The sequence below is a fragment of the Amborella trichopoda genome, chromosome 2 (genome assembly GCF_054954075.1).
Source record: "Amborella trichopoda isolate Santa Cruz 75 chromosome 2, AtrichopodaSantaCruz75HAP2 v2.0, whole genome shotgun sequence".
In the NCBI taxonomy this organism is placed as follows: Eukaryota; Viridiplantae; Streptophyta; class Magnoliopsida; order Amborellales; family Amborellaceae; genus Amborella; species Amborella trichopoda.
This window is the reverse complement of record NC_142337.1, coordinates 58,234,107-58,306,195: the sequence shown is the minus strand read 5'-3', so window position 1 is coordinate 58,306,195 and position 72,089 is coordinate 58,234,107. Positions and strand designations below refer to the sequence as shown.

At 35.0% G+C, this 72,089-nt stretch overlaps 2 protein-coding genes and 1 long non-coding RNA gene across 3 annotated transcripts in view; 2 read left to right on the top strand and 1 right to left on the bottom strand.

Moving 5' to 3' along the window:
* The window catches only part of LOC148783383 (uncharacterized), a 2,036-nt gene extending 287 nt beyond the window's left edge, over nt 1-1,749 (top strand). The window contains exons 1-2 of the long non-coding RNA XR_016050400.1: nt 1-137; nt 1,169-1,749. The exon at nt 1-137 is cut by the window's left edge and continues 287 nt beyond it. This is a non-coding gene — a long non-coding RNA (uncharacterized LOC148783383). The remainder of the gene's footprint in view (nt 138-1,168) is intronic.
* Nucleotides 1,750-13,839: 12,090 nt separating this feature from the next.
* Nucleotides 13,840-19,355, top strand: LOC18431265 (putative pectinesterase 10). The gene is made up of 5 exons (XM_088858888.1): nt 13,840-15,298; nt 15,474-15,666; nt 16,118-16,315; nt 16,611-16,852; nt 19,059-19,355. Exons 1-5 carry the CDS (start codon nt 15,063-15,065, stop codon nt 19,213-19,215), a joined length of 1,026 nt encoding a protein of 341 aa, XP_088715014.1. The 5' UTR covers nt 13,840-15,062; the 3' UTR covers nt 19,216-19,355.
* Nucleotides 19,356-37,353: 17,998 nt separating this feature from the next.
* Nucleotides 37,354-69,942, bottom strand: LOC18431266 (eukaryotic translation initiation factor 6-2). The gene is made up of 8 exons (XM_011623914.3): nt 69,745-69,942; nt 64,869-64,928; nt 61,645-61,741; nt 61,393-61,478; nt 61,258-61,302; nt 55,938-56,068; nt 39,046-39,156; nt 37,354-37,803 (listed from the first exon to the last, which is right to left on the bottom strand). The coding sequence occupies exons 2-8, from the start codon at nt 64,876-64,878 to the stop codon at nt 37,546-37,548; spliced, it is 738 nt and encodes a 245-aa protein (XP_011622216.1). The 5' UTR covers nt 64,879-64,928; nt 69,745-69,942; the 3' UTR covers nt 37,354-37,545.
* Nucleotides 69,943-72,089: the final 2,147 nt, after the last annotated feature.

Here is a 72,089-nt window from a genome sequence, read left to right as displayed (position 1 = left end):
CGGTCTTATGATTTCTACAATACTTCATGTCCTTGTGTGGAAGATGTAGTGAGAGAAACATTGGCACCCATCTTTCTCACTCATCCTACTGCTCCTGCAGCTCTACTCATGCTCATGTTCATGATTGCCAAGTTCAGGTAGACCCCTCTCTCTCTCTCTCTCTCTCTCTCTCTATATATATATATATATATATATATATGCCTGTGTTGCATGTCTGTGTTAATGGCTAAGGGAAATTTGCATAGTATCACCAGAGTTCAAATCTCATTCATCGAGTTTGGAGAAAGAAATTTTCATGAAGTATAAAACAGTTATGCCTACCATATTTAAATGGGTTGTTTACTCTGTTAAGTTTTTGAATCTTTTTTGTTATGTTTTCTCTATATAAAGGAAGAAATTCCATTTGCGAAGGCAGATGCATCAAGCTACATAAATGCATAGTTTTGGAAAATGTTAGTTGAATCTAGGTCTAAGGAAATATTTGAGCCATTTTATGTTTACCCAACTATAATGCCATGCCCTTCACTTTTTGTTTCATAACTATGGTTTTTGGCCGAAATATATCTGTTAGATCACTATGGGTGAAATGGGGCAAAATATTGACAAAAACCTTGCTGATTTGTTCCAATCTTATAAAATCATAAAATTCATCATTTTCAAAAAATTAATGGCAGTCTTCTCTTAGTTTTCATACACGAATGTTGTCTTGAATCTTGATTATGTGCATTTTCTAAGTTCTATGCACATGAACTGTATGTGCACCACAGTTTAGTATTACAAGTGTCATTGCTCATGCTTGCGTATCGCACACTTTGCATACTCCACACATTCACTCACACTCACGCCTTTGTTCTATGAACATAAGGTATAAAAATGCCCACATACATATACCACTCAACCCCCACGTTTTTTTCAATGTAAGACTAAAATCCACCCTCATAACTACAATAAAAGCTTATAGTATTTTGAAATACTTAGAAGTATTTTCCAAAATAAAAATACTAACATTATTTACACCATTAATTATGCATATTAGCTTTAAAACATCGAAATTAGCCACAAAAATAGTATTATTACAAGCAAGTAGTAATAGTATTGTTGTTCTTTCTCTGTCAGTTGAAATGGATTCATATCCTTATAACTTTAGAATTACTCTAAATCTCCCCAGGACTGTGATGCATCAATCCTGTTAGACACTGATCGCCCTAGCATACGCTCAGAGATCATCTCTAGCAAGAACTTCGGAATCAAGCATCGCGAATCGATCGGGATCGTTAAAGAGGCGGTTAAGAGTGTCTGCCCTAACCAAGTGTCATGTGCCGACATTATTGTGCTAGCAGCAAGGGAGTGAAGAATTAAGTGAGGAAATGAATATTAATTTTTACTTGTAGTTTAGTTGGTATTCAGGCCAAGAGCCAGCCAATGACTCTACTAGTCCAAGAAGTAAAGAGAGAAATGGAGAGATAAAGAAAGGCATCATATTTTTGCCCCCCATATTAGAGAGGGATAGAGGAAATTGAAATAAATAGTACTTGATCGAATATGGTGCTTACTTGTCTCCGTACTATAGAACCATGCGGCCAAGGGGGTAGATGAAACCTATGTTATATAGACACGGGCATGTGCGTATAATTGTGACACGGATGAGTATTCGACTCATGAACCCAAAAAGTGAATTCTAGACTAGAAGCGCCCATATAATGTACAATTATTTACATAAATACATGCGTCAATATGTACATATCATCATTATCGGAGCATTTTTTCAACTTATTTGAGGTTGACTGCATGAAATCATAGCATGCCATTTTACTCTATCAAAGGCTACACCGTCAGTGAAGTCATAAATCCCAATATCTTTTAACCATGTCTTTTTGGGCTTATCCATTGTCTTTTTTTAGCCTTCCAGTTGTACTAGTTTGCACATCCTAACATGTATTGTACTAAGTCTGTGCTGCATATGGCCAGCCCACCTAAATCTACTTTCTCTCATCTTATTGTCTATTTGAGTTAGAATGTATTCAGTAAGGATTATTTCCCTTCTTATCTCGCAACTTGTCCATCTCAACATCCTTATTTCAAGTATACTCATCCTATGGGTATGTAGTTTCTTGACCGCCCAACATTCTGTCCCATAAATAAAAGTTGGTCTCACAACTGTCCTATAGAACTTCCTTTTCAGCTTTATTGGTATGTGACGATTGCATAAAACTATGGTTACACATCTCCATTTCACCCATCCAGCTCTCATTCTATGTGCAACATCTTTTTCAATATCTTAATTTTCCCAGATTATCAACCCAAGATATTGTACGTCTACACATACATATATTGACATATATGTAGTTCACATATGCATTTAATACATACAACAAGTCATGCCATACAACAATATCAAAGCATTCAAAAAATAAATATAATTGATTAATGGTCCAAGTTGAGACAAGAACAAGTTCTACACTTTATATAACAAAAGTACTACAAGCTTTAAATTTGATAAAATGCTAGCACAATACTTTCTACGACAAGAGTACTACAAAATTTTAAAAATATCAAATATTAATACAAACTTTCAAAATTAAGAAAAAATTGTTAAGGCAAGACAATGTACAATAAAATTTATGTTATTAGTGAAAAAAATGATAGAAAATAAAGATCTTGACACAAGGTACAACGAGAATGAAAGAGAAAAAAATTGAAGAAGAGAAATGAATATCTAGTGGTCAACAACTTGAAGAGGAAAAAATTGGTGGTCCATAGCTTGCAAAGGGAGAAATTAATTGGGGATGGAGAAACTATAAAAAGTTTCATGGTAGTCGAAATATAGCATATTTTTATTTATAGTAACAGTAACTTATGGAAGCCCTAATTTAACAAATAAAAATACTTCTTATTTTTTATTTTAAACTACATATTTTATTCTAAATTATTTTTTAAGAGAACATACTCTTTAAGGAAAATTGAAGTTTCTAAAAAAAATAAATGTCACTTTTAAAAAAAAAAACATGTCTAAAAAATGGATACGGTAGTGGACATTTAATAGAAGTGTCATATGCGTGCCCAAGAATGTCGACACGTGTGTCGTGCCCATCAAGGGTTTACACATGATCATACCCCTGGACATGAATGTCTATGTTTCATAGATGGAAACTTGCCTTGATCAAGTCCAAGTCAAATCAGACAATTCCCTTATTATTGATCCATATATTTTTTTGAGTGGGTTTTGGTCATTTTGTAGGTTGTTCTTAAATTTCATAGGCTCTAATCTTGTTCGGCCCTTTAATTCCAAAATCCAAATTCCATGCTTGTATTTGTCAAAAATTGCTCATCTTTTGTCTAAAAGGACACAAGTTTATTATCTATTATGGCCAAGGACTCGGGTCTCTTCATTGTTTATCTGATCTAAAATAGTAGAGCCAAAAATTAAATTTGGTTCTTCTCAATATATCTTCAAAAAATCCTATTCTTAGAGCTAAAAAGATCTTAAATTGTGGAAATATAGAAATCCGCACTAATATTTGGGAACAATATTTTCTTTCATTTTATGTGTACCCACATTAGGAAGGTAGTTCATTACATGTGTTAGTTTTTTTAATAGTATACAACTTTGCAGCCTTATAAATTGCGGCGCTTGTTCGTATCTTTAATAAGCTGAGTAATACATCTTCCATGGGAGCTTAAGGCCCAAAAATAATCACCTCTCAAGCCTCAAATCTATGTTTCTAGCTTCTCTGATAAGTGACATCCTCAATATGATTGAGTCGCTCTGTTCATGAGGCACCAAAACCCTAGGTTTGCCCTTCATTATCTCTCTTGTTTACCCCACCAAGTTTCTCCCTCATCCTTATTTTTCGAAGTCTATGCCACCAATCTTTTTGGTTCTTTCAGCTGTCGCAGACTTATCAATTGCTCCATTACCACTTATCTTTTGGCATTTATCATCTTCAAAATCGGAGTATGAGGAATCGTCAGATGATATCGTTTCCACTTGACCAAATGGTTCAACTCTCTTCATCATGAACTCAACCTACAATAGCTAGCACAAAGCTAGGGTTTCTTGTACTACCTGGTTAAAATCCCGCCATTTGAAAAAAGTCCCCCTTGGACTCTCCGTTATGTTTTCTATGGTTCTTGTCAAACCAGCCTTCATCTATGAATTGCACCTTCGAATGTCGATGGTTTAGATTGGGTCCCTTGTTAAGTGGGAAGAGAATTGGCCTCTTTTGTTCCGTTTTCCTCTATCAATCTTACATGCCCTTGGGTTTGAGCGCGACTTAAAATTGAGAAATTTCCTTTTTCTCTCTCTAACTTCTATTTTGCTCGCTCCCCAACTTTGGCAACTGCCTGAATGCCTGAATAGGCATTGCCGGCTGCTAGAAATAAATCACATTATCTACCTTTGGAAAGTTTGGAAGACCTTTCCCAAAAAGTTGCATCTCATCAAAGTAGGTAGGGTTAGTGGTCTACTGTATTACTTTGGTCTTGCACTATGACATGTTTTTTTCTCTTTTCTCGTTTTATGTTCTTTTTTTTCCTGGTTATGCTCTACTCTAATATGGGTTGTCTTCTGTTAAGCCTTCTTTTCATGGATGTTAAACACTCGGAATCTAAAGTCCAACTTTGCTTGTTGATCTGCTGCTAATTTTTGTTGGTTCTTCCAAGTGCCTTGATTTTCTCGATCCTGGTTGATTATCATGTTTTCCATTACTTGATCATATTTCATGATTGAGTTTTTTGTTACTCAATCATATTGGATGATGGAGTTTTTCGTTACTTTATCTTATGATGAACGAGTTTACTCATTCTTGTCTGTTCCGGATGTCTATGTTTAATGATTGAGTTTTCGTTACTCAATCCTATTGGATCATAGAATTTTCCTTTACTCCATCTTGTATGATGATCAAGTTTACTCGATCATGTCTGTTCTCAATACTTGTTGATTTGCTGTTATACGAGACTGCTCCGTTCAATATGTTAGTTTCTATGGATCGCTAAATTGCAGCTGCTCAAGCTTCTTCTGTTCATACTTTGTTACTAAGGTGTGCCTTCAGATGTCCAAACTCAAGTTGCTCTCTCTTAAAATCATCTTGAGTTTGAGGAGCAGTGTGAAAATATTGAAACCTGCACTAATTTTTTAGAACACTATTTTCCTCCCTTTTATGTGTACTGGAAGGTGGTGCATTACATATGTTAGTTTATTTAGTAGTACAACACTTTGTAACCCTGTAAATTGAGAATCTTGTTCACATCTTCAATAAGCTAAATAATACATCTTCCATGGAGGTTTAAGGCCTAAAGATTCAAAAATACAGTTTCTAACATAAATCAAGGATTACCATTTGCGTAACATAGGGAGAGAAAATAATCCTATTCAAGATTTCCTCTGTCTCATTTATTCAATCTCATAGAAACCCTCTTTTGAAGCTAAAACAATGAACTCCCATAGATGATAAACATGTGATAAATATCATTGGATTTCATGATAAACATGTGATAAATATCATTGGATTGGTAAAGATAATCTAGGGGATTAGAGACAATTTTGAGACCATAATTATCCCTTATCTTTCTAATAAAACTAATAAAACATATAGGGAAATTTATCGAAGTAAATATAAAAGATTAACACTTTATAAATTTACCTTTATATTTTGATTTAATTTCAAAAATACCCATAAATAAATGACCTTGAGTATAAATGGTTCCAAAAGTGTAAATTGTTAAATAGTTAATCTAGTATGGATATTTTGATAAATTTCACAAAAATAAATGAGAAAGCTGACATATTTTTAGTTTTAAAAAATAATTACATGCAAAACATTAAAGATTAGCTTATTACTTATTTGTACATAAACCTTATTCATTAGCTTCTATAAGCAGGCTTTCCATGTATCTATCTATATCTATATTTATAATTATGATTTTTATTTGTTCCTTCATCGTAGATTTTTCTAATGTTGTCAAATTTTTTTTGCTTCTACCGAAGATACAGAAGCTTTTGATTTTAGGCCTAAGCCAAAGTGAAGTGAAGTCTGGTGCTGCCACTTCGGTCAGAGTCGGGTCTGCTTTAGGCCGGCCAAATCTTTAGCCTCTGTAGCCTAAACCAAGAAATATATATAAAAAGTCAACAAGTGTAAGCTCAAAAGCAAGAAGCAAGGGCTAGCCTATATAAGCCTTTTTTTTAAAAAAAAAAAAAAAATTTTATTTTTAATTTTTTATAATTTTTAATTATTTTTATATAATATTTAATTAATTTATTTAAATATAAAAATACGAAGTCTTTCCTGAGTTGGTTGAAGCACCGAATTGCTTTATTTTTCTTATCAAACTGAAGAAGACTCTAACATGAATATGGCAACATTGGTTTTTTTCATCATTTGGAAGTTTAGAAAAAGAAATTTGATGAATCTACTTAAGTGATGTTTAAATTTTAAATTTTATTTCTAAATACATTCTTGGACTAAATTTCTAATATCTATTTACCTTAATATATATAAATTTAAAATGTTTTTCATATAAACTTTGAGTATAGTAATCAAAGATTAGTGAGTGGTTGATCTCTCTCTCTACCCTCCAAGTTCTGTCCTTAAATATCTCTCTCTTAGGGAAACAATTGTCTGTGCCTGGGCCAGGCCAGCCCTGGCTCTAGCTTGGCCCCTGAGGGATAGCCCAGCCCTGACCTTATTAGGGGTGGATGCTAGGCTCAGCTAGGTAACAAAAAAAAAAGTAAACAAGGTCAATAAATAAGGTTCGGGACAAACCTATCTTGGCCTAGCTCTCAGGCCACCCAAGGCCTAATTTTTTAGGACTGGGCTGACAAGGCAACCATTGCGACCCTTATTCTCTCTTATTTGCTCTCCATGGAAATGAAACGCCCCCATTGCTTATGTCTCTTCATCCTAAACAACCCATTGGAAAACTAACTATTTAATAACACTAAATTGTAAAAAGTTTTTATTGAATACTAAATTATTAGAATAGTCATTTATTGTTTTACAAATAAAATAATAAAAATATTTTAAAGTAAAAACTCATTTAAATTCTTTATAAGTATAAAAATCATGAAATATCATCGTACCCCCTAATTTTAGTTTTCAAATTTCAATAGACCTAAAATTCAAAATATATTTCCTAACCTGACTACCCACTTTTAACTATTTTTTTAGCCCTAAAATATATAAAAAATCCATGTTTATTCTAAGCGCTTCCCCCAACTTTCTCTCTCTAAACATTCACCATCTTTGTTTCTCTAACGAGGGAGAGAGAGAGAGTGAGAGACACGCGGGGAGCGTGGGAAAATAGATAGAGAGATATTTAGGGAAAAATCACGTAAAGAGAGAAAAGATGATATTTAGAAAGGATATGTCTTTTTTATATTTGTTTGGAGGAAAACATAGGTTTAAAGGGGGGTAAAGTTAGCTTAAGGGGGTTAAAAGATATTAAGCTTAGAATTTTTATTACCCAAGATATATTTTAAAATATTGGGTCTATTGAGATATAAAACTTAAAAATGGGGGTTATGGAGATATTTTCCCTGTAAAAATCTTAACTACTAAGAGTCCGAAAGGAGGTATTTCTAACCTAAATCACCATTTTGTATATGTACAGAAGTTCATTTATTAGGCCCACTGAGCTAAATGTTTTTCATATTTCTTATTTTAAATTAAAAAAAAAATAAATATTAAAAACTTGTGATTCATCATCATCAGAGTCTTTTTTCAACCATTTAGAATTGGTTACATAAATTTTGGTTCGTCATTCTACTCTATAAAAAATCATATTCTCAATGAGGCAATAAGTTGCCATATCTTTCTCACTACATTCAAGTATATCCTTTTGAGCATAACTTTTATCCTTTTTGAGCCTTCCACTTGAACCAACTCGCATCTCCTAACAGGTATCATACTGGATATACGCCGCACATCGTCAGCCTCCATAAATCTACTTTATCTCATGTTATTACCTGTTGCAGCCACACCTCTAGTGAATATATTCATTTGAAATTTTATCCCTTCTTGTCTTGTCACTCATCCATCTCAACATCATCATCTCAACTACACTCATCCTAAGGATAGGTTTTTTCTTGATCGTCAATATTCCGGCCTATAAAGTATAGCTGGTTTCACAACTACCCTATAGACCATTCCGCATCAGCTTCATTGGTATGTGGTGATCATATAAAACTCCGGTTGCACATCTCCATTTTACCCACCAAGCTCTAATTTTATACACAATATCTTCCTCAATCTCTCAATTTTCATTGATTATTGACCTAAGATATCAAAAGTGTGATCTATTAAGTATCCATTAGTGTTGGGTTCATGTGGCCTTTAAAGGCCTTATGAGTTCTTGTAAAATGAAATGATAGAGTGGAACATGAATTCAGTGAGAGAGTGGTCCCTCGTGGGCCATACTAAGCAAACGATATTTGTAGATACCGGACTGTGCTCGACGATCTAAGCCAGTCTATTGGGAAAAACCCATGTCACCTGGGTATAAAGAAAAAATTGAGAATGGTTCTAATGGGTTAGCCCTTGATAAGGTCGGAGAATATGCCCAGATGAGTGAGCTGAGGGACTGTGTGACCCTTGTGTGTGATGGTGGGATACAGAGACGGGGGCCCAAACCTCATCCATGTGTCATCACACGGCATGCATATCGATAGATCATTTGGGAAAGCCAGAGATCCACCTTTTAGGGTGAAGCGTATGCATGTACGAGAGATACCTCTATGCATCATAGGAGCTATGGTCGCATCAGGTCTAGGTGACCTTGACTCGTCTCTAGGGGAGGACCTGAAATCCACAAACTGCGATTGCGATCCCTTGAATAATCGTCCAGACTTTGGTGACCCGCTAAAGAGCCCCTGCTTAGACTGTGGGTCATGAGAAACACTGGGTAGATTTGATAAAACAAGTGTGGTCTGTAGTCCACAGTTGAAGGTGGAGTGCCCTATGATTGTTGATTCCTAAACCATATGGATCATTTTCCTATCAAATTAATTTAATTTTCTTTGTTTTATGATGAAAATTATTTTAAGATTATTATTTGAATTTTTATGAACCCCTGGATATTTTATTTATAATTTTTGGATTTATAAAATTAAATATATTGATTTTACAATTGTTTAAATATTCAAATAATATTCTAAAATCCTTTTATTAATTTTAAATATATAAAAATATCGTGAGGGTACATTGTGCACATGGGCCTGCCATATTTTTAGAAGGTGGGGCCCATGAGTGCCTCCCTTGGGTGGCACGCCCCACCCTTATTCTCTTTCCTATTTTTTAGTGATATGGCATGTGGCCATATGGTTGGAAGATATTGACTAAATATTGACTTGATATATCTTTGAAAGATTTTGTGGAAAAATTGAGTAGACTTGTGCTATTTTATGGTATGCACAATATTTTGATTAGATTTAATTTATTTAATTTCTATTGATGAGAAAATAGTTTAGGAAAAGGGGACAATGGTTCATGCACCTTCCGTAATGTTGATGGCCCATCTATGGAATGGATGGCTCAGATCTCTTACCCCACAAGTCACTTTTGATCAACGGTCTATATTCAATCTCACAAGAAGAGGTAAGCCAAAAAAAACCCGAAGAAACCCTAATCTTCTTCAAAGCCTATAAAAAGGGATTTTCTCTACCAAAAACTCTCTACACCTTATCTTTCTATCTCTTTCTCTTAAGAAAATTTATCTCTCTCATGTTTGATCTCGCTCTCCCACATTGTGAAAGAACCTAAAGGTTTAGGTTATAGAGTTCTTCTCTCCTATCTCTTAAATTTGGATTTACGGCTAAGGGTTTTAGGGTTTAGCAAAAACAGAATCTATCTCTCTCAAACTAAGTTGCTAAAAGAATTCACCTAGGGTTTGAATTTGTGATCAAAGGGGTTAATGTTCCATTTGTGTAGCTTGGCCGAGATTTGTTTTTTCGATTCAAGATTGAAGCTAGACCGTTGATCCCGTGCCATCGGATGGTGATAACTCGGTGTGGGGTGTTATAAGCCCGGTTGAGGTAATCTTTGGCACTCTTCCTTTTGTTTCTTGCAATCTTATCTTTTATTCTCAAGCATAGTGCATAGCTGTTTCAATGGCATCAAGGTGTTAAAATTTTGGTTTTATTGTTATGTTGATTTTATTTTGAATTTTTTTTTATTATAATAAAGACCACCTGTAAGTGATCTTTTGCCAAAAGAAAGGGGTGGAAAAAAAAAAAATGTATTCCCCGGTAAAAGATCACAAAGGTCTTTCTTTTAATTAGTTGTTAACTTAACTATCTATCGGCTTGACTCCTATTACTAAACTTATATTCCATATACTCTATCTAGGTTCAGCTAATTTTAAAATTTTTAGATTCTAGAACATCCCTCTAAAGTTTTAACTTTGTGTTGACACTGCTTCGGGTCTCATGAATGAAAACTATGTTGACACCGCTTCAGGTCTCATAAATCAAAACTATGTTATTTACAAACAACATATACCTCATTCTTGTTGGTGCTTAGTTAGGTCATCCATAACTAAGACAAAGAGATATGGGCAAACTAAACTTGTGATTAAAAACCATAAACAAAAAGGTACCTTTTTACTATTTAACATGAAAATAAAAACTAAAACAATTAAGATATTATATTTAAAATTCTATGTATGTATTAGAGCCTTATTTATTAGGACTCGACAAGGAGAAATTAATAGCATGAATTTCCATGGTTGGTTTGCAAATATCTGTAAATCTATTTGTATGATAGTTTTATTTCCTACTATTATGATCAAATCAAATAAAAGCCAATGATTCGCACCACGATGATGGACAACTAAACATCCCAAAAAAATTTAATACATAATATGGATTTATTTGCAGGAAAAATATCTCCATAGACCATATTTTTAAGTTTTATTACACCGTAAACCTGAAGTTAGGGTTTCTCTCTCCCTAATCTCCTAAACTGCAGCTCTGTGTTTTGGAGGTGTGGAGTTTTGAAAAGAAACCAGTGGCCCTGAAGCTTATGGGGCTAAAAGAACTAGTTTCAGGAAAAAATGCTAGAGGCTTAGGCATGTCGTTGGGGCCTTCAACGGTGATAAAAGATTCATCGACGAGAAGAGAGAGAACTTTTGCAGAGTCCTTCTCTATGTAACCCACCTGTTGTCCTCTCATGTTGAGGACTTTAATGGCATTTTGATCATATGGGTTGAGGGGTTCTCTCACTGAACCCACCATTTCTCTGCCTTGCCCATGTAGTCTTCCAGGCTCACTATGTCAACTATGATAAAAACCACCATGAAAGTTTCAGAGGTGGAGGCCATGCTTTCTAAGTCGTTCTCTTTGTCACAGTCCCCATTAACAGAGAACGTTTTAACTAGAAAACTAGAGAGAGAGAGGGAAAAGGAGGGAGGGGTTCAAAACCTAGAGAGAGGAAGGAAATATAACCCAAAAAAATAAAGGGAAAATGGTTGGGCTAAACCCTGAGGGGAGACTGTAAAAGGCAGAGAGAGAGAAGAAAAATGTAAAAAGGTACTAAAATCTAAAATTTCTCAATCCTTTTAAGCAAAAAACATAAAATTTTTCACTTCTTAGTTGTTTTTATTGTATGAGCAGCTGATAGTTCTTCCATTGATGATGCACTCATGGGAGAGAGAGAGAATGAAGGAAAATTCGTAGAGAGAGAGAGAGCAGGGGTTCGGACAAAGTGGCGAGAGATAAAGAGAGTAGTTTGGAGAATATGGAGAGAAAGAGCATAGGGTTTAAAGAACACGTCTTTTTCATATTCATTTGGGTTAAAAAAATATTTAAAGTGGATAAAGTCAGTTAGGGGGTTGGAAGATAAGTTTTAAAATCTTGGGTTTATGGAGAAATGAAATTTAAAAATAAAAGATATGGAGATATTTTCTCTTATTTGAAATATATGTCAAACATTCTATTATTAACAATCGGGCAAATAAATAGGAAATGATTCTATATTTCTCCTATAACAAAGAAGATCTGTGCTTTCCCTACCATCCAGCCATTTAATTTTGATCAAGAGAGCCACTCATCATTTGATCCTAAATCCAACATCTCAAAGTATTTTATTTTTAATTTTTTTAATGCAAATTTTATGAATATGAAATTTGGTACATGCCATCTTCTCATTGGGGCGTACCTATAAAAAATATTAACATAAAATATAATTACTAAAATACCTCTCAAAAATTTCAAATGTATTTTGATCATTTTATTTTATTGAAAGTATTTTTTTTTATATTTTTTACTAGTGCAAAGAGTTTAATAGAGGATTAGATGTACACAATTTAGTGTCAAAATAATATGTATAAAAAACATTAAAAATCAAACAATCGTAGCCCACTATCGTAATGGATGGTTGGATAAGGGGAATTATAAAAGTTCTATGTTGTAAAGGAAGTGTAAAAAGTTTGCATCGAATAAATTAGAAAAGACAATCCATTTCTCTTCTCAACTAATAGGTGATTGTTCTAGGAATCTTTTTATATTCCATTGTTGGGTCCGTTCATGATAGTGTTAAGACATTTTGATACATTTCAACATGTCACATGAAACGTAGATATATTGCTAACTTGAATAAACAAATTAGTCAAAAAATCAATAAATTTCTATGAACTATAGAACATTGAATTAGTAAAGGCTGTGATTTGCATATGATTGCAACTTTACTTAATCCAATTAAGGCACACCTCTAAATTTTATTATAAATGTAATTTTGCTAGAACAAATTCTTAGAATGGCTTGACGATATATTTTTATCTCTAATTATAAAATTTTAAATTCTAAAAATTGTCGATACCAAGTATATTTATAAACACATAGAAATCTTGAAAATAGACAGTTTGGATAATGGGTTGCAAGATATACTATTTTGCATACTCGAAATCTTTTTTTCTTTTTCATGTTCATACATCTCGATGTCGAGACGAACAATTAAATTTTTTCCAACATCCAAACTACCTATTATGATGGAATTTTTAGGTGCACCTTTAATTCTACATTTTAAGGTTGCAAACTTATATAAACTAATAAATGGCAGGTCATAATTACTCCCATTCATCAAATTTCAAATCAATTGTCAGTATGTCATTGACTAGACAAACTTCAAAAAAAAATTCGTAAACTTTGTGACACACCCAAGCCATCCAATTTGACATTTAATCAATTGTAAACTCCTTGAACAAAGATAATTAAAAATTTTATTTGTCATTAAATTTCTATTTAATTGAATTTCTATTTAATTTTTATGTATATTTATATTTTTAATTATTTATTTTCTATTAGAATGCAATTAACTATTTCATTATGATGAAATTATAGTTAGATTCAACTAGAATTTGATTAATTATTTCATTATAATTAGGGTAAAGACGAAAAACCAATTTCTTTTTTCTTTTTCTTTTGCCAAAGCGAAATTTTTGAAAAAAAAAATATTTTTTTATTTTACATTTAGCTAAGAATATCATTTCGATCAAACTCCACTTTATCTCCCGAAAGGAGCTACTTTCAACTGCAAGGTACAACAACTCTTTTCTATTGAGCTTGGAGGGTAAGCTTGTCAATATAACATCAGAACCGTCCATTTTGATTTGTATCAGATGGCGGGAGTTAAATGGACGGTCCATGGAACGCAACCGTTATGCAGGACACCATACGGTGAACCTTGCTGACTGTTAATTACGGTCTAGTTCTTTTATTGAGAAAGTGCAGTGCCTTCTTTCTATGCAAAAAAATTAGGGTTTTAAAGCAAGAGCATAGTTCTTCTATTTTTTCGGATGGGCAAGCACGCATAGTACTATTTTTAGCCCCAAAATTAGCAGAGACTTATTTCTAGGGTCAAAGTTAGGATTTCTCAGCCATGTCTATATCATGTTCTTCAATTGACCTCCATTGGAAAGCACGCCAATTCTTATTTTTAGGCCCAAAATAAGATTTTTTGCCATGGAAGGATCACATTTTTACTAGTTCTTCCATGAAATGCAGACGTTGACTTCCATGAAATGCCAGACAAGATTACGAAATATATGAACCTTATCTATAGGTTCAAAATTAGGGTTTCTAAGTCATGGCTGTATCATCTTCTTCAATGACCTCCATTGCAGAAGACGCCAATTCTTATTTTTAGGTCCAAAATACGATTTTTGGCCATGGAAGGATCACATTTTTACTATTTCTTCTATGAAATGCAGACGGTTAACTTCATGGATTAAAGCTCCCAGCTCACCAAACAAGGAAATTATGAAATCTATGAACCAGGGACTTTTTTGCTATATTATACATGGAGCAATTAATGTTTAGGTATTTATTTTTCCCTTCTCTGGTTCTCTCGGTAATTATCTCTTTTTTGAGATAAATATGGTTCTTGTTTTTATTATCATCACCATCATCATAATCATCTAACCTTCCATTATTGCCCTTCCATTGAACCTGTATTTAAGCTTGCCTTATTTGCTCGCTGGTTCAACGTTGTGCCATTATCGTCTTCATCATCTAACCTTCCATTATTGGCCATCCATTGAACCTGTGTGTAACCTTGCCTTATTAGCTCGCTGGTTCGACGTAAACTGTGACATCATCGTCATCATCATCTAACCTTCCATTATTGGCCTTCCATTGAACCTGTATAGAAGCTTGCCTTATTTGCTCGCTGGTGCAAGGTAAATTGTGCTTTCGATCACCTTTCAAGTAATTGAAAAACTCATGGGGAAATCAATTATTTATCAGAATTTTCTGTTGTCTGAATTGAATTTTGTAGGAAAACTGGTGTTTTTTGGGTGAATTGCTCATCCTTGAATTTCTTTTATTTCAATATCTAGCTTGTTTTTAGCATTCATGCAAGACCGGGTAGAATTTTCTCTTTTTTTTCTTGGGGTTTTTCTTTTCTAGCCTTCTGTTGAAGATTTTGGAATTTATTCATGAAACCGAGTTTTTTTCTTTAGCTACTTCTGCATTTTAAAGTGGTAAATATAGGACAAATTATACTTGTAGTCTACTGATTTTCAAAAGAAGATGAGCACCTTACACCAGGCCTTTGGATTGAATATTCATTGAGATGAAGATTTTCTTTCAGTTTTTTTGCTTCTTTGCTGCCTTTTCCCTTCTTTCTTGTTTAGGAACTTATAGTATAGGTGATGGATCATGTCAACTGGTTAATAATAATGTTGCAAAGACCGTTTATGTTGATTGGAGAGGGGGTGGAGACTTCAAATCCATTCAAGCCGCTATCAATACTGTTCCTGCTGGTAACACACAATGGATTCGTATTCATGTGACGTCTGGGACGTACTAGTAATGAACCATCCCAAACCCAAGTGAACTGAGCCAGGACATCTTGTGGCTATTTTGTGTTTTGCAAAGTTGCGAATGTTCTGATTGCAATATTATCATTTGTAGTATTGTCATCAAAATTGAATAAATTTTTCATAGTTTGATGCATTTGACTTGTCTTATTGTATTGTTGCAGTGAAAAGGTGAATATCAATTATACCCAAAATTGCATTGTTTTGGAAGGAAAAGGAAGGACCCGAACGATAATTTCTTGGAAGGATAGTCTTGATACTCTAAGTGATGATTTCAGTAATGACGGAGGCACGGCAGGAACTGCTACTTTCACTTCTGGAGCCGATGACTTTGTAGCGAGAAAAATAGCCTTTGTGGTAGTGCCAATTCCATGCTACATTTTATTGAAATCAGCAAGCTTTAATCGATCTCCTACAGTGCATTTTGGAGATTATATGGTCCAATTCTTGGCTACTCCTACCCAATGCAGTGTCAAACACCATCGTCGATTGGGATCATCACCATCGAATGAGATATGATGGATCGCGATAGAGATTGGGGCCCTTGTCCTGTTCTACTGGGTCCCACTCCACTCTTTCTCAATTCTGGTCCATCATTCAATGGATGAAGATTACCCCAAAGGATTATTGATTTACAGAGTCAATGAATCAGTTTGTATTTACAGAACAACACAGAGTGCAAATAAGTAAAAAGAAGGCGGATATTTTTTAAATCCTTTTTTAAATTTGAAAGCTTATCTTTACTCTCTTACACATTTTATTTCAGAGCACGTATAGCAGCTACTAATTTCTCTTTTTTATTTTGTAGAATGCTTATGATATAAAGAAAGGGATGAAGCGTGCAGTTGCAGCACTATTGTACGGTGATAGATATGCATTTTATGAATGCGGGTTTTCAAGCGGGCAAGACACATTGGCCGACTTTCGAGGGAGGCATTACTTCAGTCAGTGTTACATTGAAGGTGCAATAGATTTCATCTTTGGAGGTGCTCAGTCCCTGTATGAGGTATGGCATACACTGCTGCTATCATTGAATTTTTTTCACTCCTTTTGGTATGTAAGATGAGATGCAAAATTGCAATTTGAGATAATTTATCCAAAAGAACCGATATTGTTGCATTTTCAGTTGCTAAATATACGAGGGACTGACAGATAGCTATTTGTTTGAGAAACAATATTTCGGCTCAATGATTTTGGTTACATCATTTTTAGTTAAATTTTCCCTTTCAAAATAATTGGAACCAAAACCAAAATGGTTCATTGCTTGACTTGTTACCAACTTAATCGTTCTCGCAATGCAGAATTGTATACTGCAAGTAAATGCGAGACCAAATCAAGTAATTAATGGTGCAATAACTGCTAATGGAAGAGAATCAGATGGAGACCCTAGCGGTTACGTCTTCAAATACTGTGAAGTGTTTGGCACTGGTCGAGTTTATTTAGGCAGAGCTTGGCGTGCATTTTCCAGGGTCATATATTCCCATTGCAATATGACAGATGTTGTTGCCGATGTAGGATGGAATTCTTGGAAAAACAGTGAAAGGTGAGATCTTTTCCTTTTTCTAGCCTGAACATTATTCAAGCAGATCATAATTTGGATGTTGGGATGGGTATCACTTGATTTGACCTATTTGAAGCACAAAAATAGTTCCACTTCTCTAAAATCGTGCAGCTTTTTCAGTGAATAGTCTTTGTTAAAGATTTGTAAATCATTAAAATGACCAATTATCTTTAAGATCACGAATCACTATTACTTCCAGAGAAGTTCTCTTAAGCTTGTATGCACCCTTTAACACCAAGCAATGCTCGCAAAATCGAACCGGAAATGTTAACCGGTTTTGGTGCCGGGAGCGGTTTGAACCGGAACCGGACTAACTGGGGCGGTTAACCGTTTTAACCAGTCAAGTAGTTTTTTTATTTTAAAAAAAAGTAAAATAAATCAAAAAAAATTAAAAAAAAATAGAAAAACATAGATTAAGTTTATATTATTATGTTGCATACATTTATCTTACAAAAAAAATTTAAACAAATTTTTATATAAATTAATATTTGAATACTATGAATATATGCAAGACAATTTAGAATTTGCCATTAACTCAAAGAATATTTATAATAAATTTAAAGAATACTTGGAATACAAATTTTTTTTTATTGAATATATATATATATATATATATATATATATATATATATATATATATATATATATATTCTCATATTCATCACAAAAAACATATTTTTATAAATATATATATTATATAACATTAAAAACAAAAAAACCTAAATTCCTAAAATCGAGCTCCAAAAACCCTAAATTCCTAAAATCTAGCTCCAAATTTTTTTTTTGTTGTTCAAAATTCGTTCTTTTATTTATTGCAATAAATAATACTAGTCAAATATTATCTAAAAAATCCTAAAAAAGCAGCAAAATTAAGAAAAAAATTAAAAAAAATTGGGTTCGGGCTTACCTTGTCTGCTTCAATCTCAAAATCGAGCCTCAAATCTCTCCATTTCAATGAAATCAGGAGTTTTGAAATATATGTATCTTTTTTATCATTAAAATCCCCAACTTTTTATCGAAAAAAACTGAAAAACCAGCCCAAAATCAAATGAATGGCGGATTTTACATAAAAAACTGAAGAACACCAAAAATTCGCCTAAATTGATCTATTCTTGGAGTTTTTTATTCAATATTGATGGATTTATAGAAGATTTGAAGGTATATTACAATAATTGAGCCAAAAAAAATGGCAGAAAAAAATATCAAAAAGCTGCAAAAAATGGCGAATCACGGGTTCCGCCCAAATAACGGGCACTGTTACAAATAACAACCGTTATTTTCTGTGCGCTGTTATTTTGTTATATCGCCCGATATAACGCCAAACCGGACCGGTTTTTACAAAACCAGCCGGTTTTGTCAAAAAATCGCCTGTTCGAGGCCAAACAGGCCGGTTTTTTAGGCGATTTTTTTCAAGACGATGTGTTTTTTTACTAGTACACTAAAACCGGACCTAACCGAAATCGTCACCCCACCAGTAGCAAGCTAACAGGCCAGTTCCGGTTCCGACGAGCCGGTTTTTCAAACACTAACACCAAGGCAAATGCAGTTGCATTTATAGTCCCTTTCTGATGGACAAATTGCAATATTCCTTCCATGCATGTTTCACATGTGCATGCAAAATTTGTGCACAGCATATACAATTTCCTTCATATAGCCGACCCCAAATACTCGGTATAAGGCTTGATCGACGATGATGATATAAAGTTTCCTTCCACACATCCATCAACTCATGCATGCATAATTTCATTTATTTCTAATACTATCACAAAACAACATGTTTGTCCATCATAACCACATTTATATGATTGCTTCCCCATCCAAGACAATGATAGGCTATTTTATCTGCTGGCATTCATGTATAGCGTTTTCTACTCTGGATGCGCCTTCCAATTCCAACTACTTGCTCATGCATTTGGCCAAGTCTTATATGGCCACACACTTGAATATATTACATAAATATTAATACGTATTTATTTATACATGATATATGTAATTTATTGATCCATAAGCTGGATTTTTCTTCTCTTTCTGATAGTTAAGAGGCCGCTTCTGTGTAGAACAAATATTGAAACTTCTGAAATGCCTTGTGTGGAGAGAATTAGCTTTGATTAATTCATGTTTTAGTCTGTCTACAATGCTTTTGTATCCCTCCTTAACATTATTGTTTTTCTTCAAATTGAAAATTCAGGAATATTTTCTATGGAGAGTATAACAACGTTGGAGCAGGTGCTGACATGTCAAAGCGAGTGCCTTGGGTGGTTCATCTCAGCGGAGTACAGGATGCTCAGTTTACAGGCATAAAATTCATCGATACGGATGGATGGATAGGTAGACAACCCTACTGATGTCTTGCTTTGTTGTTTGATTTGCAATTGTATCTTTTACCAGTTGAGCCATAATTTGTAACTCCAAGAAACAACAAAAATAAAGAAGTGATATTTATTTGGATTACCAATTCTTCGATCTGATTACCAATTTTTCAATCGGTTCACTGCCTCTGATTCTGATTATGCTGTAGTTTGTAGAATCAAAGCTCTCTCTCTCTCTCAGTTGTTGTGGATTGGATGGTTCCTTGTTTGATTTTCCACTATTTTATCTCACTAAATTTGCAAAGTACTAAGACCCTGTTATTTAGCTTAATTTGGTGGCACAATGGAAAGCCATGTCACCATCTTTTGATATTTTTTAAGTATATATGTTCTATATTACCCTAAAAATGCATGACCAAAAGTGTTTTCTCAGACCACATCTCTTGGGTTATTCTTCTTCCCATTGTTATAGAAGAGGGGAAAAATAAGTTTTTTTTTGTAATTTGCTTTATACTTTTACTTGGCATTTCTTAAGGTCATATCTGATGGGCCCAAAAAGGAAGGAAGGCACATGGTTAAATTCGACCATTGTAAGAGAATAAATTGAGCGTTGAATTCCTTTTTTCTCGTTTCTTTTTACAGATATGGTCCAGCAGAAATGATCAAAAGTTCCGAACATGAAGTGACCTGCACATAATGAAAGGACTTCTTTTCTATAAAATGATCAACTTCAGCAAATAAGATAATTTCTAAAATTCTCTCAGTATGGATTAGTGAGCATGTGCTAATAAAATTCTCTAGTGCGTGTACTACTCATCAAGGTTCACAAACTGGGTTTGGATCCGGACTTGGGCCCTACCTGAGCCGAGTAACTTAGGCGAATCCGGTTGGACTCGTCCCCCAGTACTGTAGACTTAAAAGGCCCTGAAACATATTTCATAAAATTGGTTAAAAATACAGTAACAATAGAAAAAGTCAAACTAAACTAGAAAACGACAACAAAAAGTCCAACTAACGTGTAGTAGCAATAATAATAATAATAATAATAATGATAATGATAATGCATGAATTTAAAAAAATTTGGTTTTCAGCTGGATAGATTTTATAAAAATACAAAAAAAGCGATAGATATCAAAACAATAGGTATGGCAAGAAAACCAAATATTCATCAAGAACATCCAAAAATATTTACACATTGATTTCAGAATTAATATTAAATGTATCTCTTTTATCTTTGCCCTGAAATTTTCCAAAGTACTTGGCTTGGCAAGTGGCCAAGGCCAAGTAGGTTCCACCATGGTTTCGAGATTAATGGTCCATTTGTAGTTCAAATATTCAAATCGGCCCCATGACTAGAGACATACAACTCACTGATTGGAAGTGTGAAATAGTAGAAAATCTGCACATCTTTCAAACTTATTTTTGTTTGTAATTAAGTGGGGAAGACAAACCCCTACTTGCTCTTTCAAATTGTCTAGAAGTTAGTTTTTTAAAGGTATTAATGGGGTGGTGTCCGTAAGAATGAAAACCACACTTATTGTTTTTTCAAATAGTCTAGAAATTAGTTTTTTAAAGTATTAATGGGGTGATGTCCGTCAGAATGAAAACCACAACGTCGTGAATGAGTGTGGGGCTGCTACTGCCAACCCTAGCCCCATGCCTATGTCTCTCGAACTTTCTCAAACTTTCATGTGAAGAGTCCTTGTACTTATAATAAACCATTTGTAACAAGAACGCAATACAACTCGTTTATACTGCTGCACCACCATATTGGAAACACAATGCATTTGTCAAATATAACAAAGGAAATTTTTATATGACAAATTCTTTGAGACATCCTGAGGCATTCATTACAGAACGGGCCACATGGTAAATTTGGTTTACAGGTGGATTTTTCGAACTCGAAATAGGATATTTATCACTTTATGGAAGATACCCTGAGTATACGAAAGGTTTTTGGCTACCATCCAAACGACTGCTGAACGAATTCAATGCATCACATATAGGGCCAGGAGTGGATTGGGTCAGGTCCGAGTCGACTTAGACCTAGACCTAATCTGACTAGGTTTAAGTTCGACTTGGACAGGGGTCGGTTCCAAGTCAATTGGAGCCAGACACGACTGAGTGGGTCAACTTGGGTCCGGGTTTAGAAATTTTTAAAAATAAAAAATGGTGTTGTATATTCTGTAAAATATATTTATTATAAAATATGTATGTATTATAAAAAAAAAATATGGTCGACTTGGGTCCGGGTTGAATGAGAATATATATATATATATATAACATGGCTTAGATCTAATAGAATCATCTGGTTCACTATTAAGAGCATGGCGATTCTTGAATAAAAGTCAATCAGTTATAGAAATTATCGCAAATATACCTATATTTTCACAAAATTAGAAAAAAAAAAAAACTCAAACTTTCAAAAACCTCATTCCTTTCTAACTATTTTTGGGTTTTTTTTTAAAGAAAATGCCCTTCATGATAGTCATTTTATCGTAAAGAATATTATGGTAATTTAAATCTCGGAATGACTAGCAATTCTTATACAGTAATTTATTTACCGTAATTATTGGAACGTTTTATACGGTAGTTTAATTACCGTAATGTAATAACATTCAATTGCGGTAATCGATTGATCGATCTATCGTAATACTTTAGATATATTATACGGTAATTAAATAACCGTCATGTTCTCTTGCCTTTTTTTACCTTTTTCTTTGCATAAAACCCTACTTTCATGATTCGATTTAGGTTTTGGGGCTTTTGGTTTAGGGTTTATAAGGTGCGAAACAATTACGGCATTTCGATTGCCGTAATAAGTCTTGAAGTCATTATGATATTAAGAATACTGTAAATAAAAGATTAGCTATTATGGTACTCGAAGCACCGTAATGCAACTTCATATTATTATGGTATTTTAAATACCATAATATTATCTCAAATTATAACGGTATTTAAATTACCGTAAAGGTTAACATGCATACAGTAGAAAGACTACCGTGAAGGTTATTTACATCCAATAAAAGCTAAAATTTGTGAAAAAAAGTATATGTATATTAATGATAATTTCCCTTTAAAAAAATTGAGCAATTCCTGAAAATTTCACTTTCTTGATATCGTTCTAGGACAATGAAATTCTGGAAATTAAAATTTGGCTCCTTTTGAAAAATCTGCTCACGTATGTGGTTTTTAAGTTTTCTTCTATAATATGTTGGGTTTTCTCTTCACATAGTGTTAGAAGACAACTTTTAGAAAACGAAAAAGTTTAACTACAAATGCACCTAAAAAATTTATTGAAAAAGGTTATTTTGATGGTGAATAACTCCTAATTGATCATATTGACATCGATATGTATGAATATGAAAATAAAAATAAAATAAATTTTGAGTCCTAAAAATAATGCATCTTACAACACATTATCTAGACCATCCATTTTCAAGATTTCATATGTTTATAGATCTATTTGATTTTAATCATATTTGAAGTTCAAAATTTTATAATTAGAAATGAAAATAGATTTTGAGAAAATCCTAAGAATTTTTTATACCAAAATTACATGTTATGTTAAAATTTGGAGGTGCACCTTAATTGGATTGTTTAAGGTTGCAACCTTATAAAAACCACAGCTTTGAGACAATATTTGACCATTTCAGATGGGATTTATCTATATTCCTTATTTATTTATTTGGTAAAAAAAAGCCTCATAGAAATAATGTATTTTTGTTGTTTTAATGCAAAACTTCGTTAGAGTTTCAGGAGTCTCAAATTGTTTAGAAAAAAACAATATCTTGAGGGCATTTTAATGCTAGATTTAGTTGTTAACTGCTGATCAATAGGTAGATTATGCACCTTCTCATCGATTTATTATTTATTTAGGAGAAATATGCATTTTCACTCTTAAAATTCGAGAAAATGTCAAACTTTTCATTTGAGCATTTTCTCTTTCTTTTTTTTTGTAAATTTTATGTCTTCTTGAACCATTCTTAGTGTCTTCAAGATTTTTTTTTTATTTTCAAAAAAAAATTGTGATTTGTCCGGAAAAATTTGACTCCTTTTGTTTGTGATTCTGCTGTATATTCAGTATTTTTGAATTCCTTCTTCATGTAATTATTGTTTTGGTTGTTTATTAGTCTTCATTATGACGTTCCTTATTTTCATAATTTTTAAGGAATTATTTCATGAATTTTTATATTAATAAATAGAAAAAATATTATATATATTATATTTGATGTTATTAAAAAAATATCTAATGGTTTCCGGAATTATAAATATATCCCTTTTTTTAGCTTCGTAACACTCTTTTTTAAAAAAAAAAGACAAAGGACCATTGAAAAACCGAAAATTAGAGAACTTCGATTTTTTAGATTTCTCCTTTAAAATGACTTCTTTGACCTCAGCTCTCTTTTTCATCTCGTAGAGTTGCCTCTCTATGCAACGCCTTCAAGAGTTGTTTTACGTTATGCCATGCTCTCCCCAAATAAAACAGACCAGACCAGACCAGACCAGAACCAAACACTTGATAAGATTTAAAGATGAAACCCCTACCATCTGTTGTTGATTCTCGTCCATTAGCAGTAATCGCCGGATAACCATTAAAATTTGCAGTGGGAATGGGAACTACAGACACCGTGCAATTCTGCAATGTGTTATTGGTATCAAAACCACATCTAGTGATTTTCTGTGGTCCGCCTTAACTTGATTGTTTAGAGACTCATCACTTTATAAACTTTTTTTAACTATATCCAATTATAAAAGGGCCAATGCACAATGTCTAATTGCAAAAATAAAATAAAATGATGTTTAGACGTCATACCTCATAAATGGAGTGCCCTTCGCCATAAATAAAATCACTTGCTCCTTGAAGTAATGCCTCTCTTTGTAGTCGGCCAATGTATCTTGATAGCCGTAAAAGCCCGCATTCATAAATGCAGCTGCAACTCCCTGTGCAGGGACGTTACGGGGAAAAGTATTCTGCTATGGATTTCACATCTTAGTCACTGTTAAATGAGTTTTGCAAAAAATATGTGAGAAAAACCAGAGCTAAACATATAAATTGAAAAGCATTTTCCCATGTATTTTTGCATGAGAAATTTGTTACAAAACAACTACAAAGATGGATAGAACAGATAATGAAATCCCATTTAAAGACACAGTAAGATGCAAATAATTTGCTCATTTATTGATGAATAGAGAGAGAATTTCTAAATCCTCTAATTCATGTCAACTTTTTACTATATAACATTTTATCGGAAAACTCCTCTTTTGATTATTTGTGCAGACTGCCAACCCCTCTGTGCTGAAGCAATAGAAATGTGAACTCGAAATACATACAAAAATTCATAGGACTACAGAATATGCGCGAAATATATAAGGATAGCATGCTGTTGCTTGTCCATCCCTTCAGTTTATGAATTGGAGAGGGTTGAAATTGCATTACCCCTTAATTTATCACGACGGGGATTCTTTTCTTTTTTCTCTTTCAGTAGGCTGCAGAGATGAGTGTCGTTAGCTATTTTAAGAGTTTACATTATCATGATTTGTCAAGGTTTTCATGAGTTTGCAATACAAGATATGTTAACATGGTATTACTGTGGTTGATGCCATGGTCATTTGAAATTTTCACAAGAAATTGTTCCATAGGAAGAAGGTTCACAAAAGCCGGTAATACCTAGAAGCTTATCTTTCTGGCACAAAATCTGTGACCTTTACAGTGAAAGTGGCACTTGTTACAGTGGAAACATTCTCATGTGCATAATCATCCCAAAGAATGAAGGTCTTGTCCATTCCTTCTCCTTCAAGAGCAATGCAGCTCTGGCTTTCATTAATCTTGATCTTTCACTGCCACGAAGCAATAAGTCTCCACATGAATGCAGCAAATGGAGAAATATACTTAGGACTGTTGCAAAAACTCACTCATGTGTCATGCTTCCTATTGAAAATTGAGGAAATAAAGAATGACTATTTTTCAATTAACATAAATTAAAAATGATAATATTACTATCAAACAATTTTCAAATTCATAAAAGATGAATAGAAAAAATTTTCAATTTTCAAAGTTTAGGCTTCATTCTTTCATATGAAGATGCTCGTTTTTTAGATGATTAATTACCTGTGGTTCCCGGCTTTGACAAGGATATGAATCCACTGAGAGTTTGGGGCAGGAACAGTATCGATAGCAGATTGAATGGTTTTGAAATCTCCATTGCCGGCCCAATCTACATTAATGGTCTTTGCAACTGTATTATTAGTTGGCTGACATGATCCCCCAATCTGACCATCAATTTCGAAACCAGAACATATGAAACATGCAACAGAGAAGCACAGAAACTGAAATGAAATATTCATATTGACAAAAATAACGACCAGAAAATGGTCAAGAGACGAGACAATTGCAAAATAAGTTGGATTACGATCAACCTTTTATTTAGGTAAGTTGTTGGACTGATAAATTTTTGCAGTAATTAGGATTATGAGTAATTATCAGATAATACATGTCCAAAAATATTAGGGAATGATCAGAGCTGCAATATTAGCTGCTCAAAGTTTAAAGATGTATCCTAGAAATGCAATTGAGCTTAGCAAAGAGAGGCTAAAAACTACATTAAAGGTAAAATAACATAGAAAATCACACTAGACGAATAATATAAAAAAAAATTTGCATGAAAAAAACCCAAAATCTTTTGCCAATGTAGTTAATAAATCCTGCGTATTAAACAAATAAGACAATAAAACCTGAATCTTGGAGAAAACCTTAAAACTCGATCTTTTATGAGAAAGTAGCCTCCAACAGCAAGAGCAACAATTTTTTACTTTGAAGGGCCTCTTTAGTGACATATAAGCAACTCAAACGAATAACAAAATCATAATTTTTCCCATAACATCAGATAAACTTTCAAGGAAGGAAACAAAAAAAAAATTTAAAATACACTGAAAACACTGTTCACCTTGAAGTTATGAGTTGAAAAGGCAGGCTTATATAGAATAAGAAAAGCCATTAAAGGAAAATGAGAGAAAGAAAGGGCCAGAGTATCAAATTTCTTCATACACAGATCATAGAATACTAAAATTATGGATGAAATTAAATTTCTGGAAATTAATACCTTAGGGTCAAATTGTCAATTGAAGAGGAAGAGTCTCCATTCGTAGAACTCTATTTGCTACGATCCTTTGCTTAGATGGCACGTTCAGAGTTTTAATCCAAGATATCTTAACCTACTCCTTAATGGAAGAAAATAGTAGAAAACCATGGCCCAAAACCATAGATTTTCTGCTTAAAAAGAGGTTACCGAGCTTCAAAAATGGACGAAACCCTAATCATGGGCTCTGTATAAAAAAGCAGATGAATGAACCAGCAAGACAGAAGGGGGTCGTAGCAGGGGTGTGGGGAGAATCCGGACCACCCAAATGTTTCCCGCCATCTGATTTGAATAATTGGACGGCTCCTATGTCATACTGTGAAGCAACGGGTTTGTTTTCGGGTTTATGCTCCGACTCGGACGTTCCTGATACCCATATGTCGTGCCGATTAACAGTTTGGTGACTTTTTATCTTAATTAATTGCACTTAAGGGAATTAAAAAGGAATTACACTTGAATCTCAATTCATATAGATCATAAATGTGAGAGTTACAAAATAAATATGTTCTCTGTAAAAATATGTTAACCTTTTAAAAAAATAAAAAAAATGATAGAAAAATAGATATGGAATGATAAAGGAACTTCACTAATAGGTCTCTCAAGATAGCCTGTCACCAACTAGCTTGGTCTATATATTTTGGTATGGATCTTTAAATCCCTCGTATGTTTTAAAGACAGATCCAAATAAGTTATTTATCGATTTATTTATTTATTATTTTTATTATTATTGAGACTAACAATCATATAGATTCCAATTGGAGCCATTGAAATCTTAAAAACCTTAAGAATCACTTGATTAGAAGTTACTAATCTTCCATCTTCATCCACCCAGCTCTCATTGCCAATCTATTGAATTTTAGAATAGCAACTTCTAATGAGATACCTTCAAAGACTCTTTTATTCCTCTCCTTCGAAACACTCCAAACAATGGTAGGCCATAAAGATTTCCAAAGTAGATTACCAGGGAGAGCCGGCGACCTCCATTGGAGCGAAAGAACACCCAAGCTTGAGTGGAGGTAAATAGATAGACTTAGCAGCTGCCTACTTCAATCCGAAAACCTCAAAATAAAATGGCAATGAAGAAATAAGTGACAAGTAGATTCTTTGACACTTTTACAAAGAATGCAACCATTCACAATAACAAAGAATCTCTTAGGAATTCGTAAGGTCCCATGTAAGAGTATCATCCTTAGAAGGACACCAATGAGTAGATTGAGGCAAGTCCATTCCATTAATTGATGAAATTTATTAATAAAAGAGTTTGAAATTCTCCTAAACATGCAACACAGGGAGTGTTGAGGCTAAGTATCCTCCTCCATAATCTCTAAGACATAGGTGAGAGGATTTGAGACCTGAGAAAAGACCTCTGGGAACACATATTTAAGGGCTACTTCTCCGAGCAATCTATCACACCAAAAGGAGATGTATTTCCCCTTTACCCACAAGCTTACAGACTATGTTTTAGTGATAAGGGCATGCAATAAACAATGACCTTCCACATAAACAGCAAGTTAGCTTTAGATTGAGGGCTTTTAATTAATCCAATAATAGAATCTTCCTCATACTTTTCTTAGAGCACATCATAACGCAATACGTCATGCTGAGACTTATATCTCCATCACTACTTCATAAGAAGATTAATATTCATCATTTTCAACTTTTTCATCCCCAAACCAACCTTATTCACCATAGCACATATACTAATCCCATTTGACAATATCTAACTTTTTGTTATTCCCAAAAGTATTGAAAATGTGGCTTATCAAGCCGTTTTCTCCTGGGAATATATTTTTCAATAATGATAAAAAACCATATTGTAGTATATGCAAAATCTCGTGTGGTTAACATGAGGCAATGTCGTATATTTGGATCCTACTTTTAAGCTTTAATAGGATGTTGCATTGGAGGGAAAACCTAGTGTCACTAGAAGGAAAACCCAATGGTGTGTTTGTTTTCCTTGTAAGAATTGTTTTTCCCAGTGGTTTAAAAAACGGATCGGTGTCCTAGATCAGGCACCTCAAAAACCCATCCGGATCGGTGAATCAGTATTTACGATGGGGAATTAGCCAAATTAGCCGGATTCGGCCATAAAAAAAATTCAAAAAATTATTAAATATTATTATAAATATTGTTTTTGAGGAATCCAATAGGAAATGAGGGTACTACATTAATAACTTTTCTTTTTTTACATCAATATGTGAATATTGAGATGTTCTTTCCCTGTATGAAGATTCTCATCAAACATTTATTAAAATCTAACTAAATACAATATTATACAATAAAATTTAGAATTATTGGTTTGTATTTTATTATTTTATCATCATTTTACCATACAAATAAGAATAAATTTGAAATTTGTCTTATAATATCATCTAGTTTAAAAGTCTAATTTACAACTACGACAAAAATAATAATACAACGTATAATTTATAATGTAAATAGATTCATATATAAAATATGAGATTTTATTATCATTGTAATTAGTATAATTATTAATATAATATTTTAATAAACGTAATTAAAAAACAAGGGTATGACCCTCACAAATAAATAAATCTAATGTATAATAATTATTATTGATAGAAATATAAAATTTAGTAACATAAATTTACAATCATATTTTAATAAAATTAGAAACATAAATAAAAAAAATTTGTATTTGCAATGTGTGACAATTGATAAAGCAACTTGAAATAAATTCTAAGGTGGTATGAGCTACTGTTATTTTTCTCTTTTAAAATATCACATATATTAGTATTTTTTAATGTTCAATAAACCAGTATTAGTATTACTTCTTTAATATCCCATGAGCTAGTACAATAATTTTATATAATTACATTAATTTTTGTAAATTATCCTATGGAATTTTATTTTTGTAATTATATGTAATTAAAGATTAATTATATGTACTTTATGTTGGTATATTATAAAAAATAATAAATATGATTAATCTTAAAAATGATTAAATACTAAAAATAAATAAGTATAATTAATCTTAAAAAGAATTAGAGACCATTTCATTTTATATATGTCCTTGTATAAAAGAGAAATATCTATATATAGATCATTTATTTTATAATGCACGATGATCATGTGGCTCACCCCTCTTATTGATGGCACACCCATCCCTACCTAATAGTATTAATCTATATGCTCATTCAATGCAACAACACCATCATTTTTTGAATTGAGCTATAAGAATTGTCCCACATCGAAAAAACAAAAGACAAAAAAAGCATATAAAATGAGTTGCGACAACGGCAATACCAATTTGATTGGTTGGGAGAAGGGGTACATGCCAGGTCCACCGTGTGACAGTTTCTCTCACGCAAGCAAATGAGAGGCGAGAATTTTTAGGAAAATTTTAATAAAAAACGGCGTGCCAAACCCAATGATCTGTGACACCATCTTAGTGATTTAAAGGTTTTTTTATAACAAAATGGTGCAGATGTGCCAAACCCAACGATCTATAATGTCATGTGATGTTAGCGTGGCGATTTAAAGGTTTAGAAATAGTCGCATCCCGTTTTTTCCTTAGACCCAGGACGGCCTAGGCAATACCCTGTATCGCCAATTTTTCAAACACTGATTTTTCATTTACTATAAATATATAAAGTTTATTTAATTTTTAAATATCTTTTATCAAATTGTAAGAATGCTAAAAAGACATCTTAATATGTAAATCATAGCTCATCACAAAGGAATAACAGTTTAGATATTACTTATTAATCATAATCGCAACATTCAATTAAGTCATGAGTTACACTTGGATCTCTAGTCCTACAAACACATGCATTGGTTTATGCTACGAAGTATGCTTGGAAGATATTCTATTATGTGAGTAATTAGCCGACTAATGACAAGTTTAGCTCATCTTATTACAAATGATTATTAGTTTGTTGATAACTTGTTAATCCTAATAAGTACAATTAATTAAATAAGGAGTTACACTTGGATCTCAATTCCTATGAATATTCATTTTTAAATGTCTTTTATCAAATTATAGGAATGCTAGGAAGATATGCTATTATGAAAGTTATTAGTGAACTAATGACAAGTTTAGCTCAATTGATTACAATGGATTAATAGTTTGGTGATAACCTATTATTTTTAATTGTTATCCTTAATTAAGCCAAGAGTTACACTTGGATCTCAACTCCTATAGGCCATGAACATGAGAGTTACAAAACAAATGTGTTCTCTATAAAAAGAGGTTAACTCAATAAGAAAGGGAATAGAAAAAGATATGCAAGGTGAATAAGATTAACTAAGAAGGGAACTCTCAATATTACATGTCACCTGATGGCTCGATCTATAGAATTTGATACGAAACCTTAAGTCCTTTGTGTCATTTAATGAAAGGTCCGAATATGTTGCTCATTGATTTATTTGTTTATTTATTTATTTTTGGATATTATCTCTAGTGTTGTAATTTGTACTGGGCCTAAGTTAAAGTTCCCCCAAATGTTGAAAGTATCGTTAGCTAAACATTAAGCATGCTAGTACAAACTAGCATTCAAATATTTTTCTATAATATTTCATTTACATTCATTGTTTCAAAACAGGGATCAGTGAGATGGATTGTACATCCCATAAATGTGTGCTATATCGCCAATTTTGACTCGGTGAATTCGGGATACTAGATAAGCTTAACAAGAACAAAGAAAACTATGATTCTTTTTTTTCTTTCTTTTTTTGAACTACTGTCACAACATATTGCCGATCTGAATATGCAATTCTTATACGAATTGTTGGGTTTTAAGGCATTGCTAGCATGGAAATATTCTCACATGCGTAAACACCCATCCATACCAAAAGAAAATACATAAGGCCAATTTGGATGTCCTACTAAATGCAATGGGATTTTATTCATTGAGATTGTTTACTTTTGATACAAGTAGATCATAGTTACTTACAACTATATGATGTGAAATCCGATAGCTTCGGTGTGTCCCAAAATTCAAAAAAAATTCATTTGAAGTTTGAGGTTAGTCAACAGAATAAATACAAATGTCTAATTTATGATCCAATGATCGAGATTAATTGTGACCACCTTGTACCAAAAATAAATAATCTCATTATGTATTTTTTCAAACCGAGTTAATACTTGAGAAATTATCACAAATATACCTATATTTTAGCTTAATTACAAAAAAAACCCCAACTTTCAACGACCTCGTCAACACTCTTTTTCTTAATTTTCGGGTTTCTTTTGGACCAAAATGGCCTTCACGGTAGTCGTTTACCGTAATTCATATTAAGTTTTACGGCAAAACACCATAATAACTTGAAGTAGTATTACGGTAATTAAAATACCGTAATAACTTCATGTAGTATTACGGTAATTAAAATACCATAATAACTTCAAGTAATACTACCGTTAGCGTAATGAGGCACCATGTATGGCTTCCTTCTTGACCTATGAGGGATAGGAGAGAGAGATGAGACTTGGGAGAGAGAGGGGTTTTATGTGTGAGAGAGAGTGTGTGTGTGATTGAGATTTGAGAGAGAAAGAAGGAAAGAAAAGTGGCGTGGAGAGAAAATGAGAAAGTTTACAAGCAGATGGAGATGAAATAGATATAAAGATAGGTGGGAGAGTTGAAAGGGATAGAGATAGTTTGTTGGGGATTGAAAGAGATAGAGAGGGAAAGTTGAGAAAAAGAGAGGTACGTGGGATCAAAAGTACTGTATAAAATCAATCAATTAAACATTACGGTAGTTAAAGTACCGTATGAAATGGAAACATTTACGGTAGAAAAATGTCGTAAAGAAAATGTTATGTATTCCGGTATTTAAAGTACGTTAATATTACTTGAAGTTAATACGGTATTTTAATTACCATAATACTACTTGAAGTTATTACTGTATTTTAATTACCGTAATATTATTTCTAGTTATTACGGTATTTTAATTACCGTAAAACTTAATATGAATTACGATAAAACTATTACCGTGAAAGTCATTTTGGTCAAGAAAAAACAACCCAAAAATGAAAAAAAGGTGTGTAGACAAGGTTTTTGAAAGTTGGATTTTTTTTTTCGAATCTGGATATCCTATGGATCGGGCATTATACTATAACGCTTTTGTTGGAAGAGAAATGATTCTATAGGACCCTCTCCCACCCATGTGTGTAGGATCATAGGGAATCCAGTTCTTTGGCAGAAAAGGGTGCTTCACTCTCTTCTTTGGTGCTGTCTTGCAATGTAATTTCTTTGTTGTTATTATGTAATTTTTTTAGAGCAAGCTTTCTATGTTTCCCCTATGACATAAACCTTATATGTTTCCCCTTATTCAACCGTTCATTCTAAATGGAAGGTTAAGATTGCCTCAATCACAATATCGTGTTTCTACACTATTTTATTTTTAATTTTTTTATACAAAATATTTTGATACCAAATGTCTGGCGTCCAATCTTCTATTAAACTCGTACTTATAAAAAAAATATTCCCAATAAAATTTTAAGGGTACTTTGATCATTATAATCTATCGAAAAATTAATTCTAATATTTTTTTTATAGATATAATCTAATGAGAAGATGACACGTGCCAATTTTCATATTCATATAATTTGTATTAAAAAACTAAATAAAATACTCTGAAACATCGGATCTAATATCAAATGATAAGTGACTCACTTGATCAAAATTGAATGGCCGGATGGTAGGGGAAGTATAGAAACTTTTCTTCTTTTTCTTCTTCTTTTCTGATACTGCAATAAAAATTTTAAATATTCTCGAGAGCAGTTTGAATTTTGGCCAAATAGGGGAATAAATATGTGGGGCTCCAAAGAGAGGGGAAGAGTGCAATGAGTAGTGCTTTAAGACGACATACATTCAAGACATCAAATAAAACAAAGATGACTACAGCAAATAAGGCAAAGTAGAGAGCATAAGGAGACTTCAAGAGCACGTTGGTTTTTTTCCTTTAAATATTAACATGTTCCCAAATATTACGCCCAAGTGGCCCTTTAGATCTTGTGCAAATGCTAATTTTGTATTGTACATAATTATTAGAAGATTCATTGTATTGGAAGATTCTGATCCAAACACACTGTTTGAGTAAACCATGTATAGTAGTTTGTCTCGTAACTTCTTATATCCACAGGCCTCGCAAATAATGGGATCCCACAATCTTGGGATGTTGGGCTTGTAGCTTGGGCAATGTTTCTATATGACCCAACAAAATATAAGCCTATATGTAGCTCTACTTTTTAGGAGTTTGATGTGAATCGAATAGTTATGATAGTTCATACCATAATGTCACGCCAAATACTGTTTTATTTTTTATTTTTTTCGCCAAAATATTTTTGGATGAAATTTTAGCGTCCCATCATAAAATTATGGCAAACCAGCAAATAAATAAATAAATATATATATATATATATATATGACCAAAATGCCTTTGAAATTTTTAGAGGTATTTTGGTGATCTTTTATCACCAGAAATATTTTTTGTTATTTGTATCATGTGTGCCCTTATCAGATCTATGCACGCCCCACATTTTGCTTCAAAATTATTTGTCGAATAAAAAATAAATATAAAAAATGATGAGCTATCTGATGAATATCTGCGAGTCAAAAGCTAGCTCGTGACTCAAGCCATTGCAGCTATGCACTCAGATCTGATAGCTGAGACTAGAGGTCACATATATTATATGTTGGTGGGGTTACATATACTATATATTTTGGGGAAGTGTAATTGGATTGGAAAGATGAAATTTTGAAAGAGAGGAGTTGGAAAAAAAAGATTAGATAAGTAGATATGCTGCTTGAAGATATGAAAAAGGAGAAAGAGAGAGACACCTGATCTGGAGTGGCTCTTGGTTTTCGGCGAGCAATGTCGATGATGGAGAGAGTCTTGTAATATTAGTATTTTGGTTGTGAAAAGTACTTGTGTGTATTTTAGAATAACAACTTGGTTTTTATGTTTTTTTCTTACATTATTTTTGTACAAAGAAAATTGTGAGTTGTATTAATCTCACATTGAAGAGAAGATAGTTAATTGAGCAGTATTTAAGAGTATATATTCCCATACCTTATACTCTCAAAACAAAGTGAGAGAATAATAGTATATGTGTGGAGCACGTAAAGAGTGCAATGCACATATGCACTTGCGCGTGTGTGTACAACGGCAAGGGCGTTTGATGATGCACTGAATACATTGATGCGAAAGGTGCTGAAGCATGACATATTTTAGTAAACATGGCTCCTGTGGGATATCCAACGGCCATTTAAATGTTGATGAAAATGGAGGCTTGTAACATGACATCTGACAATCATCTAGCCGTTAATGAATAAAGGCTTGTAACAACCCCCTTAAAGGGGTGCATGTAACTTGTAGTTGTTGGTGATTCACGTAACCACCACTATAGTGACTGCGCAGCCTCCCCCTTAAGGGGGTGCATGTAACTTGTAGTTATTGGTGGTTCACGTAGCTACCATTATAGTATATGCGCAACCTCCTTGTCGCTTTATAATAATCGATATTTTTTTTATCATGACTCATGTGGGATATCCAACAATCATCTAGCCATTGATGAAATGGAGGCTTGTAACAGCACATCCAATGGTCCTAAAGTCGTTGATGAATGCAAGCTTGTAATGTGCAGCCTCCTTGTAGCTTGACAATAAAGGCCATCCTTCTCATACGAGATACGCTGGAACAAGCGATTTTGCAACTTTGTCTCAACATACCCTTCTCTGTGAAAATCTAGAGACCATAACAGTCGACTCATCTCTTTCTTTACTCATTTTTCTTTCTTACATCACAAGACTCTGGTGTCTATTTATGGGTTCCAAGTTCGGGTGAATAGAGCTTTAGAACATCAAGAGTTGTTTTCCTGTATCTCGAGGACGAGTTATCCTTGTTATTCACATCTATTATAGTATCGAATGAAAGCAAATATCATCTTGAGATAGCGCTTTTGAGTGCTAAAAAACAAGAAAGAATCAAGCCTTTGATTTCTCGAAATTGTACTGCCTTTTGCCCCTATTTCACCCAACTACTTTCAAACAATTCAAGATGATATTTCATGGGCAAAAACAAAGAGACTACCGTGACTTCCTTGAAAATCATTTACCACGATTTTACTAGACTCAAGCGCTTCAACGGGTTGAATTTCAAGAGATGGCAATAAAATACCATCATCTTATTTACTACTCTCAAAGTGGCTTACATAGTCACTAAGCATACACTGCCACCATCATGTAATGATCCGATTGAGGATAAAACCCAAGCAAACAAAAGATAGATGAAAGATGATTACATTTGCAAAGGTCACATTCTCCATGCTTTGACGAATCCAATAAATGACACATGTCAATCAATTGCACAGCAAGAGAGCTATGGAAGCTTCTTGAGATCAAATACATCACTAAAGAATCTGGTAGCATAAAGTTTCTTATTTCCAACTTTCAAATATATGACTTCCAGCTTGTAGTCAATGGACCTAAAGATTGTGGAATTTCATTAGAAGAATTTTTTTAGTAGGCTCTATTACTCACAAGCTACCCTATCTTAGAAAGAGTATCACAAGAAAATAAAACATAAAAAGTGTACCTTGATTTGGTTCAACTTCAAAGACCTCTTCGAATTAAAGAAGAGAATAGACTTTGAGAAAAGAAAGATGAAACTATGAATTTTCATATTAAGGCAAACCGTGTTGAGCAAAAATCAAGTGTTCCAACAAAACTAAAAGAAAAACTTCTTATTATGCATGTGGAAAGCCGGGACACTATTCAAGAGAATGTCGACACCAAAAAGGGCCTAAAAAGCCTAGAGGCTAGTGAGCATACCCATTGACAAACAATTTGTAGCAATAGTCACTAAAGTAAACATGATCGATAAAGACAATGAATCGTGAGTCTATACTGGCGCTATCATTCATGTGACAAACAATAAATACATTTTTAAGACCTTTGAATCAATGGGTTTGTATAAGTCTACGGTCCTAAACAATCAAAGTAAGACACATCTTCAAATAGTGCTCAAAGATGTTTCAAAATTACAAATCGTTGTAATAGCCTGAAAATTTATTTTAATATCTAAATATAAAATTTGAAGATCAACTTGAGGGTTTCTCGGCATCAAAACATCTTCTAGTGAATTTATGAGGTGCACCTTAATTTGATTGTTTAAGACCTCAACCTTATTTTAAACTTTTTCCATTAAGAAATATAAAGAACTCCATAATGAAAAACACACATATACATTTAAACTGCATACAATCTACTAAAACGGCTGCAACATTACGGATGTAAAGTGCAGTTTACATAAGATGTCACCCTAAACAATCAAAGTGAGGCGCCCCTCTTAGGTCTCCTAGAAGATGTAGTTTGGGTGCCAGGATGCTATAATCTAAATACGGCATTCTCATCCACGGTTCTCCAAATCAAGGTAAAATAGAAACTGGAGAAACATATAAATGGAAGTTTAGGTTTTCGGAAACAAACGTATTTGCTCAGGTTTTAATACAAATGCTAATCTGCTGGCTCACAGGGCCACGTCGTGATTGACGGTGGCTCTATTCTTTCCTCTTTTGTTTCGCTTCTTTCTTCCCATGTTCTTTCTTTGGTTGTGCTTTTTGCTTTTGCTTTCTTGTATTGTATTTTCACCATCTCTATGAATCTCGCACTTCTCAAAAAAACAAACGTATTTGATGAACATGGCTTTTCACAAAAAGCTGTTTTAAGTATATTTGATGAACATGCCTTTTCACTAAAAACTATTTTAAGTAGGTGCAACGATCATAGCCGTAAATCCCCTTCCAAATCATTAACATTGATGTTGGTTGTTGTGCGCAATGGTTTTTTTCTCCCTTTTCAACCATGACACAAAACACATAAATAACAAAGTAAAAATATAAATAAATAAATATAATAAACCAAAAAATACGGTAAAATGCAAAATCATTCTTAAATACTAAGGTTCAATCCAACTGGCCAGTGTGATAAGACAGGTAATATAATCAAACGACTCACCTTGTCAAGACCATTATGAATCAAATCCACAGAATCAAAGAAATAGCACCTCATCATGTGTACAGTTTTTTCTGCATTACTATAAATACAAGTCCACTACATTATAAAGTGCGAAACTAAACATCGATTTAAAAAAAAAGCCCACCTGAAAATATAGAAACAGGGGCTAATCTAAGTCTGAATTTCTTAGGCTGTTAGCATTACCGCATTGAGTAGCACAAGAAGAATCAAATGGTATCTCGAATAACTTAGACAAACGTGTCAATAAGAGACCTCCTCATCTCATCAACTATGGCAGTCGGTTGGGCTTCTCTGAGCTTGAACACGCTCTCAATAACAGAAAGCTCAGTTGCAGTGGTATCTGCCCCACAAAAGGCAGTCCAATCGTTCACACAAAGGCCAGCTCCCACCACCTCACTTCCCCTGTTAACAGTGCCAGCAACAAGAGGCACCTGTAGAAGAGTCGAAAGCTCATCCAAATCTTCAATGGAGGTGTGGGGATGGACCTATTTTTTCCAAGAGAACAGGAAGAAGAGGGTGACATCAGCTTATAAAAGAACTCCGGAGAAATAATTTCATAAAAGTAAAGCTTCATCGTTTCGTTTTGTTTCCATCTACAATTTGCAAAACGAATGTGGATTGTTTTAAAATTTACAGAAGCATAGGAGTGCGTGTGCGTGCGTGTACGTGTGCGTGTGCGTGTGCGTGTGAAACAAAGCAAGGCAGGCAGCAGCAAGAAAATTCCTGCTGCCCATTACTCTTAGGAGAAGATTTTCCTGTAACAAGTTCCAATCAAAAGTATGCGTGACCTGTTTCTGACTCAAAAGACAGTAATCAAATATGAAAATGACATTCTAGTCCTTACTAAAAGTCCACAACTACATGATTAAGTGCATAAAAGAAACTGTCAGATAATGACAAAGGGAAAGAGAACCCAAGTTGAGTCAGCTGTATACTTGCAGCCTTGAATTTCACATTTCCCTCAAAGAACATATGTAACGTGCTAAAAGGCCAATCAAGCTTTGTTCCAGGTGGTTTGAATTAAATACCAATTCTTGGCAGGTTCTTACCAAATCTAATCAAACCACCATTGAACTTTTGAGTGAGGCACTTGGACCAGATGATGGGCTCTTTTTTTCTTGTTCTTTTTGTTTCTCTCTTCTTCTTCTTCTTCTTCTTCTTTTTTTCCTTTTTTTTTTTTTTTCTTTTCTTTTTTTTTTTTTCTTTTTTTTTTTTTTTTTTTGTGTGTTTTTGCGAAAACCATGGACCAGATGATGGTTCAGATCATGAATATGATAGTTCAGGAACTTTTTCTTATACGAGAAAGAAACTGGAATAAACCAAACAATCCATAAGGAACTGGCAATTCATGGTTTCAACCCAAATCGTCCTACTGACTGATTCATTAGTGGACTGGAACATGAAATCATGCAGTTCGGGTTGAAACCAGTCCAAAGGTCAGTTTCAGCTAAGTTACCAATTACCTAGCTTACACTATCACACATATTCCAGCGCTAACGAAGAACAACTACCAATTTCTATAGATATAATAGCGCAGCATATGTTTCCAACAATACAATGGTGCCATTTCCTCTTTCGATACAATCATATCGAAACACACAAAAGGGGAAAATTGGTGAACAAAAAAAACGGAAACATACTTTTTCGGTGTTTGCTTTTTAGATCCACATATATTGGAAGGGAAGATGAAAAACAGAGGAGAATTTATTCATTCATTTCAAACTTACCAGGCCACCCATGTTGGAGAATGCACAATAACTACCCACTAGGATATTACCCGCAATGGTCTGCCTGAAAACTTCAACACCAAGGACATCCGCAATCAACTCCTCTGTTAACTGGAATTCATTTGGCATTGTAAGTCCATTTGTAAATGGAAAACAAAAACAAAAATAAGTGCAGACAAAAAAAAGAGCACCTAGAAACGGGTGCATAATCAAAACACAAAAAAAGAAAAGGAAATGGGAAAAAAAAAATATGAAACATCCAATGGATAATATATAAAGGCTCATTTCATTTCCCACACAATTGCAATTGGATTTTGAACAAGTATAATCTGGCAAATTACACAAGGAAAAAGTTTATATAAGGGTGAGACCCAAACAATCAAATTAACACAACTCAAAAATGCACAAGAGGTTGTTTCAACGCCCAAAAATCCTCAAATCACTTATCTCAACCTCAAGATATATGGACACGAGGAAAAAAAAAAAAAAGATGACTTTAAGTCTTGAAAATAGTGCATCTTGTAATGCATTTTCTAAACCGTCAATTTTCTAGACTTTCAAGTGTCCATAGTCTGCTAGATCTACACCATTTTTGAAGCTTTATATTTTGTAATTAGAAATAAAAATAAATTTTCAGCCCATTATAAAGATTTTCAGTACTGAAACAACATCTTTCAATATTCAAGACATGCAAGTGTCCATATTCTGCTCGATCTATACCATTTTTGAAGCTTTATATTTTGTAATTAGAGATAAAAATAATTATCAGGCCGTCACAAAGATTTTCAGCACTGAAACATCTTTCAACACTATTTGAAGGTGTGCCTTCTTATGATTGTTTAAGGCCTCAGCCTTAAATAAACCACACCCATAACTTTATAAAGGTATTTGCTTTCAAGTTACCAAGCAAAATAAAGAAAAATTAGAGGACACCTATTATAATTGCTTCGGAAACCATTTAGAATGGTTTCCTCAAGAAAGTCCAATGCACCTTTCTCTCTCTTTCCACCATTGCCGTAACACAATATTCACAAAATCGACAACCACAACCACTGAAACCTCCCACTACCACCACCACAATTGCTACTAATACCACCACTACATGCCGCCAACACCACCACTATCATTGCACCGTAGCCACCACCATTGCCACCACGACCACAACTAACATCATACCACAACCACGATCTTACCACCGCAATCACCATTAGGGCCATCATCAGGCCATGCCAACCCTGGCCCAGGCTCAGGTCCGGCCTGAGTCACTAAAGGTCCACATGGCCCTAGCCTACAACAACAAGGCCCATTGGACGGAAGAGACTCGGCGTGGGGTGTACTAAGTCTGGTTGAAGTAATATCTGGCAATTTTACTTCTTTAAATTTATTTTTGTGATGTTCTTTTATTCCTATAAGCTAAAAAAAGTCTTTAATTTATATACACCGCGCTTGATCACATAGTCCTACTTTCATTGGTATCAGAACTCGATCTACTTGCTGCCCTATTTTTTTTATTTCATTATTTTTTGGTGAGTTGGGAATGAGAAATAAGAAAGCCAAGGACTTTTGTCGTTAAGTGATACACCTTCGGAAGAATTATTGGCAAAATCAAAACACCGAAAATGCACCATGCAGAATGGGGTATTCTGTGTTGTTTTGAAGCAATGATATGAAGAAGATAATGATGTATTTCATTGATGCATACTTCAGTGATATTATGTGTTTTTAAAAGTAGGATCCACCTGCAAAATTTCAGTGGGAGATCTTAGGGGAATGAGAGTTTTGGACTCATCAATGAAGTGTGCCAATTCTGACCCAACAAAATCCAAGAACTGTCCATTGAGTTGCATGAATTTTTCCACCAATCATATGACTTTATTTTTAGCTGAAATTTGATTGTAACTCATCAAATTGAGTTTATTTTCAAACAAAAATAGTTTCATGAAAAAAAACCCTTGTGGTTTGGGAGATATAGTCACTTTGTTGAAAAGTGCGCAAGGGTTGTTTTTTGCAATGAAAATTGTTTCAACGACTTGGAAGTCATGATTTTATTTGTATTCTTAACAAAATGTTTTAAGGCCCACACTAAGTTTCTAGATTGTCATTTTGAGTCTAGGTTCTAATAAAAATTATTTGAGAGATATCTATGGGAAATAAGAAATAAAAACTTTGGATTGAAGAGAGGTCATCCTAAATTTTCTGCAGTTTGGTGTGTTCTCATTGAAATATGAATATTTATATTTATCAAGCCTACTTAACAGAGTGATATAAAGCCTGTATAGATATATTTGTTGTCATTTTGGGTCTACTTTCAAACAAAATAGGTTTGAAAGGGAAACTCCATAAGAGTGGAGAGGAAAAGCAATTTTATTAGATAGTATTCATCTTGGAATTCTGCAGTATGATATATTTTGTAACGTAAATCTCACTTATTTATTTTTCTAAAGAAAAATATTATTTGGGATTCATACCATAAAGTTATGTTTTAGTTTTGAGTCTAGTTTTCAATAGAAAAAGTTTTAGGATGAAATCCTTTATGAAGTGAGAAACAATTATTTTTATTGAGAGGAACTAAGCATTATTTAGGGACGCAACCTGATTTTCTATTGTGAAAACTGCATAGTGACATGAATGTCATTAAATCGAAGACCCACTAAATGATGTGATTTAGGGATGGAACTGAGCATTATTTTGTATTTTTTAGTCTATTTCAATGCTCAAAAAGTTTCAGAGATAAACTCCTTATGCGTTGAGAGATATTGTATTTGTATCATGGGATACTCATCTTCTATTCTGCAGTAATTAAAAGATGTGGCATGTTAAGGCACATCTTTGTACTCCTCATAATGGAAGCTCTATTTTAGGACTTATTCAAAAATTTTATAATGTGCCATGAGTATGATTTATAATAGTAAAACTTCAGAGAAAGGTAATACAAGGTTGGCAAGATGTGACACTCCATGTGAAGAGTGTTCAATCTAGGAATTACAGAAAGAAGAAGAAACACAATACCTATAAAAATGTCTTGGTTTCTTCACAATGCAGGGATATGTAGAGAGACTTGATGACAACATAGAAACTCTAAAGAAGTAGAAATAAATTTGAAATCTTTGGAATAATGGAATGAAGAAAAGTATTCTTTAATATATGTATAGTAGAATCCAAAGATCGAAGAGGTGGATGCTTCATCGACGCGTAAAAGATGATGACCGAGTGTTTCTTCATCAGTTGTGTGATCTTCCAAGTTCACAAAAGTTCATCAGCAAGTAAAAGCAAAGAATTAAAAAGCCTAGGTACCACACTATACGGTTTTGAGGTATGAAACCTGTCCCACATTACATGGTAAGGTCATATAGGGAAAGAGGATTCATTAAATTTTTTTATGTTTTACATCTTTGATTATATTTTAGATGTTTGTTTATGAATATGAATGGAGTGTATGGACATTAGGAAATAAGCGCAAACGAGTTTGAAAGAGCCAATTTTTTTTAATACCCTGTGTTTTAACACCTCTTTGTGCTTGTAAGAACAAGGAGATGAAACACGAGAGATGGGTGTGGCTCATTCAAATATATAACCACGAAGAGAGTGTTCCGATGGAACCTGGTCTTAGAGATCATCCTCTGAATAATATTCAATAATATGATGCGTTGCACGTGATGACGATCTCATGAAGAAGTCCTCCATAAAAGTCCTCCATATTTGCCAAAAAGAAGTACTTTTGTCAGGTTTTAATAACCGTTCTTTAGTCACGCTTTATTTTTTATAAAATTATAAGATGCACTTTATAATTTGTTTTGTGGCTATAAACATGACTTGGTAAGTAATTAAAGGTGAATGCGGTAAAAATGATTTATGACGACTAGGCATGTATTTAAATTTAAATTTGATCATTTGTGAAAAACCTAAGTCTATGGATATGGTATTGAGAAAATCCCATAATCTTACGAGGTCCACTAAGTATTTAAAAAAAATCATTCTAAACCACTATGTTATTTTCTAACTATTGTTTGTGTTAGTGTAGACACCCCATTTTAAAACTGACAAATTCTGTAGTTTTCCTTAAAAAAAACTGGCAAATTCTATAGTTTTCCTGAACCCTTAGGACCACACTATCCTAGTGAACCCCAAATCATAAACCACCATAGTTCAAACTGTCGATCCTATGATCCAAAACCATACTGCCTACCCTGTGACCCAGAATCCTGTAGGTACCCTCTTTTACCAAAAAAATCACTAAAAATAGTAAAATAACTCTTGTTTACAAAAATTTTCTCCAAAAGCATCACAAAAGCCCAGTTTGACCCGAAAGCGTCACTTTTTGGCAAGACAACTCACTGACCAGTCCTGAACAGGAATCTCCCATTTTGAGCAGTCAAGGCTTAGGTGACACTGCCAGTATCTCCCAACCTAGACAGACCTGAAATGGATGATTTTTGGGAGGCAGCATCTTGACGACAGAAGAAGATGCCCTGCACTAGAAATTTTAGTTTTCGAGCAGTCCTGACCTAAGCGACACTGCCAAGTGTCGCCCAACTCTGACTGCCCGGAAATGGCAATTTTCGCATGCCAGAGGTCCCCCCAGACCAAGACCTTCGAATGGCAGATTCAGGTTAGGTGATTTGCTGGTGATGGTAAGTTGTCCTTTTCAGTCAATTCCCAGTATATAAAAATGAAAATTCGTGGGCTCTTGGGGGGGCTTCCTCTTGAATTAGGTACAAAAAGAGTTAGGACATAGAAGAGTAAACCTTAACCGTTGACCAGAGAAACCCTAAACCCTAGTTCTTCAGCTATCCTTAGGGCAAAAAACCCCTTTCAACCAAACTAAAGTATGGTCAACACACCCATTCAACCAGGCTAAGGCCTGGTCAACATATGGAGAAAGAGAGGCAAAGAGGACACCGATTCTTATACGGGCGAGCCCTCGAAGGCTCAATAGTCCTGGGCCATCTAGCCCGGTTTGGTACACTTCTTTACTCTTCCTTGCTTCCTTTTCTATTTTATTTCGTTTTAATTAAGTTAGATTAGTTTTTATCGCTTTTATTTCGTGTTTCGTATTCGGATTAACGATGACGCTGCCACTGATCTGAGAGCGGATCCACTCGTTACTGAGTACTGTAGATCTAACCTCCAATCAGAACTAGATTTTCCCCACATTCTCTATCACTTTTCTTAAAAATCAGTTTGTGGTGTTCAAATCCAAGTTCGTTTGCAGATCTCTCCGATTTGCACTGTAAACAATTTAGCACCCACCGTGGGGCATTTCGAGCTTGATCCGAGCTCCAAAACACGAGTTTTTATTCACCGTTTTTACTCTTTTTTTGCACTGTGTGTCTGCATGCTTGCCACTTTCTTTTTTGTTTGCATGCGTCTTTACACACTCTTGGACACAACGGACCGGGAATGCTCAAGAAACCAACAAATATTTTCTAAACCCCCAAAATCCGCAATAACTACATGAGGGGAACCTAGCATTGGGAGTTGTGGCAATTGGGATTCATGTAACTTTAACTGTGAGCGCCCCTCCGTAATCCTTTGCCTCAAAGTAACTCCACACATAGTAAGACCTGGTAAAAATCCTATAACAGGAGGCCAGGACCTACGTGGGGACCCACTCAGACTAGCCGCATTTCAATAGTTAGGAACCCACTCAGACTGAGCCTACCCATAATTTAGGCAAAAGTTTTCGAGTGTTGTGTTTGCTTATTATAGTTGTTTGATCATTAGATCTCAGTCCGGATCCGCTTCTGGTCCGAACAGAAACTCTTTGGGTCCAAGTCCAAGCTTGTACCCAGCCTAGCCCAAGTCCGAACGAGGTTCACACCCAGGTCCGAACCTAGGCCCCCTTTTGGTCTGAGCCAGGGGATCGTGCCTAAACCAACTTTGATCCAGTCCGGGTCCACACCCGGTATGATCTTCAAAACCCTCTTGGTCCAAGCCCAATCTTGTACCTAGCCTAGCCCAGGTCCGAACCAGGTTCACACCCAGGTCCGAACCAGGTTCACACCCAGGTCCGAACCTAGGCCCCCTTTTGGTCCAAGCCAGGGTTCGCGCCTAACCCAACCTTGATCCAGTCCAGGTCCACACCCAGTCTGACCTTCACAACCCTCTTGGTCCAAGCCCAGGCTTGCACCCAGCTCAGTCCAAGTCCAAACCAAGCTCACACCCAGGTCCGAACCTAGACCCACTCTTAGTCCGAGCCAAGACTCATACCCATCTAGTCTAGATCTCAGTCTAGGTTGCATAGGTCTAAGCTTAGTGTTACCTCTAGAGCTAGACTAGGCTTACCATGGTTCAGGGTCTAAACCAAAATCCATTGAGTTTAGCAAGATCCATCCAGTCTGGTCTATGCTTAAGTTTATATTCAGAGGTGTCCCTAGACTTAGATTGGGCTCACCTTTGTTCAGAATTCAAACTTAAGCTCATCAAGCCTAATCTAGGTCCATGCCCAAGCAAGGTCCAAACCTTCCTATTTTAATACAAGTCTAAGAGTTATGAATCAAGATCAAAGCAAAGCAAGGTCCAACCCTATGGCTCCAGCCCAGTCTAGATCTAGAGAACCTAGTCAATCTGAGAGGCATCGTCATAGTGCTCCATAGCAAATCCATAGCACTCATGTCAGTGAGCCGAGTCTCAACCCATATGGAACCATACCTAGCTGTCCAAGCCGCCCTCACGGCCATCATTTGGAAGCCACGAGCCAACAGGTTAATAGGGTCCGTAATACCCTGAACAGTCAAGGGGTTAGGCCAGGGGCAATCCTCCATGACATGGGGGTTAGCCTCAAATCCAGTCAACATATCAAAGGTAAGGCCCCGGCCGAGATCTCTGAGTTAGTCAATCCCAGCCGAGTTAACCCCGATGTTCAATTAACAGCCCAGTATTCCAATCTTAGCAATCAACCAGTTAGTGGAGAAGTGGGTTCACACACAACTAGGGAAAGTCTACCCAAGCAACTCAGCACTAATAACGGTCAAGGTTTTGACCCAACTCGATATCAAGACAAACCAAAGGTGCATGCATTCTTTCAAGACCTGGTGAATAGAGGGTACACCATCCAGCATAGTCCATCTAGGCAAGTCAGGTCAGAAGTACAAGCTATAGGCCACCTCCAACATGTTGGCTCAAACCAATACAATCCTAGGCGTGTTAGCCTACCAATCCAACCCACTACCGGCCAGGGGTCTAGTTCTAATCATCACTCGAGCCCAAGACTACCTAGAGGGCAGACTCCATCTGAGAGTAGTTATGGCATTCCTTCACTCTTTTAGTCCAATTCTGGGGCAAGAGAATTACCTAAGCTTAGGGATAGATCATCCAATCAAGGTCAAGGTCAGGTAGACCTAGCCACCCATGGTTAGAGGTCTTGTCATCACAGCAGTTCGAGTCGTTCATCCCAATCAAGTGGTGATCCTATCTTTGCAAACCTTCTTGCCTGGCCAAGTTATGCAACCTCCGAGTAATGGGTATGCTCTGATCAAATTCAACTCGGGTGAGTCTATAGGCCGATAACCGGCACGCCAAGTTCAACAAACTCCCCAGGCTCAATCCTTGGGGCAACCCGCTACATGGGATCAGTCTATACGAGCCACATACCACAAAGTCAGATTCAACAGACTCTTTAGAGAAAATAGGAATATGGGATTTCTCAACTCTTAAAGCCTATGTACAAGAAATTCCAGGACACCTAGAAGATCTACCGGTAGTGTTTGTGATGCAATAATTCATAAACAAATTTTCAAGGAAAGAGGATCCTGAGGCACACATCAACACCTACTTATTGATAGTCCACACACTACAAGACCTACCCAACCAACTTAAAATCATGTTCTCGCATAGCTTATCAGAAGAAGCCCTGATGTGGCACCGAAGATTCATAAAACCTCAAGCAACTCCTAATGAAATGTTCACGCAATTTTCCTCTCGCTATCGTGGGACAAGCCCAAGACTCGTCACCCTTGGTGAGTTAACTTCCACCAAACAAATGTTAGGCGAGTCTCCTTCCTTGTTTATAATCAGATTCAAAGAGGCCGCTATGCGAGTCATTAAAACTCCACTCTCTGAAGCCGTGAAGGTAAGCATCGCAATAGAGAACATGACTCCAAAATGTCACATTCTTCAGTATGGGGGCAGTTCCTTACTCGTTTGATGTTATGCTTGAAAGAGTATCGCGATATGAGCGAGCCAAGGAGGATGAGACCATAGACTTTGATAACTCGACTAGTGGAGAGTCCTCTCAAGAAGGAGAGGTGGACATGATCAAGAAAAGCAAACTTTCGGCAAACCATTCGCAAGAAAGGACTAAAAATTATTCTACCATATGGAGGTTGCAGACTTACATACCAAAGGAATTCACTCACATTGATAAGCCTATGACCGATGTCATTAAGAAGTTGCTTGAGGTAAGGCTCATAGAATTACCTGCAGTAGCAAGGATTCCTCCCTTCCATGGAGGCGATACATCTCAATGGTGTGATTGGCATCAAAATTATGCCCATAACACTGAAGAATGTCGAGCTGTCAGGCAAAGAGTTCAGGACCTCATTGATAACGACACGATAAGTGTCAGAAAGAAAGAGGTTGATGACATAGCAAACCAAAAACTCTAGATGCTTCAACAAACAATTATAATGTCAACCTGATTAACTCAGAAGAATCACAAACTGCGCCCAAACCCGAAGAACATCCACAATGGCCTTGGAGCACAAGAAGAAATCAACTAGAACGTCCAGTAGATGAAGAACTAAATGAGCATAAGCTCATCCAGGAGTTAACAACTAAAGACACTCATGATCAAAGCAATGAGGATAACCTTAGCTCCAAGACCATAATCCAAGAAAGGATGAAATAAAGGGTCATCACATGCGAAATTCCACTCCAAGATACAGTCTCAAAAGTGGTACAAGCAGTCCCCATCATCAAGGATCAAACTGGGGTAGATGATGCCTTCAACCCATACTTTCAAATTAAGATAATAAATGATTCACACATATGTGACAATGAATCAAACTCGCACGAGCAAGATGAACTCGAGCATAAGCTCAACCAAGGCTATGAAGCTGTGGATTCCCAAACTCATGGTGACAAGAAAAACCTTAATTTCGAGACAATAACTCATGAGGAGACAAATGAGCAAGTGCTTCAAAGAGACCTATTGCCTCAAATATCAAAAGAAATTGACCTTCTGGAATTCTAAAGGGCCCATCTAGGCCATCTTCACTAGACTTTCTTGCCAACGCAATGAGGCACTCATGCCTCAAATAACCAAATGAGGCACTCATGCCTCACACTTCAAAAGGCATTCACGCCTAATGTGTAACATAAAGTACTCCATTAACGAAAATCCTGATGAGCTTATCCATCCATGCAAAAGATTGAGGCAATAGGAAACTAAGAGTGATTTTTTTTTGTCCCAAAATCAAGGTTCATGTAGAGCAGTTCAAAAGAAAAGTTCAACGGAAATTACACAACCATTGTCAAAGAGATATTGGATGTCAACCTCGGTCAAGGGAAATCAGAGGAAAACCGATATTAGAACCTCCTTGCCACTTGGAGGATTAAAAGATGATTGAATTCCTACATGATCTTAGAGTGAATTGCTGCAATAAATAAATAAAAACACCTTGACTCTTCTTCTTCCTCCTCCTCTTCCTTTGTCATTGTTTTCTTCTTAAAATAAAAAACATCCGCTAGGCTGAAAATCCGAAAGGAACCCCAAGCGTTGGAAAAAAGGCTACCTAGCTAAACACCCAAAAGGGACACTGGGGGGATGAAAAAGAAGAAGTTCTCTCCTTCCTTCTATTCTCCAAAGTGTTTTCTCTCTAAACATCTTCTCTTCCCTCTTCTTGAGTCAGAATGGTGTCTAAAAAAAAATCGATGAGCATTAGCCTGGTAGAACATTGTTAAGGACCTCAATCATTTGAACTTCGAAAGGTGAGTGGTGGAGGAACAAAATCACAAATCCAAAGAGATTTTGAACACCTAGGGGCAGTATCCTGTAGTCTTCAAAACTTTGTTTTGCTCGAAAACTCCAGAGAACTCTCCTTTGAATTGAAATACAACAGCTAAGGTTGGAAGATAAAGAAATACTTGATGATTCTTCGTCCTGAAGATTCAAGCAAGGACCCGACACGTTCATGTAGGGTCCACCAAAGGGATCACAATGGTAAAATTGCAACCACATTTAAAACCAAAAAAAAAAACTTAAAATTTTCATTTAAAAACATTTAAAAAAAAAATGTTTTACTATGGACGAAACAGGTGGTGTAGCCCACCAAAACAAAATGAAAAAATGTTTTTCTATGGACGACACAGGTGGTGTCGCCCACCCAAAAAAAGAAAAAATGTTTTTCCATGGGCAACATAGGTGGTGTCGCCCACCAAGAAAAAAGTTTTCTTACTGGTGTCGCCCACCAAAACAATGCTTTTTTTTCTATGGGTGACACAAGTGGCGTCATCCACAAAAAAAAAAAAAAAAGTTTTTCTATGAGTGACACCAGTGTTGTCACCCACCAAAAAAAAAGAAAAAATGTTTTTTTTCTATGGGCGACACAGATGGTGTCGCCCACCAAAAAAAAAGAAAAAATGTTTTTCCATGGGCAACACAGGTGGTGTCGCCCACCAAGAAAAAAGTTCTTACTGGTGTCGCCCACCAAAAAAATATGTTTTTTTCTATGGGTGACAATTGGTGTCACCCACCAAAAAAAAAAGTTTTTCTATGAGTGACACCAGTGTTGTCGCCCACCAAAAAAAAAGAAAAATGTTTTTTTTCTATGGGCGACACAGATGGTCTCGCCCATCCCATCCAAAAAAAAGAAAAAAGTTTCTATAGGTGACACTACTTGTGTCGCCCAGCCAATAATGAAAAAAGAAAAAAAAAATAGCCAATAAAAAAAAAACCATTTTTCTATGGGCGACACTACCCGTGTGACTCAGTTAAAAAAAAATAAAAAACCCATAAAAAAAAAATTCCCCTGCACAGTTTGGGCAACGCTGGGAGCATCAGGCGACACTACTAGTATTGCCCAAATTGTTTTGGCAAAAAATGCCCCTACTCCAACTTTCAAACCTTCTGGAAGGCAAGTTCGGTTTTGTAATGCATTTCTCTTTCATAAAATAATCAAAAATAAGATGCTCCTTGGTGGCACGAGCCTAAACTGCCAATCAAATTCCAGTTCAGAAAAACGCCAAGCTTATGCAATGTAAAAGAGCCGAGAAAGAAAAAACGTCAAACTCATGAGATATAAAAGAGCCGAGACAGAAAAACATCTAGCCCCATATAACGTAAAAGGTCGGGTGTATTAAGAAAACGTCTATCCCCGTATGACGTAAAATGATGGGTGTATTCAAAAAACGTCTAGCCCCGTATGACGTAAATGATCGGGTGTATTCATAAAACGTCTAGCCCCATATGACGTAAAAGATAGGGTGTCTTCAGAAAACATCTAGCCCCGTATGACGTAAAAGGTCACGTGTATTCATCTAGCCCCGTATGACATAAAGAGTCGGGTGTATTGTCCATCACTGCATGACATTAAACTGCTTAAAGGGATCTATGGTCGCATGAGCTAAAACTGCTAATTAAAATTTGTTTTTTGAAATATCTTTCTCATTTCAAAATTTTCACTATATGTCTTGTGTTTTCAAAAACTTTAATTTCTTTGTTAAAGTCATGACCCGCCCAAGTTCTGGGCTCTATTTCAAATCTCCCTCTACTTTCAAAATTTCTAAAAAGTCTTTTAAACCGAAGGAATTTGGACACCCGTATATGATGATCACCACGTTGCCTCCTTATCTCTCTCTTCAGAATTGACTTGGCCAAACCTTTTCCCAAATAGGAAAAACCTATAGAAAGCCTTAGAAAACCATAAGGAAATCAAAGAAAATACCAGGTCTAATAATTAAAAAAAGTGAAAACCCCTGAAGTTAAGCGGCATGGCCAGAAAATCCAACTCGAGTTTCAACTTTGTGTAACTAGCCGACATCTCACGCCAAATACCCTAAGATGAAAATGGCCTAAGTGAGTGAAGCTCAGGACCACAATGACTTGGAGGATTAGTTGGTATGCCCTCTGACCATGTAACGTCAAAATGAGATTTAAAATGTATGCATTATCTTTATCGTTTACCTGCCCCTCGAAGAACAGGGAACGCCAAAGTGTCTACTTCTTTGCCACTCACCATTGTGCCTACGCCATAGAGGGGCAACTGTAGACACCCCATTTTAATACTGACAAATTTTGTGGTTTTCTTGAACCCTTAAGACCACACTATCCTAGTGAATCCCAAATCATAAACTGCCATAGTCCATACTGTCAACCCTATGATCCAGAACCATACTGCCTACCCTATGACCCAGAATCCTGCAAGTACCCTGTTTTACCAAAAAAACCACTAAAAATAGTACAATAACTCTTTTTTACCCAAATTTTCTCCAGAAGCATCACAAGAGGCCATGCATCAAACCTGATCAGAAAATTTATGACTTCGAATAGGTTTGGTCTGGGCGACACTACTAGTGCCGCCCACTCAGACTGGGCGACGCCCCTAGATCTGCCCAACCCAGTTTGGCAGGACAACTCATTGATCAGTCCTGAACAGGAATCTGCCATTTTGGGCAATCCAGGCTTGGGAGACACTACCAGTGTCACTCAGCTTAGACTGACCCGAAATAGATGATTTTTTGCAAGCAGCATCTTGACGGCACCAGAATCCACTTTGCACTAGAAATTTTCGTTTCTGAGCAAGCTCTGACTGCTTGGAAATGGTAGTTTCTACAAGGCAAAGGTCCCCCAGCTGTTTTAGGTCAAATTTCCTGAATTTGACCAACTTTGGCTGGACACCACTGACCCGAGACCTCAGAATGGTAGATTCAGGTCAGGGGATTTGCTGGTGACACCATTGACTCGAGACCTCAGAATGGTAGATTCAAGTCAGGGGATTTGCTGGTGATGGTAAGTTGCCCTTTTCAGTCAGTTCCCAATTTATAAAAATGAAAATTCGTGGGTACTTGAGGGGCTTCCTCTTGAATTAGGTCAGAAAAGAGTTAGGACAAAGAAGATTAAACCCTACCCATTGACCGGAGAAACCCTGAACCCTAGTTTTTCAACTATCCTTAGGGCAGAAAACCCCTTTCAACCAGACTAAGGTCTAATCAACACACCCATTCAACCAGGGTATGGCCTAGTCAACATCTGGAAAAAGAGAGGCAGAGAGGACACAGGTTCTGATATGGGCGGGCCCTCGAAGGCTCGGGAGTCCGAGGCCATCTGGCCTGATTTCGTATACTTCTTTACTCTTCCTTGCTTCCTTTTCTATTTTGTTTCATTTTAATTAGGTTAGATTAGTTTTTATCGCTTTTATTTCGTGTTTCGCATTCGAATCAATGCTAGCACTACCACTGATCTGAGAGCAGATCCACTCGTTTCTGGGTAGATCTGACCTCAAACCAGAATTCAATTTTCCCACATTCTCTATCACTTTTCTTAAAAATCAGTTTGTAGTGTTCAAATCTAAGAGATCTTCGTCTGAAGATCTCTCTGATTTGCATTGTAAACAATAAGCATACCAAGTCAAATTTTTATATAAGGAAAAACATTAGGTCTTAAAAGTATTTTATGTACTGAGAAAAAATGTCATTAATCTATGCATTGTTTTTAAATAACCGAATGTCTTGACTCATGTTTTCATAATATCGATTATATGACTTGGTTTTGAGTTGTTTCGAATCCTCAATTGCCTAAGACCATGAACCATAGGATATGTCATAGGATGGCTATCTTGCTATGTCTCCTAGACACATGCTGTGTCGATTAAATAACTTGTATGCTACCAAGAAGGCTAGTGTGGTTGACCTTTGTCGTTCATGAAGGTTTTGAATATTTTGAAACCAAAACGGGAATTGATTTATTTATTTTTGCATAAGACTTGCTATAATATCTCATGACACAAGTATGAGAATGCTGAGATAATACTTTTATGTTTGAGTCAGAGCAGTTAACAATCCCATGATTATTTTTAGCTACTTGGATATTCATATATACAGGTATCCTGCTATAAAAGATCTAGATAAACTCAATATTCCAATGGGACTGTGGGAGCACCAGCTTGTGTTTGACAGGCCTACTAGAACAACATATTGTTGTTCACCCATGGAACTCGGATTCATGGCGCTAGTTGTACGGCTACTAAAGGGACCAACTTGATTGAAGAACTGCTTTAAGCCCCTGAAGATATGACCCCATGCAATGATGGTACGTAATGATCTTTTGCGACAACAGGTCCATGATTCGCGATGCGACATGAAAGATGAACTACAACCACATACGGGATGAGATCAGAGCAGCAAAGAGAAAGAGGCGTTGCCTCCATAAATCCTTTGTGAAAAAATTGATGGCGAAATCCATGATTAATGTAATATGAGAGAATAAGAGAAAAATGCTTGTGAGAGATTGTGATTGGGGGGATAAGAATGTGAGGAAGAGAGATTATAAGGCCTCCAAAGGCCAAGTGGGAGATGTTGGGTTTATGTGGCCTCATGAGAGCTTGTATGAGCATTTTATATTGTGAAACATAAACTTAGTATAAGTGTGGTCTTCGTGTAGACCATATACTAGGCAATGTTATTTGTCAATACTCGTACTAGGCTCAACATGCTACGCCAGCTGAGTTGGAAAAACCCAAGGTACCTAGGCATAGAGATAAAACCGAGAAGGTGAGGTCGAGTATGCCCAATGAGAGCCGAGGGATTATGACCCTTGTGTGTGATGAATAGCCTTTAGAGACAGGGTTAAAACCTTATAGTTGTATCATCACACAGCATGTACGTAGATAGTCGCATTAGGATAGTGATCCACCATTGAGAGAGAAGCGTGTAAATGTGCGAGAGATTGTCCCTATGCACCATAGAATCATGGTTACATCATGGTCTGGGGACCATGGATTTGTCTCTAGGGGAGAACCTGAAATCCACGCACAGGGATTGCATCTCCTAGCCGATTGGCTGACTTTGGTGGTCCAATTATGAGCCCCTGCAGTGGACTGTGGGTGATGAGAACTGCTGGGTCACTTTGAGAAAGCTAGGTGGATCGGAGTCCGTAGTTGCAAGTGGAGTGCTCCAGTGCATTGATAAATTCTTAGACCTAAACGAATCCAATTCTCATCAAAATTAATTAATTTTATGTCATATGATTTTTATAATGTTTATTTGAATTTTTTGTGAATCTTCTGATTTTTTATTTTTGTCATTTGAATTTATAAATTACAAAAACGTCATTTTTCAATGTTTTAAATAAATTATGTGATTTAAAATTCTAAATTCAAAATAAAATATTTTCTAAAATTATATGGACCCTCCATAAAATATGAATGACCGTTTAACACAATTGGTATTTGGTGGAGTCCACGAGAGGCCACCAAAAGGTAGCACGCCCCACCCATAAGCGATTATTCAAGCTTGCATAATATGGTGATGATTATCCTTTGCAAGTTGGCTTTTTAATTTTGGATGAGGCCAACTTGTACAATAAAATCAAATATTTGAAATATTAAGTCTTGTGAATCAAGATTGCTTGATTTAAAAAATAAGAAATTGATTTACTAAATTAAAAAGTAAGAGATATATTTTCCCTATTTAAAAATTTGATGGGAATAGATTTAGGGAATGGAGGATAAAGCTCTAGCGTCTTCTTTTGAATTTTGATGATGAATCAAAGAAATTAATAACTCCCATCTCTCACCCCACAAGTCTCTTTGGATCGACAGTCAAGATTTGCTCCCACTAAAGATGGCAAACCTTAAGGCATAAAAAATCTATAAAAAAAACTCACCTCCCTTACCAAATCTTTACACCAATTATCTTCTCTCTCTAAGAATTCTCTCTCCAAGAATTCTAAAGGGTTCACTCCCCAACCTAGGGCTTCATATCTCTCCCTAAGTTTTAAGAGGGGGGCATGCCCCAACCTAAACTACTCTCTTTGAATCCCAAGGGGGCACGTCCAAGCTATCTTCTTTTTATCCCTCCTGTGGGTTCTAAGGGGCACAACCTAGCTTGGGATTGGTCTTGATTTGTGGGTAGCAAAGGGGAACATCCCCTTGGTAGTAGATCTCTCCCTCTCTCTTTAATCTCTTACTATCATCTCTCTAAAAATCAAGCCAAGAGGGCTTAAGTAAAACTCAGGTATAGTTGGTTCTAGATCGAAAGTCACACGGATACGCCTAATCAAATAGATTTCCAGCCCAAGATGGAATATGTAGAGGCAAGTTCCTGTCTAGTTATTTGTTTAGCTCTATCCAACATAAGCAAGATGCATGCGGTTTATTTACACTGCTGATACCTACCTTACATCCAATCCACATGGGTATGGTATAAACTAAGTCAGCGATACAAAGCATATTCAATTCTCAAATACAATAAACCAAATCAGAGCAATTAAATTTATCATATTGATCAATTTGAACTTCACTACCAAAAGCCCTGCATGTAATGAAATGTACTTTTTTGTTCTCGCACAATGGGTAAAAAGACAAGTAATATAATGGTTCTAAGACAAATGAAACAACCAATTAATTTGGAGAGATTTAAGAAATAGCTCATCAAGACATTGATAATCCACTTAGAGCCCCATAAGGATTTGTAATTGGCACATTTTCATACATAGAAAAGCAATATAGCATATATAGAATCATTTAACTAACCAGGCCATGAATGTCAAACTGTAAAGGGAATCAATAAGTTAATCAAAAGATTGAAATAAAACCATAGCAACCATCCAACCTGATGTGAACATTTTTGAGAGGCGAAATGTACAGTGGACCGTCCTAGTTATCTAGCAATTACAAGAATTCAATGTGCAAATAGAAGAAATCTAGAGTTTCCCCTGGGTGGAATGAGCATACCTTGTCTAGATCGGTATGTGCAAGAGCAACATGGTCATTGCAAACTATACAATTTCCCAATGCTGATAATCGCTCGTCAATGCGCTGAACAACCACTTGATCAGGCAAACTGTTCCTCAAATGATAGAGCTCTATGGACAGCGACAACACAAAGTGAGATGTCAAACACAGTGCACAAGTTATTTATGAAGAAGGAAGTTATCTAGAAAAATTGTATGCTATAAGTGATCTTCTTTTATGGGGAGGGAGGGGGGTACTTTGTAGGTTCAACCTGTACACAATTGACAAAAAAATATATATATTTTATATACAACTGAACATAACTTCAAGGACAGAAAATTATTACTATTAGACATGATATCTAGATACAAAACATAAACCACATTGACAAGTGTTGTATAGAAAAAAGCTAATCAATCATATATAAACAAAGGAATTCCCTAACCAATACACTTAATAGGTGACAAGTCTCTGTGAATCCTCCTTGAAGCAGCTTCGCACACCCTCTAAACTGAATCTAGAGTTTAAGATGTAATTGAACATGTGCCTCAATATATTCAGTATTTACAAGTAACAGATGCATAAAATTTACACAAGCTGTCTAGCATTAAGACTTGAACACTGCTCAGGAGTCACAGTCTAGTGCCAAGTTGACTCCCAGCATCCCAAGCCGACTCTTTGGGTCCATGAGAATTTTTTACATTAAAAAAAGAAAAGAATATAAAGGAATCCAGGAAGAAATTTATTTAAAGGTCCAGTAGAGCCGCTTGTGACATGCATGAGTCCCAAGTCCACTACTGACTTGTCAAGATGGTTTACATTCATCGATGTGCTTGAACATAACTATTTTTGTGTCAACATACATACAATATGGAAAATGCCAGTAAAGTGACTCCCATCAAAATGTTCTAGAATGCATGCAGACCGGTACAATCCTGAAAACAACTAGAGTATAGAATAACAAGATACAGCATCTAACCCACTTAAAAAGACAATTGGAGGACCAAACAAAGCTTGGCAATAAGGCCGAAAAAAAGTAGTCCTTTTTTTTTTGGATAAGTTCCAAAGATACTCTCTTTCATTTCTTTGATAGTTAAAATGGCCCCAATGGATGGTGGATTGGATATCTCCGTATCAAGGGAACTAAAAGCTGGACTCTCCTATTATATTTTTTATTGTTAGAACTAAATCTAGGCTCTATTGGGAAAACTTCGTCAAATATAAGAGCTCAGAGAATGGTAGCATCATTCAAATGAACAAAGTGAAATAGTTGGACTGGTTTAGCGAACTCGTAAAGGGCCAAAAGTTAGGCTCTTGATTTGAGTGTCCATAATTTTTCCTAGTAGTAGCTTCTCTTGACCCTTGTATGTTATTGCTAGATAAATTCAAAGGCACATTGTTTAGATGCAGGAGTATAAGTGATGCAGATAAAAATTAGGCAAAATTCAAAATTATAGTTTATTATTTTTTGAGTTATTTTTCTTTAGGAATTGGTTAAGATCTAAAGTTTCCAATTTTTATGGTTGACAATGGGTATTTCTAGTTACTTGCTCATGGGCTCATGGGTAACATGCTGGTTGAAATGAGAAAGTTCTTGTTTTATGGACTTAAGAGATTTAGTTAAAGATTTGTGAGGCCTCACGTTGGGAGAAGAAGAGATTATGAGGGAGAAAAAATTTGAATAAGAATTTAGAGATTTAGATTAGAGAGGAAATAGGAAGGTAGACGTGAGAGAGGAAATAGGACAAAGAGATTTACGTGGAAGTCAGATAGAGATATATATAAGGGAAAAGTTGTGCGTGACTTAGAGAAAGAGAGTTTATTTTTTGTGGGATTTTTTTATTTAGTTGTTTTTTCTTTCTTCTAAGTGTATTAAAAAGGGAGAAGTCCCTTTTGGAGAAGAGAATTGGTGATTGAGTAAGAAGTTGATATTGTGAAACTATCATTTGGGGTGGATTCCCTTACAGACCCTGAAAGAGGATATATTCTATCATTCTTTATCAGTATTTTTATTTTAATAATTTCTTCCCTCCATATACCATGCTTCAGTTGGCATGCGAGCAAAGCTAATCCTACAATGAATGATCCTAGGACAAGTTTTAAAAAATTGTACCTAAGTCATAGAGGATGTTCGAACCGAATTTCGTGAAATGAATCAACGATTACAACGATTGGAGAATACAATTTTTCGAGAAAATGGTTATCGCACCCACATCAATCTTACACTAGTAATCCCACAACAAACCCAGGGTGCTAATCCCGATCGTAATGAAAAATTTACAAACAAGATCCACGTCCTATGGAGCATCCACATAATCTTGGTATTCAGCTTGATTTTCCCAAGTTTTACGAGGAACTTCAAAAATAAAAAGAAATAACGATTGAGCCTGAAATCCTAGTGTTCTACTTCGAGATAATCGCGAAGTACTTGATGAATTGGTTTATTGAAGAGAAGTACCAAGACGCATGGTGGGACTGCATCACCAATTGGCATTCTAAAGGATGAGTGCTCGAGTTCGAGCTTCTCCCAACTTCGGGAGAAAAAAAATTAGAAAAATTTCAAAATTATAATTTTATTATTTCTTAGTTATTTTTATTTAGGAATAATTTAGGATAGGAAGTTTCCCATTTTTAGGATTGACAATGGGTATTCCTTGTTTACTTGATAAGGCTCATGGGTAAGGGTTAACATGGCTTAAAATGGGAAAGTTCTATTTTCATGGACTTAGGAGATTTAGTTAGAAATTTATGGGGCCTCACATTGGGAGAAGAGATTTGAATAAGAATTGAGAGATTTAAGGGATTTAGATTTGGAGAGGAAATAGGGAAATAGACGTGAGAGAGGAAGTAGGGGGAGAAAGATTAACGTGGAAGTTAGAGAGAGATATGAGAAAGCTGGTGCATGACGAGAAAGAGTTTATTTTTTGTGTTTTTTATTATTTATTTTTCTTTCTTCTAAGTGTATTTATAGGGGAGATGTCCCTTCTTTGGAAAAAGACAATTGGCGGTAAAGTAAAAAATTGATCCTATGAAAATATTTTTTGGGTTAGATTCTCTTACAGACCTTGAGAGAGGGTTTATTCTCTCACCCTATATTATTGTTTTTATTTTAATTATTTCTTCCCTCCGTATTCCCCAATTAGAGGGTATATATAGGGAAAAAATAATTAAAATAAAAACAATAATAATGGATGAGAGAATAAACCCTCTCTCAGGGCTTGCAAGGGAATCCACCCCAAAAGATATTTTTACAAGATCAACTTTTTACTTAATCACTAATTCTCTTCTTTAAAGAAATGACATCTCCCCTTTAAATACGCTTAGAAGAAAGAATAAATAAACCCACCAAAAAAAAAACTCTCTAAAAGTCATGCACCATGTTTCCCTTATCTCTCTCTCTAACTTCCACGTAAATCTCTTTCTCCCTACTTCATTTCTCACATCTATCTCCATATTTCCTTTCCAAATCTAAATCCCTTAAATCTCTCAATTCTTATTCAAATCTCTTCTCCCAACGTGAGCCCCATAAATCTTTAACTAAATTTCCTAAATCCATGAAAATAGAACTTTCTCATTTTAAGTCACGTTAACCCTTACCGATGAGCCTTATCAAGTAAACAAGGAATATCCATTGTCAACTTTAAACATTGGATTATTGGAAACTTTCTATCCTAACCAATTCCTAAACAAAAAATTATAATTTTGAATTTTTCCTAATTTTTATTTATATCATTCTCCCGACGTTGAGAGAAGCTCAACCTCGAGCTTACATCCTTCAAAGGCCACTTGAATAATTAGTAATATAGTCACACCAAATGCCTCGATACTCTTTCTTTAATAAACCGATTCATCAAATGCTTCGTGCTTAATACTTTGTGCTTATCTCGAAATAGGACACTGGGATCTCAGGCTCAATCATGATTTTTTTTTATTTTTAAGTTCGTAAAACTTGGGAAATCGAGCTGAATACCAAGATCATGTGGATGCTCCATAAGATGTGGATCTTGTCAGCAAATTTCTGCATTATGATCGAGATCAACACCCTGGGTTTGTCATGAGGCTACTGGTGCAAAGATCAATGTGGTTGCGATCACCCTCTTCTCGAATAATAGTATTTTCAAAATGTTGTAGCCACTAATTCATTTCACAAAAATTAATCAATGACTTTGATCAAATTTTCTAAATCTTGTCCTTGGTGATCATCCATAACAGGATTAGCTTTGCTCTCATACCAATTGATGCAAGGAATATGGAGGGAAGAAATAATTAAAATAAAATACTAATAACAGGTGAGATAATATGCCCTTTCTCAGGGTCTGCAAGGGAATTCACCTCAAAAGATCTTTTCACAAAATCAACTTTTTACTAAACCACCAATTATTTTCTCCAAAGAAGGGACATCTCCCCCTTTAAATACACTTAGAAAAAAATAATAAATAATAATAATCCACAAAAAAATACACTCTCTTAAAGTCAAGCACCACCTTTCCCTTATCTCTTTCTAACTTCCACATAAATCTTTTTCTCCTTATTTCCTCACTCACATCAATCTCTCTATTTCCTCTCCAAATCTAAATCCTTTAAATCTCTCAATTCTTATTCAAATCTCTTCTTCATCTCAATCTCTTCTTCTCTCAATGTGAGGCCTCATAAATCTATAACTAGATCTCCTAAGTCCATGAAAGTAGAACTTTCCCATTTTAAGTTACGTTAACCCTCACCGACCCCACCCATGAGCCTTATCAAGTAAACAAGTAATACCCATTGTCAACCCTAAAATTGGAAACTTCCAATCATAACTAATTCTTAAATGACAATAATTAATATTAATAATAATAATAATAATAATAAAATAATAATTTTGAATTTTTTCATAACTTTTATCTGCATCAATAGGGAAGACCAAGGCTTATGCTTACCTTAACAAGGACTATGATTATCATGATGACAAAAGTTTTATCGTTATTGCCTAGCTTAGATGAAGTAATTCTGTTGTTGCAGCCATTGTACCACTGCTGCATAGGAAATTGCATGCCGCTCTGCATGCCCGCATGTGTGTGTGTAAGAGAGAGAGAGAGAGACTGCATATTAACACCAGCCAAATATGTTCTATAGGCCAAAGCACCATATATTAAGAAAAATGAAATTAAAATAACAAATTATCAGAATTAGTAAAGGTCTTCAAAGAATTCATGTGTTCACAGTTCACTAAGAATTCATGGGTTCACACTTCACCCAAAAGAATCATTCAAATTATAAGGTGATTTCAATAATACAAAGAGAAAAACAAGCAGAAAAAAAAATGATAGCACAAGCTTACCTTGATCCGTGGTGTTGTGTGGCAAGAGAAGCCCCTTCTTGTTACCTAATATAAAAATGTAAGACTTGTCATATCCCAACATGTGAAACAAATATTCATGACCACTTTTTTAGACATATGAAATGACTAACTTACCCACACAAAGCCGTCCAATTATTCTTGTGCCTGAAATGGATGTTTTAACCACAGGAATGACATCTGCTAATTCTGCTTCAAATGTGCTGCAACAGGTGGCCCAACAATTAGCATATTCCATGACCACCAAGAACATAAAACTCAAGTAAAGCAATAAGTATGTGAATTTCATATTATACTGTATGTTTGAATCTTAATAAGGTCCATAAGTTCTCCATTTTAATGACTGCTGTATGTTTCTAAAAAGCCAACCTGTAAAAGTTTTCTGACCCTCCGATTCCCACCAAACAATATGCATTTGTTAGTTTTGAAAATACTCCAACTTCACAAGAATTCTCAAACATAAGTCCTGCAACAAAATGAAACAAAGTTATTCACTAATAGAAACAATCAAAGAGAAATACACCTACCTACCGAATTATTTGAGGGGAAACAACATTAAAAATTACCAAGCTACGCAATGAAAGGCACTGTGACAGAAATTCTGAACCTGAAGATTTCTCCTTCCTACATTGTTGGAACTAATGGCATACTTCTTTGAAATGTCTGTGTGGCAAACCACACAATTTCATGAACAAGGCAGGAAATGTGTGTTTGTTCCTATAGTTTTTTTTTTTTTTCAAAATATAAGCATCTCATTATCCATTAACCTTCAAGCCTAAGAACCAAAGTGAATAAGATGATATTTGGAAGTTATTAAAACCAAGAATACCTTCAAATGTGGATGACTTCAAAGCCACACATGAATGTAGGAAAAAGGATTAGCCACATGTAGGGTTTAGTGGACTACAGTTGACGAGTTTCAAAATTTAAGATTTAAGAAGAATTAGGGTAACAGTTTGAATTAAGTTGTGATTAAGAAGACGAAACAGATGGAATTGGATCGGACACACGACTAGGTTAATGAAGTTAGGGTTATGATGCATTAGGGTCTGATTGGAATATGGTAGTGCAGTGAGATGTGGCTCGTTGAGGCTTGGCATGAAAAGATGGAAACGTACGGTTGAAGATAAATGAAATATAGAGGAAAGGCCAAGACTTCTATAAATCAATATAATACTACAAATATGGATACTAACTAAAAAATTGTATGATATCTGCACCATCAAAAATTAAGGTTTCACAGAATCAGCACTAACTGTGATTTGTGGAATCAACGAGACAGAGGGTCAATACTATCTAAGTGTGCAAGAAGGCAAATTTTATCATTCAAATCATTGTCTGGAGTCTAGACATAGGCCCCTTCAATGTATTAATGCTAGTCCTCTAAATCCTGATTTACTTGGACTACAAGATGGATCAGAACTCCACTAACATAAATGAAATTCAAACAAATAGGAAACCAAAACAATAAGTACAATAAGGAAACCTGCACAACTAAGACTAGTAAAATATAACAGAACCATAAAGAGGGTTGATGGTTGTTATGATAGCATGAAAATGATGGAACATAAAAGGGATGATATTTGTATAAGGATGTAGCACATGACATGCATGCTTCATGAAATACAGTGCTGCACGATATGCATGAGCCATGCAAAGTACTCCATACTCCATGTTATGCTGCGATGCATGGCACACATGCAACATGTAAGCCATACTCCATGGCATGTGAAACTGCATTGAATGTGCATGCAATACAAGGTAATACTCCATGGCATAATGCAGTGCACCACACATGAATGATAGCAAATGCTACATCATACTACATAATATACATTTGTAGTGATCCATGTTGCATCTCCATGGGTGAATAGGACCCCCCAAACTTATATTTATATCTATACTACAAACTAAACCTCTTCTTGCAATCGAAAACTCCCCAAGTTCCAACTTTTCAGACAACTAACCCACTCAAAAGGATATCAAACATATTTTGGACTTAAATATGCCTTGTTTTAAAAAACATTTAAAAAGAATTTATCCTCTCTCTACCCACAAAGACCTGTCTCTTTGCCCTCTCTATCACTATCATCCTCCAAGCTCCTAGTTCCTCTCTCTCTATATATATATCCACCGAGCCCTCATTGTAAACCCCTATGTCCATGAGAGTATTTATTCTGTAAAGTTCTAATTTAACCCTAGTGGTTGTGGTTCTTTGAATCTCCTATCCTAGGCAAATCCAACTCTGCATCTGCTTTTGAAATAAGTTCTAGATAAACCGAGAACACGAAGCTCAACAAGCATTCAAACTGGAAGAGCGCTCAGGTTCTAGGAAGGCTATTTGCAAGCAAAAGGACGTTGCTTTTAGGTCATCCCCTTCTTCAACCTAAACCAGGAATGTCATATGCATCACCTTTTCATCACAAGGCCTGTCATCAAAACCAGCCATTACTCCCAAGGCACTTTTCTTACTTCATCAATAAAGATTCACATCCATCTACAATTAATCGTCAAACCCTAATTAATCCCACACCACCATCCTCATCAAACCAGTCACCATAGAAGGCCACATCCCATCTTCCATTCTTCTTAGCCATCAACTTCAACCCCTAATTTAAAGCACCAAAATCAGCTACACCGACTACAACCATCCAAACCCCTCTAGACCCTAACCATACCTTCTCTGCATTAAACATTTGAACTTTCTCAAACCATCATGACATCTACATTGGCATTAAATCTTAAATCATCTACAACCCCTAAACTTATTTCTCATGTCCAAAACCTAGCTGCCCATCAAAAACTAAGTATCATTATATAATGGTAACCTCGTTTGTAACCGCATATTCTTAAAACCTATAATGCTCAGCCCACCAAAGCTTAGTAATACATATGTAGAAGCCAATCTGTTTGGTCCTCCATCACATCATACAAAATAAATCAGTTGTTTCATACTCTGTTGTTTTTTGAGAGACTATTTTTTTTTTGGTGGGAAGGCGAAGGGGTTTTGCAAGGGGTGTTTTGGGTGTTACTAATATGGCAATTGTTTAGTGTTCTATTCAAGATTCTCAAGAAATGAAACCAAATAATTCAGCTTTTGGGATATGGCCTTTTGGCTAGATAAAAGTCTTTAGAAAATGAAAATAAAACTCTAACCAATGCTTCAAGGCTCTACAGCTTCTTTGATTGAAGACATGGTGCTTTGTGCACCCAATGAGGCCCTCTTCTTTCAAGGCTAACAACTCAAAAACTTTATATTTTTTCTTTTTTCCTTATCATTGGAAATTTAATGATGCACATTTATGCATTTATTGTAACTCTGCCATGGCTGCCTGGATAAAAGACGAGGGTTGTGTTAGGTAGGGCAGCCAGCGTAAAACTTTCCCATATTTTTCATGAATCATGGTCTGACTGACGTTACGGCGCTTTATGGCGGAACATGATTCGTGTAGCCGACCTCAAATAATTGGGATAAGGCTCAAATGATGATGATTCATGCATGCATTGTTTCCTACATATATCTATACTGCAAAGAATACATAATAAACTACATAGACAAGAAGAATCAGCAAGCAACCACATCAAATACTTACTTGTAGCCATTATGGTGACTCTTGTTAATCCCTTCTAATAATAGCACACCACAGGTCAACCTGCCATTAAAAATTGACACAAAATCACCATTAACATATGTGACAAGTTAAGGGTAAAAGATTCTTAACAAAATCAATATGGCAATCATAAGCAGTAGAAATGCTTTAGTTGTACAACGACAGGAAAGAAACCAAAAGGTCACATTACCATCTAAAATATATGGCAAAGCATTATCCATCATATATAGTACAGGCCTGTTTGGATTGAAAATTAATTTCATCTGGAGTAGACAATCTTATCCAAAACTAATACATGCTGGATAATATTATCTTGTTAGCTATATGATATGTATCTTGCCTTATGTATAATATTACTTTATTAAACTCTTTCAGTGATTTCTAGCTATTTTCAGCTATGTTTGACCAAAAACATTTGATTTTTTAGCAAATTACTATGAATAAAGCAAAACAAACTTTCAAAAATGTACATTTATCTGCAAACTGCCTATAAGTTTTTATCAAATAATTGTGTGATGGACACTACCAAAGACAGCTAATTCATTATCTAGATTAATTTTTATTGAAATTGTGAATAAGGAGTAACATCTAAACAAGCATGTAATTGCAATGGAGCATTTCATTTCATTCATAGTATGCACGCAGCAAAATGTACATTGAATATGTACAATGAAAGAATCCAAAAGATGATTAAAAGACACATTCAAATTCACTGGAATGCTAAACTCACACCCAAAAGTTGGAACTACTTCAAATAAGTCACATATATTAGTGACAAATATGGAATTCAAGTAGACCCCTAGTTGATAATGTGTCAAAATATCACCAAGATTTTAATATAGAACTATCCAATTCCAACTGAAAAAATCAAAGCCCAAACTAAATCAGTCACAATCATACTGAACATAAACCCATAAAAACATAAACTCAAATATTAAAACACAAAATTATAAGACCTTCCCAATCTCCGTGAATCCAATCATATGGCACCACATTTTTTTCCACAGATTAAGGTAACCCATAACAACTGTTAAGAGTATGATCACAGCCCCTAGCAGATTATTTAATCCAATGCCACAATAGGACATAAAAAAGTCCGTATACAAGAAAATCCAATGAAATATAGCACATAAACGGCTTAATATTGCCCAGCCAACTAACTCAAGAAACTGGCCACCTTATAAAACTCAATTATTTTGTTTGTTAAAACTCATGGAAATCCTTCAAACATTAACATACACACATTGAGAAACTTGTAGTCTCGATAAAAACTTTAAACGGGTGATCTGTGAAAGTGCAGAGAACACGCAAAAACAACTTCAAAACCTCGAAAAACATCAATTGACAATACATTAAAAAAAATCATGAGTAATTTGAGTTAGCAGTGCACAGGAGAAAAGATAAAGAAAAGGAGGCTCAAAATTATTAATTTAGCACAAAGAACTAGAAAGAGAGAGAGGAGAAACTGGCAGCTTTCCTACTTTGTATAACATCGACAAACCTCTATGGAAGCAATTAAAACTAGGGTAGAAAACCAGGCCTCCGAAGATTAAAGAGTTCAATGATGGGTTGGGTGGGTGGGGGGGGGTAGGGGGGGAGGATTAGAATGAAGAGAGAAAAATCACTAACCTTGTAAAGAGACCAAGGGGTTGCAAACGCTTAGTAAAGACAGCAAGGGAATGCAAGCACATGCAAAGAAAGCAAGTGGGAAAACCCAATAATCATAAATAAAAGTGAGCTTAAAGAGAGAGACTCAGATACTCGAACTCTGAAATCCCCACCCAAAAAACAGACAATAAGTCTTTGAAAGATACGCTTTGAGAAGGGAAGCCTTAACAAAAAAAGAAAGATAACGTTATCAGAGGACAAGGAAACGATAAAAAATAAAGCTAGAGATGTTTCTCAACAGGGAAAAATAACAGACGAAGAAAGAACTGACGAGAGAGAGAGATGAATCGTAGGATAGAGGATTGGATACCACCGTTTAGAGAGTGACGCGGCTTTATAGAGAGAAGGATGAATCCCCTTTTAAAACCCTAGAAAGAGAAGAGAAGCGAGGGAATTGAATCAGAGGCCCATTAATGGGATCAAGGAAATATCCTCTGGTCAACAAAGCATCGAAGAAACAAACCTGGCCAAGAATAAAATAAACAAAGCAAAACGAAAGAGAAGGAGAAAATTGACTACCTCTTGGACTTGGGAAATATATACGAATATAATGTCTTTTCTTTTTGGGCAAGCTTTCTTCCCTGACTGTGCAAAACTGATCGTATATTATACAGTCGAGGAAAAAAGCTAGTCAGAAAAGAAAAGACATATTATATTCGTATATACTTACCAAGTCCAAGAGGCAGTCAATTTTCTCCTTCTCTTTCGTTTTGCTTTGTTTATTTTCTTTCCGGCCAGGTTTGTTTCCTCGATGCTTTGTTTACCAGAGGATATTTCCTTGATCCCATTAATGGGCCTCTAATTCAATTCCCTCGCTTCACTTCTCTTCTCTTTTTAGGGTTTTAAAAGGGGATTCGTCCTTCTATCTATAAAACCTAGTCGCTCTCTAAACGGTGGTCTCCAATCCTCTATCCTGTGATTCATCTCTCTCTCACGTTAGTTCTTTCTTTGTCTGTTATTTCTCCATGTTGAGAATCATCTCTAGCTTTATTTTTTATCACTTTCTTGTCCTCTGATAACGCTTTCTTTCTTTTCTGTTAAGGCTTCCCTTCTCAAAGGGTATCTTTCAAAAACTTCTTGTCTGTTTTTTGGGTGGGGATTTCAAAGTTCGAGTATCTGAGTCTGTCTCTTTAAGCTCACTTTTATTTATGATTATTGGGTTTTTCCACTTGCTTTCTTTGTAGGTGCTTGCATTCCCTTGTTGTCTTTACTAAGCGTTTGTAACCCCTTCGTCTCTTTACGAGGTTAGTGATTTCTCTCTCTTCATTCTAACCCCCTCCCCCCCAACCCATCATTGAACTCTTTAATCTTCAGAGGCCAGGTTTTCTACCCTAGTTTTAATTACCTCCATAGAGGTTTGTCGATGTTATACAAAGTACGAAAGTTGCCAGTTTCTCCTCTCTCTCTTTCTCGTTCTTTGTAATAAATTAATAATTTTAAGCCCCCTTTTCTGTATCTTTCTCCTGCACACTCCTAAATCAAATTACTCATGATTTTTTTTAATGTATTGTCAATTGATGTTTTTCGAGGTTTTGAAGTTGTTTTTGCGTGTTCTCTTCACTTTCACAAATCACCTGTTCAAAGTTTTTATCGAGAATACAAGTTTCTCATTGTGGGATTTTCTTGTATACGGACTTTGTTAGGTCCTCCTGTGGCATTGGATTAAATAATCTGCTTGGGGCTGTGATCATACTCTTAACGGTTGTTATGGGTTACCTTAATATGTGGAAAAAAATGTGGTGCCATATAATTGGATTCACGGAGATTTGGAGGGTTTTATAATTTTGTGTTTTAATATTTGAATTTATGTTTTTATGGGTTTATGTTCAGTATGATTGTGACTGATTTAGTTTGGGCTTTGATTTTTTCAATTGGAATTGGATGGCTCTATATTAAAATCTTGGTGATATTTTGACATATTATCAACTAGGGTCTACTTGAATTCCATATTTGTCACTAATATATGTGACTTATCTGAGCTAGTTCCAACTTTTGGGTGTGAGTTTTGCATTCCAATGAATTTGAATGCGTCTTTTAATCATCTTCTGGACTCTTTCATTCTACCTATTCAACGTACATTTTGCTGTGTGCATACTATGAATGAAATGAAATGCTCCATTGCAATTACATGTTTGTTTAGATGTTACTCCTATTCACAATTTCAATAAAAATTAATCTAGATAATGAATTGGCTGTCTTTGGCAGTGTCCATCACACAATTATTTGATATAAACTTATAGGCAGGTTTACAGATAAATGTACATTTTTGAAAGTTTGTTTTTCTTTATTCATAGTAATTTGCTAAAAAATCACATGTTTTGGTCAAACATAGCTGAAAATAGCTAGAAATCACTGAAAGAGTTTAATAAAGTAATATTATACATAAGGAAAGATACATTCCATATAGCTAACAAGATAATATTATCCAGCATGTATTAGTTTTGGATAAGATAGTCTATTCCAGATGAAATTAATTTTCAATCCAAACAGGCCTGTACTATATATGATGGATAATGCTTTGCCATATATTTTAGATGGTAATGTGACCTTTTGAAAAAATTTATTTTTGAATTTTATCATACATTCCCAATCGTGAAATCTTATAATTAATTGTTGTGACCTTGCATCATTAACGAACTTGATTCTTTCTTTTGTGTTAAAGAGGTACTTTTTCAATTTGAAATTTGAGACCCATCTAATAAGCACCAATTGATTATTTAAAAAAATGGATTTAGAGTATTTCATAGATTTAGATTTTGTAGGAAAAGAGCCCTAGTTTAATTGAATACCGCTTGATGATTTACAACGGTTTGTCTTAGGCTAAATTCCTCTCTCCCTACTGATTTACCAAAAAACTAAGAAAACCCAGATGTTAATATTGAGATTAACAGAGAGAGAGTAAAATTCCAAACGGTGAGAAAAAAACACAGAAAGAAAGAGAGAGCGTAAATTTCCAAACAGTGAGAAAATAACAGAGAAAGAGAGAGAAAAAAAAAACTAAGAAGACCCAAATTGAGATTCAACAGAGGGAAAACCCCACAAAAAAACTTGTGCCCTAAAATCATGGGGTATAAGAGCTCCAAGCTTCAAGAGCTCAAGAACAAAGACAGAGATCAATAATAAGAGCCTTTTGCTGCAAGAGCTCACGAACAAACACAATGATCAATAACAGAGAGAATAAAGTGCATACCTCAAGATCTATGGCAAGGATCACAGGTTTGCCTGAGATAATGGCGTGTTGGGCTGGCTCAGCGGCGAGATGGGAAGTTGCGAAAAGAGGGGTGCTCAGCGGGGTGGGTGCTCAGCGGCGCGCAGAGAGGAGTGATGGCTTCTCAGCCGGGGGTGGGTTTGTGCTCACAGATTAGCGTTTTATCGAAGGGGAGGGGCGCAGTTTAGGATTAATTGCGTAACCGTTGACGTGCACCAAACAACCAGAATACAGACTTTTATTACTCTCCTCCTATTTTTATTTGAAAAAATATGGGTAGACGTATGGATGGGATTTTTATAAGGCTCCCCTTATTTCATCAAAAGTACTTTAGGTTACAATTTTTTCTTATGATGGCTTTAAAATCAATTTTTAACATCGATAATAAAATTTAAAACTAAAAAAACATTACAGATCTCGTGGGTCTATAAATATTTATTTTTAAAGTGAAATTAGACGGTCTAGATAATATGTTGTAATGTACATTATTTTAAAAGCTTAAAATGTAGTTTTTTTTCACAAACAGACAAGATAATTGATGCAAAGGCTTTATAATATTTAAATTATAATTTTCGATCGGTTAGGAGGTGAGGCTTTACTTGATTTGATAGAGTTGTATGGAACCATTTCCTTGTAGTATGGGTACTCATGTGCACCATAACAAAAAGTTTATTTTATTCTTTTTATTATTGGAGCATTTATGTAACACCAAAGTTTGAGTAAATTATGTACACCATAAATAAAAGTTTGTTTTATTTCTTTTTATTATTGGAGCATTTATGTAACACCGTAGTTCGAGTAAATTTTGTGGTCAATTATAATTTGGGCTTTTCTCTCTCTCACTCAACGTTTTAAAGTCGATTTGTAACCATTTAATTTTGTAAAAATATCATTTAACTAGCAAAATATCATGGAGCTAAAAAACCAGTAAGAAGTATATTTTTTAATTTTTATTTAACACAATTACAACTTCATAAAATAACTTCATTAACATATAAAGGAAAATTATTTCATGTGGTTTGGACCATATTTCTACATATGCGGTTCAGAAAGTGTAAAGCATCCATCTTTAAAATTGATGAAAGTAGGCGTTCCATCTAAAAACAATAGAAACTAACAATCCATATGTTTTCTTACTATAATTGCTATTTCTAGTTTTTAATTTATTTAGTTTTTCACATTCATGATCTCCTTAAACAATCCATCTCAAAATCAGATTTATTAAAAGCCCCACATTTCTACATATACGGGCTTGGCCGCATAAAAATCAGATCCATATAAATTACACTTTATTTAGGATTGACGACCTTGAATAAACATGGGCATTTTACTAATTTGAATGTATACTTTGGTTATTTAGTAAGAACTTCTTATAATCAAATTTATTAAAAGATACATTTTATATGAAGTGTCAACTTTATAAATCAAAGCACAATGATCTTGCTAAAAGACTCAATTCCAGTATTAGAAACCGTTACAATGGCCTAGAAATCTATTGTCAACCCGAATTATGAATTTTAAAGCCCATAAAGTGGTGCAAATCTATACAATTTTGAGAATTGATGGCCATGATAATTTATTATAAGTTGTTGTACTATTTTTGGGATTTGAAATGTCTTTTTTTTTTGAATGACGAGGTTTGTATAAGGTGTTCTTTCGTACCTCACATGTTTACTTGCCGATACACTTTTGGTGTCGAAAATATTATGATGGCTTGAAAATCTATTTTTAGCTCTACTTTTGAATTTTAAAAATTAAAAAAATGGTATAAATCAAACATATTTATAAATACTTGAAAAATCTTGAAAATAGATGGTCCAAATAACTTATTATAAGATGCACTATTTTTAGAATTTAAAATTCTTTTTAGTATGTATATTTACTCTTGGAGTCAAGATGATCAATTAGAGGGTTTATGGCCTAAAAATCTATTGTCAACCCGAATTATGAATTTTAAAGCTCGTAAAGTGGTGCAAATCTATGCAATTTTGAGAATCGATGGCTCTAATAATTTGTTACAAGTCGTACTATTTTTAGGATTTGAAATCTCTCTTTTTTTATTTGAATGATGAGATTTGTAATGTTTACTTGCAAATATAGTTTTGGTGTCGAAAATATTATGATGGCTTGAAAATCTATTTTAGCCCTAATATTGAAATTTAATTTTTTAAAAAAAAATGGTATAAATCAAGCATATTTATAAACACTTAAAAAATCTTGAAAATAGATGGTCAAAATAACTTATTACAAGATGCACTATTTTTAAAACTTAATTTTTTTTTTAGTATATATATTTACTCTCGAAGTCGAAATGATCAATTAGAGGG

Coding starts and splice junctions, on each gene's coding strand:
- LOC18431265 (XM_088858888.1), top strand. CDS start 15,063: ATGAAGATTTTCTTTCAGTTTTTTTGCTTCTTTGCTGCCTTTTCCCTT. Junction 15,299..15,473: donor GTGACGTCTGGGACGTACTA/GTAATGAACCAT, acceptor GTATTGTTGCAG/TGAAAAGGTGAATATCAATT. Junction 15,667..16,117: donor CGAGAAAAATAGCCTTTGTG/GTAGTGCCAATT, acceptor TTTATTTTGTAG/AATGCTTATGATATAAAGAA.
- LOC18431266 (XM_011623914.3), bottom strand. Junction 61,303..61,392: donor AATTGGACGGCTTTGTGTGG/GTAAGTTAGTCA, acceptor TTTTTATATTAG/GTAACAAGAAGGGGCTTCTC. Junction 37,804..39,045: donor TCTCCAACATGGGTGGCCTG/GTAAGTTTGAAA, acceptor TGGAAAAAATAG/GTCCATCCCCACACCTCCAT.